This window comes from Diabrotica undecimpunctata, chromosome 3 (genome assembly GCF_040954645.1).
Source record: "Diabrotica undecimpunctata isolate CICGRU chromosome 3, icDiaUnde3, whole genome shotgun sequence".
Taxonomy (NCBI): domain Eukaryota; kingdom Metazoa; phylum Arthropoda; class Insecta; order Coleoptera; family Chrysomelidae; genus Diabrotica; species Diabrotica undecimpunctata.
Genome location: NC_092805.1, coordinates 6867191 through 6928138, shown reverse-complemented (window position 1 = coordinate 6928138; position 60948 = coordinate 6867191). Strand labels below are relative to the sequence as shown.

The following is a 60948-nucleotide window of genomic DNA, read 5'->3' as shown; positions in this document are numbered from 1 at the left end:
GCAGCTATCAATATGCAAATAATAGATCTACAAAAAGCAAGTTTACAAAACTTCAAAAGAAACTACACAACCACTTAGGGAAAGAGATTTCTGACTTAGATAGTGACTCTTCTGTAGACAAACGTTCAGTATCATCTAACTCTTAGGTGTGAGGTTCCCTCACACGTCGGAATAACAGGAAATGAAGAAGCTGACAATATTGCACGAGAGGTAATTTTAAGTGATTTGTCGGAGCCGATAGACAAGTGTGTTTCCAGTGACTTAAAAAAGCTTATTTTAAAAAGTGTTGTGTTTGTGGCGAAATGAGTGGTCTCAAACTAATTCCAATTTAAATAGAATAAAAAATAATGTGTCTCAGTTGTTTCCATCGTCGCGCAATAGACGAGAACAAATTGCGGTTGCGCGTTTACGTCTAGGACATACCAGATTAACACACTCCTACATTTTCACAAAGAAAAATCCACCTATGTGTGATCAGTGTAACGTCCGATTAACAGTCGAACACTTTTTAACAATTTGTAGTAAATATGACCAAGAAAGACAGCGCTACAAGATCCACTCGCTCTACCACAGGCTTTAGGTCAAAACTGTTCCTGTGACAATATAGTGAATTATCTTAGATCCATAAACATTTTGTATAATCTGTAGGTGTTTAACTTTGTTATTTATATTTTGTTCCGTCGCTAATAACCTTTTGGTGGATGCGACATCTTTTTTCTAATAAAAAAAAATAAACAGTTGTAGAGCAACAGTCAGATTTTATTTAAATTCTCAAGAGAAATAAAACATTAAAGCACTGTACATATTCCTAACAAAGATTTTGTTTATCTAATTTTCGTAGACTACGACTAATAATTTTTAATTAACACCCATGTCGGAAATAAGGTTTTTGCGATAAAACCGATAACATACCTTATTTTCGGAACATTATAAACATATAAACAAGTTTTATTTACAAACAAGCCGCAATTTTTTTATAAATATATTTTCTAACAGATAGATCAAAACATTTTACAAAAATTATATTTTGGTATTAACGCCATAAATTACAATTTTTCTGCTGATTTGATATTGAACTGGCCTAAAGAAAACTCGCGTGCCGATATAGAACTTCAGCAACATTTCAATTCTGATTAGCGAGTAAACTCATTATAGCAGTTAGTAAGTTAGTCGCTAAAATTACCAACCTTTCAAATTGTAGTGGCGCTTTATTTAGATGGAATCTAAAGTGGACGATCACAGAGTAGACAGCCGCGGGAAAAGTACAAAAAAGGGTACGTGCCAGAGTACCTACACATACTTTAAAGAATACTGTAATAGTACTAGTATCCATGGATTTAAGTATCTGGCCGAAGAGAGATCTCTGGGAGAAAGGTAAGAAATTCATCCATATAAGAAAATATAAGTATATATAAGACTTCTGCAATTCATTGATTGTGATGATTACTATATCCAGGTTTTTCGTGTTTTTACGATTTGACGCTATCCACTATAAATATTAGTCTCTTTAGTTGTTCGTGTCGTGCGTTTTTATTTTCCTTAAAAGCTTGTCTCTATTGTCCTAGTCTCTGTTTTAAAACTCTTTCAGTACTTTCGACTAATACTAATAGCCCAGTCTGCTCATGCAAAAATCATCGATTTCACGGCAAAATTTTTCGCAGATATCTGAAGCTTTTAAGACATAGATGGGGGTTACTAGATGACGAATAGATGAAAAATTACTCGTATTTTTACCTTGCGTTTTTTTAACAATAATTTGTGGTTACAATTTGATTTTTTGTCTATAAATTTTTTCCCTTATATTTTACATAAACAATATTTATATCATTTTTTTATATCAAAAATGTCTTTATTTTCCCGTTTTTTATATTAAAATTGAAGGGGTGAGTGGATAAAGGAACTAAGTAACAGAAGTAAGTTTTTGAGAAATTTAACTCCAAAGTTTTATTGCTGGAACTTTTTTATTAATCAATTTTTTAAACCGATTTTTTTTATTCTCACAGGTAGGATATGTATAAATTTTATTGTAAAAACAAAAATCTCCCCGATTTTTAAAAACTTATTTGAAAAATATATATTTGTACTTACCTCTTTTATCCAAAAACTTTTTTGTGTTAGAAAGTATGTCTATGCCAAAATGAAGGGGGTATGTGGACTTACCTCCTTTATCTAGGATAAATATTTGCATTTTCTTTTGAATAAGAGCTATAATCAGGAAAAAAATAACATGGATGTCAAGTAAACACTTATATTTTTGGTTTTACAAAAGACTGACAAACACTGAATTTCTAAGCAGCTTTTGAATCAGTCTAAGGATATTGTACCACCTTCTTAAAATTTTTGTTGCTCTATGATGGCTTCATAATACCACTTATCCCTTTCTGGAATGAAGCAAAGCTGTTCTTTTAGATTGTCTACCTTTTCTTTGCTTAAAGATCCAGTATTTTGGATATGTCTTGGAATGTTGAATTCTTCAGGTAGAAGGGATGGGAAATTTTTCTGCTTGAGGATATATACCATTTTGAAAGGTGTGTAGTAATCGTAAGACTTCTTGAAAAGGTATGATCCAAAGATATCTACGCAAATCCACTTGATTCCAGTTTTGAAATTAACCTTTTCATTAAGATCTTTTTTTCTATTCATTAGTTTCATGGTTTTCATAATATTTTTCGTGTCTCTAAAGTGATGTTGCATGTCTATCACCATATTTTTCTTGGTTCAAGAAACAATCACATCACGATATTCATCAGGGATGTAAATGTTTTCATGTTTCTTTAGTCGTTTCTCAATACATCCAAATGCTCTATCCGAGTCTAAGTACGAGTGTCCTACCTCTGGAAACTTGTGCTCAATCGTTTTAAAGATGCCTTTGCCCACAAGATACTGAAACAAATATACCATCAAAAATTTTTTATTTTGCCCTGCACACGAGTCCGTGCACAAAACTAGATGATATTTTCCTTTCAAGGCTGGATCCACTTCGATTGTTCGTAGAAAGCAACTAAAAATTTCCGAGCTACCTCTGGAAGCTTGATTTTCGGTCCATGTGCAGAAAACGGTTTTTTCCACATTTTTGGTTATTATGTAGATTTCTAAGTTGTAAAACCACATTTGTCTAAGATAAAAGGCTTTCGAGGTACTAAGCCTAGGTAGGGGCATAGTTTGCTTTAGATCCAATGTTACATACACAGTGTTCTCTGATTTGCTAGCAAATTCTCTATCTGCTTTTTGAGATTCAAATACTGATTTGTAATTTTCAGCGTGCTCTTCATTACTTTTGCGAGAATCGCATATGCTACATGTATCGCTTTTGGGATAACCAAAAGACAGATTAAATTCATTATTAAAAATGAATCGGTATGTAGCCTCTTTTATTTGAAATTTTTCAGTTCTTCCGTCAGTTCGGCATTTGTCTAGGTAAAGTTTATGCATTCTAGGGATCGAAAGTTGCGGTGAAAGATATTTTTTGTGAATATTACAATGCCTGGAGTAGTGCGACTCTTCTGCTGGGAAACTGGAAATATGCTCAATGACGTAAGCAGCAACTTCAGCAGGGATCTTGTTAGGTCTGACTGCGTGTTTTCCCCTTCTGTCTGGTTCAGGAGCATTTTTTCCTGATTTTATTGAAGTTTGGATTAGGTCAATCTTTTTCAAGCTGATTGCAAACAAGGAAATGAAAGCCCATTTGCATACGGTAGTTTGCCGGCCACTACAAGTTACATTGTATTGGTAGGTGGCAGTTTTATGCTTTAATGCTCCAGTTTTCTTTCTCATTGGTTCCCTTTTTTTTAATGCTCTTATAAAGAAGGCAGTTGTTTGCATTTACATCTAGTTTGTAGTAGGAAGAAAATATTGATTCCCTTTCTTCTACAGTTATTGACTGAGAACACTTGTAGCGGTAATTTTCATTGCACAAAATCCCAGAGTTAATGGTTTTAGCGGGTTTTACTTGGCCTATTTTAGAAATGTAAGCCAGACCACTTTCTCTGCACTTTCCATTCTTTAATCTTTTTCTGTCTTTTTCTAGTTACTTTTACTTTTAGTGGACATATTTTTTTCTTGGTTTTAGTGGGCAAATTAAGAGCCTCTTCATTTCCATTTTCAGGAAGAGCAACGATCTCATCATATGGAATTTACTTGTAGTTTAAAACTTTTTATTCTTTGTGGTATGGATGAAGGAAGTAAGTACTTTATCTTGTTACTTACCTCCTTTATTCACTGGATATTTAAAGTAGTATGGTCAATTACCTCGTTCATACGCTGGCTATCTCAGTTATTTTAAATCATAGAAGGCTGGGGATAAGTGGAGAATTTAATTTAGCACTTACCACCTTCATCCATGCGGATAACTCATTTTCTTAAAAAATGTCACTTACTCTCTTTATCCACTCACCCCTTCAATTGATAAATCATTTACGGAGATATTTGCAAAAAAGCAGTTTTTTTGCACTAATTTATAAATTTTATTAATATTTTTATTAACAAAATAAAATGTTACTACAATGTTAAAATGTTAATACCTACATTTGAACATAGAGGAATTACCGTCTTTTAAATTTGTGCGAAATTTCCCCACGATCGGTTAAATAGTTTAATAGTTATTTAACCAACAAGTGTATTAATAAGGGCGATTAACAATTGAGATATATTCTCACTCGCTTCGCTCGCGCGTTAATGTTCGAGATTGTTAATCGCCATTTTAATTCACGAGTTCGTTACAAAACTTTTCCGTCGACCGTACTTTTCAGAAATAAAAATATCTTAGTTTAAATATTTATTTACTTAACGATAAATAATGACATACAATGACAGACAGTACTTACAGCGGCTAATTCATTTTAAATAATTTTTTAGTGGGAATATAAATAGGTATGTTTGGTTGCCTACACCACAGGTAACTGCCAATCACAGAGCGTTAAATGTGGTTAAATTAATTTATACAAGCAATGTATGTTGTATTGCCTATAATGAAATCGTTCATTAATAGAAAATCATTCATTTATAGGGGTCATTAATCAATGATTTTGAGGGTGTTAAAATTAATCATAAATGGACGGTCGACGGAAAAAGTTATTTAATTTATTTATCCCTGAGACTAAATATTTAAACTATTGAACTTGCTCTATTAACGACGCTAGACACATTTCACAAATTTCCTAGGATTCTTTAGGACTTAAACTATCTCAGAAGTTAAATGCATATTGCGTTGTCATCGAAATTATTTATAAAATAAACGTTTGAAAAGGGGGTATGTTTTTTACTAATATTTTATTTTGTTAATAAAAAATTAATAAAATTTATAAATTAGTGCAAAAAACTGCTTTTCTGCAAATATCTCCGTAAATTATTTATCAATTTTAATTTAAAAAACGGGAAAATAAAGATATTCTTGATATAAAAAAATGATATAAATATTGTTTATGTAAAATATAAGGGAAAAAACTAATATACAATAAATCATAAATTATTGTTTAAAAAAAAAGCAAGGTAAAAATACGAGTACTTTTTCATCTATTCATCACCTAATAACCCCCACCTCTCTTAAAAGCTTCAGATATCTGCAAAAAAATTTTTCTACCTTTTTCTTTAACCAGACTGGGATATAAATCATCAGTAGACACCAGGGAACTGTGAAGAAAAATGGAATGTTCATAAATCTTACTTTGGATTCTACGATTGGTTTGGCCTATGTAAGATCGGGAATAGTCGGCGCAAGGAACTTCATAAACTTTGTGTTGTTCATTTGCAAGTTTGTCTCCATTGTTCTAGTCTTTGCTTTAAATACCTTTTAGTATTTTCGACTAACACTAAACCATCATTAGGCACCAGGGAAGTGTGAAGTGAAATGGAATGTTCATAAATCTTACTTTGGATTCTACGATTGGTTTGAGATGAAAGTTTTGGCGGGAAGGTCTTTGCTTTAAATATCTTTTAGTATTTTCGACTAACACTAAACCATCATTAGGCACCAGGGAAGTGTGAAGTGAAATGGAATGTTCATAAATCTTACTTTGGATTCTACGATTGGTTTGAGATGAAAGTTTTGGGAGGAAGGGTGTATTGTAAAAATATCGTCAATTGGTATTTAAAGGATGATTGAGGGATCATTAACTATTTAACAATCTTTACCAAAACTAATAATAATATCTTAATTCTATGTACTGTATACTTTTTCTTTTTGGAGTCTGTTTATAACTGCATCTAATTTCTGACTGAAAATTTGACCTGACTTTACATTTACAATTTTACAATTATTAGATTAATTACTTACTTTAGAGATCCCAATTGATAGAATCAGAAAAGAGTAGAGGATTTCTGACTATGTTTTATTGTCCACGTTTGTCTTCAACTTTAAATTATCCTTAATATATTCTTCTTCTCAAAATTCCTTTTTAAGTGGTTTGTTATAACTATTTCCATTATTTTTCGGGATCAGAAGATCAGCCTTGCCTTTGCAGGATCGTCATGTCTTATAAAAATGACGTCAATTGGTATTTAGGGGATGATTGAGAACTCATTATTTATTTGTTACTCTTCGATTTAACACTATATTTATTTATATACATTGGGTTTAACGACTATGTTTACATTATCAGCCAGAACATGTAAACAATAATTTGATACGCCGACCTACGTTAACTGTTGTGAAACAATATTCTAACATATTGTTGTGATCTGCTTTATGATGTTTTATTATTAATTAACACTAATTTAATTAATCCAATTATTTAATTAATTAATTCACTAATTTATGCAGAGTCATACAAACCAATTACTATTAAAAATTCTCAGGGTGCCTTTTTAATTTTACTTTAATCAGTTTACTTTATATATCTCTTCTAGTGGGTTCAGTATCTCCTAGTTGCTCATAATCGGGATAGAACAGGAAACGGAACTAACATTAAAACAACATAAATATGCACACAAATTATTATTTATTTTCAATAAGCAATACGATGAATATTAATAAATAACTTTTGTGGGCAATTATCTTTCCCAACAAACTCCTATACTCTAAATTTAATTTTAATTACAAACTATCTATTGATCTGTTTTATAATAATATCTACTAAAAAAAATGACCATATAAAAATATAATTTATTCACAAAAAGAATAACTCTTTGAAACTTGGAATCTTAGTTCGTATGCTTATATTTGATTTTATCTTTAGAATATCTTAAAATTTTCTTTCATTCAAATTATTTGACTGACCTTTATTTTTTTTTACACCAATGATGTCTCCTCTCGATCAAACCACAGTTCCTTCCTTGATTGATTATGTCCGGCTACCATCAAATCTTTCCCGTTCTCAGCATCGATCCAAACCGCATACCAGCAAACTACTCCTCCGAAAACACAAGCCCAAACCTCTTTTGACCGGTACTCTTTATTCACAAATTCTCCTTTCTTTCTCAATTATATCTCGTGGACTATGCAGACTCAAAAGAGGTATTAATCTTCTCGATTTTGATCTGCTCTCAGCTTCCACCTTTTTCACTAACAAACGAAAACACTGGTACTCAGATTGACTACACGAAAACACGTCTTCTCTTCTGGTCTGCCGGTAACATAATAATTCTTTCAATCTCTCCCAGACAACTTTCTCAACTCTTTCATTCCCACCATTCCTTTTTAACCAATCATAAGCATTCATCTTTCCCACTTATTTCCATTTCCAACATGATATTTAAAACAAATAAACTACTTTCACTCAAATTACTTTTCAGAAACCATTAACAATTTTGCCTTTTTCAACAGAAATAAGTTTCCAAATTCTTGTTATCTCATATCTAAATCTAATTCTTATTTACTTTCGAAAAATGCCCACCGCAAAATACAATTACAAGTTTATTCCAAAATCTATAATTATACGGGTTCCATTGTCCTTTCACTATTCACTCAGTCTTTCACGGAAAAACTCGTTAGGGTCCCGTCACGGAACAATATTTTCTCTTATTCTAACTATTACAAATAAGTACAGGGTTGTATTTTAACTTATATGCCCGCGGTATATTAAAATAATAAAAAAAACTCTTTATTCTATTTCTGATCGATAAACTGATCCATAACAATATATACGATCCGGTATGTACCGTATTTATACCTATAAATATCTAAATACCTGTGTCCTTTCAATGTTAGCTTATATGTTATTGTTCAATGAAACAAAGCCACTGTCTACGTCACCAATACGTTCTTTCAACTCGGGTCAATGGATTAATTATTGTTAAACATATCAATAGCAAATTCTCTCCATTATAATTTAAGAATATTTTCCGTTTAAATACTTAGGTGTTAAAATCTTAGCACAGGGGGAGTGGAGTAAATATTGCCTTTATTTTTCTTGATTTGAGAATTTTGATGTTGTCAGTGACACCTTTGATCTAAGGACGGACAGCTTTTGTATGATATATTCCATTTTCTGTTGTTTCAGTAATCTTTCCTTAGGTCTCTGGTTCTCATCGTTTTATAGGTATTTTCAAAACCTTTAAACAATTTAATTTTAGATTGAATATTTACCGTTAAATGTATCTTGCAACTCTGGTGAAGATATCTGCTTTTCATGCAGAATATTCTCGATTCTTGGTAGAGTTTTATCTTGTTCAGGTAAAGTTTCGACAATATCTACGACAATAAAGTTATGCTTAATCTCTTTTTATCTGAACAAGTTGTTCTACAATGTTTAAATAATAAAAACATTGTTAAAAACAAGTTTTATGCAGGTATTTTGTTACCGTTCCGGTAAACTCTTAACCTCAAATTATTATTAAGAAGCATATTTTAGTAAAAAACAAGATTGATTATCAATTCAACATACCTTCATACTGTTTTTGTCCCAGATTAAGTAAAAGTCTACTTCTTGCTGACATTTTCGCAACTTTTTTCACTATTTTCACTATAAAAGTACACAGTACGATTTTAGATGTAAAGAACAACATAATCTAACTTTAGGGATCTATGTAACATGACATGACAACAGCAATCCGTTTGGTCAGGCATAAAAGATCTATGTACAATATTGAGCACATGGGTCTTTAATGCACTTTTGTAATAAAATATGGCTTGGTACATAGATTCTTTATCCCCTAATTAAAACGTTGCTAAGTGTTTTTAAGCCAAATAAAACTTATGAAGCAAATTTAGGGGTTAAAACAGACCTACTGAGCCTAAAACTGATTTAAAAAAAATGTTACATAGATCCTTTATGCACTTGTGTCTTCAAATAACAGTCGTGTCCAATATCAAATCTTCAGAATTCATATCCGAAATTGGACAGTATAATTTTATCACCCAGTAGACCGAATGAATTTATTTGTTATTAAATACACACACGTAGTTAATTAGGTTACATACACATTTGGTCAATTATCAATAATATAATTTGGACATCAGTCAAAAGTGCTGACAAAGTTAAACAATTTACATAAATTAGATACACATATCACGCGAGGTCCGCGAAAATATTGACCCAATTAAAACTTATATAAAACTAAGATCTCTTGCCTAGAGAAGCATTCAATCAATATTCACTCAACAAACTTGATAGTCTTCAACGATCAACTTCATCAGTCTCTACTCAAAATAATCCCGGGTCAACACCCATAGTGTACGTCTCATCAATAAACTCTGCTACTATTATTTGGTGTTTCCATTACAACTGAACGAACATCTTCACTGAGCTAACGAAGGGGAATTTGTTCAAGTGGCTTTATGATCAGTAACACAAGTGTCCACGACTGCTGCTTTAGATTGTCTAATAATTCCCTGTGGATATATTGAATTACTTTTTAAATGGTTCGCGTTTTCTTTTCATTTCTTTATTTCACAATTACATCTTAGATTTTTACCTATTTCCTCTTCTTAAATTATCTGTGCTTCATTTAGATGTGCTTAATCAATTTTCCTCACTTTGTACTGGGTAACTGGATAACTGAGTCTGAAACCTATTTGATGTTTAGGATTCTTGATTGTTATAAATCTAGGTTGGGAGTTCATCGTTTTGTTAATATATTTATGGATAATTTATGCTATAAATGAATAGAGTATATGAATATGGAAGAGAAGACTGAGCGGACTCTAGTTTTAAAGATTTGTAGGGTTGCCCTTCTTATGCATGAGGGCATTGTTCCACGATTCTTTCAGATTCTTAATATCTATTAAATAGAACTTTTCTATCTCCTACTGGATCACTCAAAACTGGAAAAGAATGAAAACAATTTGTAATTACTGCAATTAAGATGAATATTTATCCAAGAGCAAAAAATATTTGATTGGAACAGTTTATATATTTAAGTTTAAATCAAATTAATAATTTTTATATCAATGTTATATTTGACATATTTTTCCAAGAAATAGTTGAGCTCTGAAACACAACTCCTAAAATACTTATTTAAACCTATTGTTACTGACTGCAGACAAAATATAAGTGCATGAAAAATGTATGGTGGCGTCTTGAATAGTTTATATTTATGACGCGTTGCTCAACACCTTCAATTAATAGACATGTAAGATTCTTGGCAAACTTGTACTATATATATAATTAATCATCTCCTTTAATCCCGCCACCTTCAAACAAACTATAATTATAGCTTTGTCAAATGTTTTGTCACAATAAAGTAACCCGTAATTAATAATGATAATAGCAAAATTAATTATTTTACGGCTCGTTACTTTTTCCTAGGAAATGTTTATTTATTGATCCACCTGACAAAATAAAGTCACATCATAGTCCAGTCGTCACAGATTTGATTTCTAAAAATAAGACGAACAAGCTGAATTGCTGAGAATGTCAATTTTGCGGCTCCAAAAAAGATGCAAAAAAGTTTCCCACTAATAACACCAGGATTCCCCCTAAAACCCTTCCTCGCATTCGAAACTCATAGATTTTTGAAGTTCATCATCATCAGTGGCATTGCAGCTCGTTATGAGCCAAAGCCTTCTTCAGAACAATCTTCCATTCGCCCCATCTCTGGCAACTCTTCTCCATGCTTTAATTCCGATGGATTTTAGATCATCCTCTATGTTATCTTGATACCTAAGTTTTGGTCTTCCTCTGGCTCGTCTTCCCACTGGTCCTCTTCGGTCGAAAATTTTTCTGATTGTTGCATCTTCATCACGCCTAATTAGATGTCCTATCCATCGAAGGCGTGCTAATTTAATACATTTTACAACGTCAGGTTCCCCAAAACTTCTGTATAACTCACAGTTGTAGCGCCTACGCCACAAACCCTGTTCTTGGATTCCTCCATATATTTTCCTAAGAATTTTTCTCTCAAAACGTTTAAGCAATTCTTGGTCGTTCTGTATAAGTGAAAAAGTTTGTGACCCGTATGTTAACACTGGCCTTATTAGTGTTTTATATAGGGTAACTTTAATTTTTCTGGGTAGTTTAGGGGCCATCTGTTTCCTCAAGCCATAATAGCACTTATTGGCAAGCACTTCTTTTAATTTCTTCGCTGACATTGTTGTCTTTGGTCAGCAGCGAGCCCAAGTAGACGAAGATGTCCACACCTTCCAGTTCCAGATCATCAATTAATAGTCTAGGTATCTGGTTGCCTGATCTAGTACAATACATATACTTGGTTTTCTGTGCGTTTATTTTTAATCTCATTATCAGCGCAGATGCCCTTAGTGATCGAAATGCTTCGATCAGAGATTCTGTGGACCTAGCAATAATGTCTATAGATTTTGGAGGTTGCTGAATATAAACATGATAACGACGATGTTCCTCGAGCTACTTGGTGTACAAGTCTCCTAGAGTTTTGTGTTATTTCGTGATAGAGAATCGTAAAAAACGATTATGCAATATCCCCAGATCTTTGCATAAAATATGCAATATATCCATTTTACATATTTGCCTAGGTCTAGTTATTATTCATAGAATTAAATGCAGAATCAGTAAGGGACACATCTCCAAACTATTACCCAAAAGATTACTAAATAAGACAAAAATTCTTCTTTATAATAACTCTTCACCTATTTTGTTTTAGGTTGCTATGGATATCGCTGATTACGTTGGCTTTCATGGGCTGTGGTTATCTCATTAGCAAAATATATTCTAAATACACCGAAAGTCCTGTAATAGTATCATTTGCAACGAAAGAGTCACCAATCTATACGATTCCATTTCCTGCGGTAACCATCTGCCCTACGACAATAGCACGGAAAAAGCTGTTCAATTTTACTGATTTTTCAAGAAAGATGAAGGCCAAAGAAAAGTTGACAAGCACTGAGTAAGTGTAACGTTTTCATTGTTTAATTACGTGATCGTAATCTAACTTGCAAATGCAGGCAAAACATGATATTTTTAATGTACATAAAAAAGTGAAAGAACTTGCAGGTACACAAAAACGTAAGCAGCCAAGTACCCTGTATAATGTCAACGGAAACATAATAACAGAACTAGAAGAACAGTTGAAGACATGGAAAAACTATATTGAAGAACTCTTTGCAGATGATAGACAACAATCTGAGCTAAGTAACATACAAGGAGACGAAGGTCCAGAAATAACGGAAGAAGAAGTAATGTACGCACTAAAAAGAATGAAAAATGGTAAAGCCCCAGGTCCAGATGAAATACCAACGGAAATCCTTAAACTAATAGAAAAAGACTCGATTCACATTTTAGTTAAACTTTTCAATAGCATTTATACATCAGGAAAAATACCACAAGAATGGCTTTTATCCACCTTTGTTACTATACCAAAAAAGATAAATGCCAAACAATGCAGTGATTACCGTACAATCAGTCTGATGAGCCATGTACTGAAAATATTTCTGAAAATTATACACTCTAGAGTACACAGAAAACTGGAAATGGACATCAATAATACCCAGTTTGGATTCCGAAATGGACTTGGAACAAGAGAGGCGTTGTTTGCACTGAACGTTATGTCTCAAAGATGTCTTGACATAAATCAAGATGTATTCATGTGTTTCATAGATTACAACAAGGCCTTTGATAAAGTGCGGCATGATCACCTAATCAGACTCCTGACAGAAAAGAATTTAGATAAACGAGACATCCGACTAATAGCAAATATGTACTACAATCAGAAAGCAGTAGTGAGAGTAGAGAATAATACCACTGAAGAAATTGAAATAAAGCAAGGTGTGAGACAAGGGTGTATACTGTCACCAACCCTGTTTAATCTCTATTCCGAAGACGTAATGAATGGAACACTCTCTGAGCAATCCGTAGGTATTAAAATAAATGGTGTTAGATTAAACAATCTGAGATTTGCAGACGACACCGTTCTGATCGGAGAAACACTTGAAGAGCTACAGACATTGGTGAATAAGATAGCAGACTGCAGCGAAGAATATGGACTATCTTTGAACATAAAGAAAACTAAATTTATGGTAATATCGAAATCAACACAAAATGTCCAAAATTTATATTTACACAATGAAATTATCGATCGAGTTAGCAAATACAAATATTTAGGCACTTTTATAAATGAAGACAACGATAGCTCAGCAGAAATCAAAATAAGAATAGAAAAAGCCAGATCCATATTCACTAAAATGAAGAGAGTGTTCTGCGGAAGAGATTTGAGCCTTGAAATGAAACTTCGCCTGATGAGATGTTACGTACTTTCTGTGCTGTTATACGGAATGGAGTCATGGACGTTGAAAAAAATTGATACCAAAAAATTAGAGGCATTTGAACTGTGGATGTATCGCAGAATCCTAAGAATATCATGGACCGAGAGAGTCACAAATGTCGAGGTCTTGAGAAGAATGAATAAAGAAAAGGAAGTCATATTTACGATCAAAAAACGAAAACTGCAATACTTGGAACACATTACAAGAGGCGAAAGATATGAACTGCTTCGAATAATTATGCAAGGGAAAATAGCAGGAAAAAGGTCCATAGGAAGAAGACGAAACTCCTGGCTAAAGAATCTACGGGAATGGTATAGCTGTAGCAGCAACGAATTGTTTCGGTCAGCTGTTTCGAAAATACGTATAGCCCTGATGATCGCCAACCTTCGGAACGAAGATGGCACTTGAAGAAGAAGAAGAATCTAACTTGAATGCTATATTAGCCTCGATAAACAAAATTGCGACCGCAGAAAGTGGATCCTGTGACATAGTACCTAAATAATTGATAATAAATTTTAATTTTGAGAAGCTCCTTTTAGTGGAGGTTGTACTAATTGGTATGGTTAATTGTATTCTAATCACGATGTAAATGTTTGGGTATTTCTTTTAAGTTTATCTGAAACGTATTGAAGCAACTGTTTTACGTCTGTTATAAAGTTAGTCAAGGGACTGGGTATAAATCCTGATAATTTCAAAATCGTCAAAAAGGTACGATGTACAGGGGAGGCTGGCTGTTATTTGACGAACGGATCCTATTTTGTTTTGGGCGGCGACGTGCAGCGGAAATTCTTCGCTAGCGATATGAACTCAATTTCAGGGGAATACCCTTTTTCAGGCCACCGATGTGTATTGCAGCGGGGATTTCTCGCAAGCAATAGCGACGCAAGCACTTTTTTCGGCGCGTTCATCGCTTAGGTTTAAGTAACACATAAATCCACATCGAGCGATGCCCCTCGGACCGCGAGGCTGTGGCCCACGTCGCTCACGCCCTACGCCGCCTAGGGTACCACCAATTACTAGATTTTAAAATTGATTATATATTTAATTTGATTAATGTATGTTTCTAAATACTGTTTTAGATTCCTCATATTTTTTTTTATCATTTTAGAGAACGGTATGCTAAGTATATATCATACGTTTGTGACACTGACTATGAGTATTTTCCAAATGAAACGTATTTTACTGAAGATTTTTATCAAGCTTTAGATGAGGTACAGTATAATTCTTTCAACTAAAAAGATATTTACATTTTCTTGTATCAAAACTCTTCAAACTATATTTTATCCCGGTAAAACAAATGTGCGTATATGTCTTTGCTGCAAGCTATATCAAATTAATTAATTTGATTCTGTAAGTGAAAATATAGTACAAAGATTGAAAATTATTTATTGTATATGACTCTCTTTAAGAATAAGGTTTCGATGTTACATAATACCGATACCAATACTCTCCACAGACATTTTTTATCCAACCTTCTCCTCTCCTTGTGAGGTTGGCGACCACACTGATCTGGTACTATTCTCAGCAGCTCGAAATATATCCAGTTCATTTTTTAAGATTGGCCAGCCAGCATATACGTCTGCGTCTAGGGCCTCTCTTAAATAGTTAAGTTGGTTGGTGTTAGTGTGGTGTATATAAGAGACCCTCTAACAGTTTTATGGCAACCGTAGAGGAGGATACTAAAGACGTAGGGCGTATACGAACTTATTACTTTATAGCCCCCAATAAAATTATTAGACTCTCCGAGATATAGTAAACTGATCACCGGCATTCTTTGGAGATAGGTAAACTAATCACCACAGATAGGTAAACTCATTACCAGCATTTTTGCCCCAAGGCGTTGGTTTCGCCCCAAGGCAATAAAATATATTAATATCGGGATTCTTACGGTGTGGTCTATTAGACGTATCTGCCAATCTAAACGGTTTTGAGATCTGAAAATTCAGTTGCATAGATAGTGAACTTCGAATAACCACTGAGATCGGAAAATGCACAATAACCTCGGTATACAAGCCCCCAAACCAGCCTTTTATATTTTCACATAAACATACGAAACCCTCTATTCCACTGACCCTTTTAGCCAAGAAACGGTTGACTGCAGAGCAGTACTACTCCAACAGCTAAGTCAAGCCAGACAGGAAAAGTGGATAGTAGCAAAATAGCATGGAACCTTGTAAAAAAACTTAGCGGTGACCCAAAAGAACATAAACCACCTTGCAAGGTTACAGCAAATCAAGTCGCTGCTCAACTCCTTATGAATGGAAGAACTACGAACCGATATAAGGGCCCAAACACTAGAAGAAGATTGGATTCGGAGACAAACCACTTAGGTACTCCTTTTACACTAAAAGAACTCCACGACGGTATGAACAGGTTAAAAAACGGGAAAACTGCAGGTGTGGATGATATATGCAGTGAACAAATAAAACATCTAGGCCAAGGAGTAAAAAACTGGATCTTGCAATTTTATAACACGTGCTGCAAAACCTGCGAAATTCCAAAATCATGGAGGAAATCTAAAGTAATAGCCTTGTTAAAACCAGGAAAGGACCCAGTAACTACAGACCTATCTCGCTGTTGTGTCACTTTTTCAAACTATACGAGAGACTCATACTTGCCAGAATAAAAAAAAATGCCCACAAGCACCTCATCCCACAACAAGGAAGATTCGGACCCGGCAAATCTTTCACCGGTCAAGTCCTCGCACTAACAAAACACATTGAAGAGGGCTTTGAAGAAAAACTTATAACAGGAGCTGCTTTCGTAGATTTGACAGCAGCCTATGACACAGTAAGACACAAAACATTGCTCCGCAAATTATACGACACTCTCAATGACCATCATCTGGGCAAAGTCGTATATTATTTACTGCAAAACAGACGTTTTTTCGTTATGCTGGAGGGTAAAGTAAGTAGGTGGAGAGTTAAAAAAAATTGGCCTCCCACAGGGAAGTGTTTTAGCACCAATGCTCTTCAATATATACACAAACGACCAAACTACGCCGACTAAAACCAAGCACTTCCTCTATGCCGACGATCTTGCAATATGTGCTCAAGGAAATAGTTTTGAAGAAGTGGAGAAGAAACTCGAAACTGCCTTAAAAACAATGACAGCGTACTACCTGCAGAATTTACTGAGACCTCTAAAACTCAAGTCTGCGCTTTCCACCTTCGTACAAAGGAAGAAAAGCGAAAACTCCAAATTGCGTGGAATGGTAATACATTAGAACACACAAACCAACCTATATATCTTGGAGTAACTCTGGACCGGTCCCTGACCTACAGATAATATTGCATAAAAACGAGAGGGAAAGTAACAACGAGGAACAGCATACTCAGAAAGATAACGGGAAGTAAATGGGGCACACGTCCTGGCGTTTTAAGAACAACGGCACAGGCACAGTGTTTCTCAACTGCTGAATATGTGTGCCCCGTTTGGGGCAGATCTGCCCACACCAAACAATTTGATACTGCGCTAAATGAGACATGCAGGATAGTAACGGGGTGCATGAAACCAACGCCACTCTCAAATCTATATAAAGCAGTGGGTTTTGCAGAACCCTCAACACGCAGAGGCGTTGCAGAGCACATAGAGAAAATTAAACATATCGCGGACGAGCGGCATACCCTATACAAAGCTCGAACACCACGAAAGCGACTAAAATCTAGGAAAAGCTTCCTTGGAACAGTGCAGGATGAACCGCCTGAGTATTTTCCTCTTCCCCAGGTTCAATGGACCGGCCAGTCCCTAGACTTTACAACGTGGAAAACTGTGAATAGGATAAGAACGGGGGTCGCTCCAGTAAAATCAAACATGGCAAAATGGAGAAAAATCGAGCAAGATGATGTGAATTGTGACTGTGGAGAAACACAGAATATGGAACATCTTCTTACATGCAGAAACTGTCCTCATCGATGTACCCTCGAAGATTTATGGCTCGCCAACAAAGATGGAACCGACGTAGCTGGATACTGTGCCGAAATTTTATGAATGACATGTCAGGACACGATAAAGTAAAGAAAGTAAGATAGTGAACTTTATTATGAAATATTTATTAAAAACAGTTGGAAAAATTAAACTGAAAGGATTCGCATGGATCTGTGATTAAATGTATATGGCTAGACTGGGATGCCCAAACAGTTCGAGGGAAAAGAGACTCATTACTTATATAGTTCTCTACCATATAATCGGCCATTTTCATAAATAAAGGCAAATTAGGGATATACGCATGAAATCGTTGACAAAACAATCGCCGGCTCGTTCTGGGTCCAAAAATGGCAAGCCAAATAAGTGGTGCAGTCACTTGCCGTTGAAATCTCCCCTCTTGTAAGTGGTTACCATACCAAGTTTTTGGATTTGGCTAAACCAACTTTGAGTCAAGTGTAATAAACACCCAATTCGCTTCCCAGATGGGCAAACGGCAATTACGGCCTTGTGAAACGAAATTTCAAAATCAGCCATAAGTCTTAACGGACTTAAAACGACACCATCTTCTTCGGAACAACGAATTAATTAAGTGAAGACCGTGACGTAGGTTTCTATGCATTTGTCAGGAAGAACACAGAATATAAGAGACACGTAATGCTCATTTAATAAGCTATGGATGGTAAATAATTGCAAGAAAAATTTTGGAGCATATTGAAATGTACCATCTATGTAATATGTCTCTGCTTTCGCCAAGTAATGTAAATTCTCAAGAATGCTAAAAATAATAATATTTTGTTGCGAATCGTTATGCCACACAAAACATTTATCGCGGTCCGTATTTAGATTCATCTGACGGATTGCTTGATGGGCTTCCCCATTGTCTTCGGTACAGTTGGCATAAAAGGAAAACGGTAGTTGCTTATATTCCTCCAAATACAAGAGATGTCCGTTATTGTCAGATGTTCGTTGAAAGAAGAAGTTGCAATCTTTTGGTGAATGATTTTTGATCGCCTTTCCGATAAGTCGTCTTGAGCTTTCATCTTGCAGGAGTGGCTGATGACTTGATTAAGTGATTGTGTTTCAAGTCGCAGTGCAGAATATTTTTCGCAACTAAAATAATTGTAGAAATATAAACACATGCTGGTCATTTTCAGACAACTGGACTTTCGCATAGTTTTAGGTAGCTATCAATAGAATTTTGTGGAATTCCCAAAATAAAAACCAATGAATTGCATTTGCACGTGCAGGTAGGCCAGTGATGAGTTTACCAATCTCTCGGGTCTATTTTAAAATCCCTAGTTTTATGGCGGTGATGAGTTTGTACTATTTACGAGGGTGTATAAATACCAATTTATACTAATTGGTGATGAGTTTACGTGTACCCAAGACATAATATCTTTTTTTTTTTCCGGTTTTTATAGCGTTTTCCACCTTCCGGTTCCCAGTTTCCAGCTACGTCGGTCATTCCATTCGCCAGGGTGAAGGTTTCTTTCCGACATTGCCTTCTGAATGCCGCCCAGCCAGGATTGTTTTGGCCTTCCTCTCTTCCTTCTTTCCCTTGGCGTCCAATTTAAAATTTGGTTTGGCAGCCTGTCGTCGTCCATTCTTTTCACATGACCATACCAGATCAGTTGTCTCCTTTGAATTTCGTCAATGATGGTTGACTTGACTCCCATTATATTTCTGATATGGTCATTTTGTATTCTATCAAGCCTTGATTTTCTAGCTGATCTTCTCCAGAAGTCCATTTCCAATGCAAGTAGGCGTCGCTCAAGGGATTTAGTAAGTTGCCATGTTTCGCATCCATAGAGCACTATACTTTTAAAGATGGAGTTAAAGAGGAGATGCTTACTTTGATTTGATAGTTCTTTTGACCATAGCATCGGGTTTAGGCATCCTATCACCCTTTTTCGGTGCGCCCACTCTTGTTGATTGTTGTTCCCAAATATATATATTCCTCACAGTTCTTGATTGTTTCATGTTCGTTGACCATTAGATCTTCTACTTCATTCCCGATGCATAAGTATTGCGTTTTGTTTCTATTTACAGAGAGGCCCCATTCTTCATATGTTTTAAACAACCGTCTCGTCATGAATTCTAAATCTTCCTTGTCTGCTGCCACTACTACTTGGTCGTCCGCAAAATGTAGAGTGTATAATGTTGTATCGTCGTCAAGTTGGATCCCCATTCCTGAACATGATCTTCTCCAGTGTTTTAGTGCTTCATTTAAATAGATCTTAAATAGTATTGGAGAGAGGCAGCATCCTTGTCGTAAGCCTTTTGTTACTGGAAATTCTTCTGATAAGGTGTTGTTTAGTTTGATTTTTGATGATGCTTTATTGTATAATTGTTTGACTGCGGCGATGATCGTGCTAATTAATGAAGATCGTTCAAGAGACTGCCACAGCTTTCTCACAGGAATCGTGTCATATGCTTTTGTGAGATCCACAAATAAAAGATGTATTTCCTGGTTTCTTGCAACTTTCTAAGAATATATCTAAGAATTCTTATGTGCGTATTGATACTTACAGATAAGTTGCAGAGAATCTTCCTAAGATCATTAAAAGAGCTTCTGGCTTTTTCAATAGAAGTTTTTGTTTCTTAGCAATGATCCCGCATCCTAATCTTCTTCTTCTTCTTAAAGTGCCTATCCGTTCCGGATGTTGGCGATCATTACGGCTATCTTTACTTTGTTTATTGCAGCGCGGAACAGTTCAGTGGTAGTCGTGTTATACCACTTTCGTAAATTTTGAAGCCAGGAAATGCGTCTTCTTCCCGGTCCTCTCTTACCATTTATCTTCCCCTGGAGAATCAGCTGGAGAAGGCCGTAACGTTCTTGATTTCTCATTACGTGTCCTAGATATTCCAACTTTTTAGTTTTGACGGTCATGAGAATTTCACATTCTTTCCCCATTCTACTCAGGACCTCCACATTAGTAACTCTGTTAACCCAGGATATACGTAAGATGCGCCTATAACACCACATTTCGAAAGCTTCGAGCCGATTCATAGATGCAACAGTCAGTGTCCACGCTTCCATTCCGTAGAGCAGAACTGTGAATATGTAGCAGTTCAATAGACGGCATTTTGTTTTTAATGATATGTCTCGACTGTTGAAAATGGTTCTCATTCTAACGAATGCTGCTTTTGCTTTTATTATTCGCTGTTTAATTTCTGTTGAGTGGTCCCATTGGCTATTTAAATTGGTGCCTAGATATGTATATTGCTCGACTCTTTTGATATTCTGTTGGTTGATTGTAAGTTGAGCGTTTAGTTGGTTTTTGGTTTTTTACTAATTGTCATAAATTTGGTTTTCTTTATGTTAAGAGCTAGTCCGTATCTGTTGCTGACTTCTGTTATGCGATTTGTTAATATCTGTAAGTCATTCAGATTATCGGCAAAAACTATAGTGTCATCTGCATATCTAATGTTATTCAACCATTCACCGTTTATTAGTATTCCTTTCGCACAACCGTCTAAAGCTTCCTTAAATACCCATTCAGAATAAATATTGAACAACAATGGAGACAAAATACAGCCCTGTCGTACTCCACGTTCTATTGCAATTTTATCAGTTAACTGGTCTTCTATTTTGATTTAGGCCGTTTGATTGTAGTAAATATTTCTGATAATTCTAAGATCTTTGTTGTCAATCCTAATATTGTGGCTAAAAACTTTTATAACCTCTGCGCACAGAATCTGGTCATCAGTCTGAAAAAATTACAGATTTAGACGAAAACGATAACAGTAGTGTTTTAAGCGATAAAAACTAACTATTTTGTATACATTTCAAATAAAAGTTTTCGTTAATTTTTCATTTTAGTTTGATACTATAAATATCCTTCTTCCTATAAGTTAATGATAATTTCACGCAAAAACCTCATGTTGAATGAAAAAATGAACTTTGTAAAACAACCAAAAGAAAAATAATGTTATTGATATTGTAAAATGTGTGTAATCATCCAAATAATAAATCACTAATTTGAGAATTTCCGCAAACTTAATATTGTTCAATAAAATACCTTTTTTTTTTTTTTTAAATTTTCTTCAATGTTGTCATTAATGACAAATAAAGGTTGCAAAGAACGTCTCAGTTATTAAAAAATTATAATTGTTATGACTACCTGTTGATATAGGGTGTTCTTTGGTTATCTTAGCTTACTGGGTTTTAAAATTTTAAATATTCAGGGCTATTTTTTTTGGTGATTCCGGACACTGGAACTCCGAAACACCTCCAATACTACTTCTTTTTGTAGTTTTTAAACAATTGTGATTACTATGTATGTATATGTTTTCAGATAAAAATACCTGCCGAAGATTTCATGGAACAGTGTAAATTTATGTGGTTGCGGGTTCCATGCAATGATTGGTTTACTCCAATACTATTGGACGATGGTGTCTGCTTTACCTTCAATATTCTCGACAAATACGAAATATATGACCGTTCAGTGTAAGCATAAACAATATTAGCCTTATGAATTATTTTCAGCCTCATTTGTAACTTAAAAACTTTATAATAAATTTAGGAAATGTATTTGCACGCCTTCTATTTGGTTTTAATTGCCGCAAAATTTACTCTATAGGATTAAAAACACAAACATAGTCTTCATATTGTGTGACCATGCTTTGGCGTATATTTTTTTTAATTTCTTCATGTGCAGAACTTCAATAAGTTGTTCTTTTTTGTATAAAAATCTTCGAAACACAAATTATTTTCCATTAACAAGTTTTTGCAGTGCAGCTTTCTTTGAAGATGTACATATTGGGTATCTTAGTGAGCTGTCGGGAATGATAAGAAGCGTTCTCAATTCTATTTGGCTCCAAGTTTGAAATCCGTGCGTTTTAAGCTATGCTTCAAAAGTATCGGCTTCTATACTTTTTTGGTAGTCAACGTTCTTCTTCTTCATAACGTGCCCTATCAAGTCCCCTTGACGTTGGTGATTAACATGGCGAAACTGTCTCTGTCTTGAGCTATTCTAAAGAGTTGCTCAGCTTTTCCTGTCCACTCTCTGATATTCTTCAACCAAGAGGCCTGCTTTCTACCAATTCCTCTGCGTCCTTCGATTTTACCCATCATAATAAGTTAAAGAATATTATATCGGTCTCCCCTTACTACGTGTCCAAAATAGGCCATCTTTCTACATTTGATGTTATCAAGCAGCTCGCGAGCAGCATTTGCTCTCTCAAGGACTGCCACATTTGTCACTATAGCCGTCCATGGAATTTTTAGTATACGTCTGTGCAGCCACATTTCAAAGGACTCCAGACGATTAATGGTGGATATTTTTAATGTCCATGCTTCGGCACCGTATAAGAGGACTGACCAAATGTAGCATTTAACCATGCGCTTTCGAAGTTGAAGTTGCAAGTTATCATTACAGAAGAATGACTTCATTTTTAAAAATGTGCCGGCTATCTCTATTCTACGTTTTATCTCTTGATCTGGATCTAGTTGTTCAGTAATATGGCAACCAAGATAATTAAATGCATGCATTGGATGCACTGAATTCATTACTGTGGTCTAATAAAATAAAGATGCATACCAAACTTCGCGTATACAGAGCAATTGTAGAACCAATTACCACATATGGTGCCGAATGTTGGACGATGACAAAGAATGAACGAGATAAAGTAGACGTTGTGGAAATGGATTATCTTATAGAAGGTCATGTCGAGCATCGAGAATGGAAAAAATCAGGAATGAGGAAATACGAAACCGTACAGGAATTAGAGATACTCTTTCAGATAGAATACAAGGAAGGCAATTACAATGGTATGGTCACGTGATGAGAATGGAGAAGGAGCGGTGGCCAAAGAAAGCCTTAATGTATGTTTCGCCAGAAAGAAGGAAAAGGGGAAGACCACCAAATTCCTGGAGAAGAGAAATTACAAAAACAATGCCATCTAGAGGCTTAGAAGAGGGAGATTGAAGAGATAGGAAAAGATGGAGGCTGAAATGCGGGAAGCGGCAATCGCCGTAGGACCCCCGTTATATGATGATGATGATGATAATTAAAACTGGACACTCTTTGAATTATATGACCATCAACATATAATCGTGCATCTTGATGTGTTAACGGTTAAACACCATGTGTTTTGTTTTTGAACAGTTTATGTTTAGGCCAAACTCTCTTCCCACTGTATCAATGGCATTTGAAAGGCATTGTAATCCATTCATGTCATCACTTAAAATAGTGAGTAGTCAACGTTACAATCCTTTATTTTCTCCCCACATAATTTTAAAGCATTCGGAACCCATTCCTCACGTCCTCCGTAATGTATAATAATTAGCAGCGATCTTTTATTTGCGCACAGTTTTGATATATACATGTTTGAACCATCTGGTCATCCTTTTTTAACTGTATTGTGGGTATCATACCAAGTTTAGTCTAAATTATTATACTAAATACACTCTACTAACGAACTCAAAATAACAGGATCATAGCGCCAATGCGCTGTTCTGAGTTTGATTTCGGTTACGAAACCATGTTGGAGTTCTATTAGATCCAGGAATCCCGCATGAAGAGCATTTGGCTGATAGTTGTGCCCCTATCGCGCATCAGAGTGCTATAGGGGGAAAGGGATGGTCTGTAGCATTGGAGCGCGGTGGAGTGACTCCTGTTTTTACTCGAGTTAATACACATCGCTCCAATGAATTGTTACACCCGAACGTTATTCTTCAGAACATGTCCCACAGGCTGGGATTAATAAAATTGCTTGCTTGCTATTCAAAATAATTAAATTTCAGCAAACAACACTCTACACTGGACTAAAAAACCGCTTCGCACAGGCATCCAATCGGTTGTAAAAAAGAAGAGATCAAACATCTCTGCATTTAAATTATATATGTTACCGCGACTATATTACTTTTGAACATAATCAATACGATTAGATTAGATTAGATTAGATTAGATTAGATTATGTGAGGTCGTTAAGGCCATGCGGCCTCACCGCACTTCGACCTATAGAGATCTTTTGTGCATACCTTAATCTAGTTAAACTCTAGAACGCCAATACTTCTGATGAAGTTGATTAGCTTCCTAGGTGACTTGTTTCCTATGTCAGAGGACGCCAGACTCACCTCTCCTAGGAATTTTAGTCTTTTGCAGAACAGTGCTACGCAGTTGCATAGTATATGTTCTGCCGTTTCTTTTTCATTGTGACAGAAACGACAGTTCTCACTATCTGATTTGCCCATCTTCTTGAGATGATATCTCAGAGGGCAGTGACCAGTGAGAAGGCCAGTGACTATTTTGATATCTTTTTTACTCATTTCGAGAAGGCGGTTTGTTGCAGTAGGCGACACTTTTATGAGCCTTTTTGCTTGCCTTTGTCCTGGTGTGTTAGACCAATATGATCTTAGTTGATTGAGTTCCCAGGTACGGAGTTCCTCTCTGATGTGGCTTTTCCATAGTCCACAGAAGGGTTCCGGACCCTGGAATGGGGTATTAGCTCCTTCTTTTGCGAGGCTGTCAGCTTCCTCATTTCCTGCAATTCCCTTGTGACCTGGCACCCACATCACAGTTACATTATTGCGTTCCGCCAGCTTCTTGAGAGATTGTTTACAGTCCCAAACCAACTTCGACTCACATGTAAATGACTTTAGAGCCTTTAAGGCGGCTTGGCTGTCTGATAAAATAAGGACTTTTGCCCTACGGGTGTCTCGGTTGAGCCATTCTTGGGCACTTATGTCTATAGCATGTATTTCTGCCTGGAAGATAGTTGGGGCGTTTCCAAGAGATTTAGATAGCCTGAAATTGGGCCCAGTAACTCCCACTCCTGCCCTTTCATCTATCTTAGATCCATCCGTATACCATACGAGTGAACCTTATTCCACTTTTGGTTCAATTTCTTCACCCATTTGGTGGTTTTTTATGACCACTTCAAAGGGTGTTTCGAAGTCGAATTTGACTGGCATAGCATCTGTCGGCATGTCCTTAGAATCCAATGGAATTTCTTCTAAGATTTTCAGGTGGCCAACTAGATCTCCAGGTTTCATTATTTGTGTCTGTCGCAGTTTTAAGGCGGTAGTTACTGCCTCCCTCTTTATGCAGAACTGCAAGGGAGGAAGGTTCAGCATCGCCTCTAGAGCTGCAGTGGGACATGTTGACATTGCCCTTGTGATTCCTAGACAAGCTAGCCGCTGCACTTTTTGCAGCTTGGCGTTAGCTGTTATTTGTTGTGTTTTTGGCCACCATACGAATGATGCGTATGTGACCATGGGCCTAATTATTGTTTTATATGACCAGAGAGCCATTTTCGGTTGTAGGCCCCAAGTTTTTCCAAACGTCTTGCGGCAGGTCCAACTTGCCACCAAAACTCTTGATAAATTTTTTTCAATATGACTATTCCAGGTGAGTTTTTGATCTAGGGTTACCCCCAGATATTTTATTTCCTTGGAATAGTCTAATGTGATGCCATTCATAGTTGGAGCCTGTAAATTGTATTTACGTCTCCTTGTAAAAGGTATCAAAGTCGTTTTACTGGGGTTGACATTTAAGCCCTCTTTCGAGCACCAACTTTTAATTTCGTTAAGAGCAATTTGCATGAGACTAGATATAGTCTGGTCATGCTTGCCTCTAATTGTAACAACTAGGTCATCTGCGTAACCTTGGGTTATAAAACCAGAATCATGCAACTTAGTGAGAAGGTTATCCACAACCAAAGACCACAACAGAGGCGATAATACTCCCCCTTGAGGGCACCCCTTTACCGCTGTCACAGTCACAGATTCTCCTCCAATACTAGCAGTGATGATTCTCGTTTTTAGCATTGACTGAATCCATTGTATTAGTGAGACTTCAATGCTCCTCTTTACTAGTGCTCTTTTTATGGATTCAAAAGAGGTATTATCGAATGCTCCCTCTATGTCAATGAAAGCGCAAAGAGCTATTTCTTTTGCCACTATTGTCTTTTCAATTTTTTTGACTAGCGAATTCAGAGCACTTATAGTGGATTTGCCAGTCTGGTAGGCAAACTGATGTTTGGGAAGTGGTTTCCTCGCTAATGTTTCGCTTCTTATGTAGTAATCTACTAGTTTCTCCATTGTTTTTAGGAGAAAGGAGGTCAGGCATATAGGACGATAAGACTTCGCTTCGTCTGTAAGACGTTTCCCCGCCTTTGTTATAAATACCACCTTTGCGTCCCTCCAAGTTTTTGGAATGTGACCTAACACCAGGCTTGCTATGAAAAGCCGCTGTAGTTGCGGCTGTATTTGCATGAAGCCTTTTTGGAGTAAAGCAGGAAATATTCCGTCCTTACTAGGGGATTTAAAAGGTTTAATCAATACGATACTCGTTTTTGAACATAATTTACACGCGCATGAGTCTCTGGGAATCTCGTTACTCTGGGAATTTTTGACTTAAACTCCTATTGACTCCTATTAATCCATTAATGCCCATCATATGGTGGGCAATAAAGTAACTGTTTATCATATCATTAGAAATTTATAACCGCTTGGCGGTAAAGGGTGATTAGTTTTGTGCTAAGTTTTCTAAGGTTAAATTCTAGTTCACTGGTTGCATTTTAGGAGAGTTTTTGTAGGACTTTTTCGACTATTTTGAAAAATCTTTTGTAGTGTTCAACTAGTAAGGCTTCTAAATATCAAATAGTGATATAAATAGTATCGAAATTTATACTGGTGAGTATTTTGAAGGTCTTTGATTCTTGTATATGATATATAATACGCTTGGCAATCGTGGTAACTAATTAATATTGTTTATGTTTTAGAAAAAATGACGAAAAAATATGATCCTAATAATCCCGAAGATGCAGAGGAATTGTTAAAAATATATGAGAGTTTAGAAGATGACGATACTAAATTGACCAGTGTAACGAAGTTCAACTCACGTTGCATTATCCAAATGACGGAAATGATTCTGACAGAGATGATGCCATAAGTGATAAGGAAGACCAGTTCGATTACACTTTTCAAAGTATTGGCCGAGGTAAAATCTCAAAGCATGGATATTCCAGCTGTTTCTCGAAAAAATACAGCAATTGAGAAAACAGTGCTGTCAAATACAACTGTGACTGTAACTCACGAATCAGGTAACAAAAGAAAAAGGGAGGTTGCAGAAATTTCACAAGATTCTGAAAACAGATAAAAGTCTAGGAAAAGAAGCGATCGCAAGTAAGAAGAAAAAAAACTGGAAAAAGGTGCCATAAATGATATTTTCAAAAAAAGTATGGAACCCCATATACCAAATGAATGAAAACAATAAAATTTGAAGCCAATCGATCTGTTTAAATTATTTTTTGATGAAAAATTCATGGATTATCTTTGTAAAGAAACGGTGAAGTACGCTTCACAAAAATCCTGCCCTTTCTCTTTGTCCGTTGATGATTTATATAAATACTTTGGCAACCTTATTCTCTCTGGACACCACCCATTGCCTTCTAGGAGAATGTATTGGGAATGTCGAGGGGACTATCACTCACATCTACTTAGTAATACTATGAGTCGATTTTTACACTTTAACGATAATATGTTGTATCAATAAACCAATAAAGCGTTCAAAGTTCAACCCCTAATGAACATTTTTATCATTACCTCCAGCCAGTGAACGGAAAAGCAAGCCAGTGCAAAAACATTGAGGCATTCGAGATGTGGTGTTACAGGAGAATGTGGAAAATACCATGGACAGAAAGAGTAACAAATCAAGATGTTCTGCTGAAGATGGGGAAGGAATGCAAAGTCATAAAAACCATACAAACGAAAAAACTGGAATATCTGGGCCACATAATGAGAGGAGAAAAGTACTCTCTGCTTAGACTCATAATCCAAGGAAAAATCACGGAAAAGAGAAATGTGGGACGTAGGAGGATTTCCTGGTTGCGAAATTTAAGGGAGTGGTATGAATGCAGTTCAATACAGTTGTTCAGAGCTGCAGCCAACAAAGTAAAGATTGCTGTGATGGTAGCCAACCTCCGATAGGAGACACTGCAAGAAGAAGTGAACGGAAGTTTCTCAGTGGACGAAGCCATGGAGCAGAATTATGGACATCATTCAATGAAGCAGTTTATTCGAGGAAAACCCATCCGTTACGGATATAAATTCTGGTGCGTTGCGACCAATAAAGGTTACCTTGCAAAATTTCATCCCTATACTGCAAGTGGAGATAAAAATTGCCTAGTAACTCGTTAGGAAGTTCCGTAACCGAAAAGCTGTGTATAGGATTTTTACCACAAGAATCTGTTATCTATATTGATGACTTTTTTACATCTTTACCTTTACTGACAAGGTTGAGAGATCAAAAGATACACTGTATTGGCACAATTAGGAAAGACAGGATTGAAAGAGCCCCACTCAAAGAAATAAAAAAAAAACAAATTCGTGAAACTGCCCACGCTCTACATAGCGAAGGACATCGGCTCACTCTTGTTAGCAGGCATGCCAATATCGAAGTTACTATGGCAACTAATATTTCAACCTCAGAAATATTTTTTCTTCTTCCTCTTTATAAGCAATTATGCTTGTTCATTGGCGGATTAATAACTCTATGGAAGGTTGTCATTCTATCTTTTGCGTGGTCGTCCGATACTTCTTCTGTCGATTGGTGACTTATCTCTTGCTATTTTGGCGACACGGGTCTCCTCCATTCTGCTTATGTGGTTGTTCCATTCTTTTTTTCTATCTTGTGTCCATTCATTTATACACTGTACGTTACATTTTCTTCTGTCTTCACTTCTCTTTCGATCTCTCAGCGTATTTCCTGTAATTCTTCTCAGAACTCTCACCTCTGCAGTTTCCAGTAGTCTTTGCGTTGTGGCTAGGTCGGGTCTTATTTCTGAGGCATATGTCATTATTGGTCTTACAGCGGCTTTATAAATTCTAGATTTCATCTCAGTGACAATGTGTCTGTTTCGCCATATAGTGTTATTAAGGCATCCTGCCAGTCTATTTGCTTTTTGTACTTGATCTGTCACTTCTTTGTCCAGGTCTCCATAGCTAGACAGTGTAATTCCCAGGCATTTTATTTCCATTACTTGTTCAATACTGATGCCATCAATTTCTATTTTACATCTGGGTGGTTCTTTGCTGACTACTAGCGTTTTAGTTTTCTGAGATGAGATATTAAATTCTTTTGCTCTTATGTTAAATCTGTGGACCAGTATTTGCAGACTATCTTCGTCTTGAGCTATCAATATTGCGTCGTCTGCGTAACAGAGTATTTTAATTTCTTTGTTTCCCATTCTGTATCCTCTTCCTTTGTTAACGGTTTTGATGATTGCATCCATGATCAAATTGAAGAGCATGGGGCTCAATGAATCCCCTTATCTTATTCAGCTGCCTATTTCTACAGGTTCTGTAAGTTGTCCATCTATTCTGACTTCCATTTTGTTGTTTTGGTAGATGTTAACGATAGTTTTTATACTATTTAGGGGAACTTCTCTATTATACAAAACATGTATTACATTTTTGAGTCCTACTCTGTCAAACGCTTTCTTTAGGTCAAACAGACACAGAAATGCTGGTCTATTATACTCTAGTAATTTCTCAGTAATTTGCTTTATAATGAATATTGCATCTGTACACGATCGTCCACTACAAAAACCCTGTTGTTCATTTGCTAAACTTATCCTCTGATTTATTAGCACTTTTAAAATTTTAGTTGTAAGTTTTGGGGTAGTATAAGTTTATACCTCTGTAGATTTTCTGACTGTTTTTCATCTCCTTTTTAGAATAGTAGAATTAGTTCGCTCGTTTTCCATTCTTCCGTATTTTATTGTGTTTATAATTTTATTAATTAATGTTATTTTTCTGTCATTGGTGCTCCACAATATTTCAGTAACTCGTTTGGTATCACGTCTTTACCAACTACTTTTCTGTTCTTCAGGTTTTCAAGTATTTTCCGAACTTCCTGTACATTTGTATTAAGTTCTTTATTTGTGGTAGTTTCTGGTGTTTCCGGTTCTAGCGTCGTTTGTTCTTCCTCTGCATGTAGCTTTTTTAGGTAGTCAATCCACGTATCCTTTTGTATGTGTTTTGGTTCTATTAGTTCCTTTACCTACGTTCTTTGACCTCTTATGAAGCGCCATATTTCGTTTTGCAGACCGTAAAAATAATGTTCCATTTCTTTCGAAAAGCGTTCCCGGTGATAATTTTTAATTTTTCTTACAAGTGTATGTGTTTTGTTTCTAATTGTCTTGTAATTATGGTATGCCTCTTGTGTTTTGGTTGACATGTATTTCAGGTAAGCTTTTTTCTTTTCTTTACATTTTTCCTTCACTTCTGTACAAAACCCTGGAGTTTTTCGCCTTGGGAACGATTTATTTTTATTTATATTTCTTTCACAAAGAACTTGCTTGACCGAGACTAAGATATTAGAGCTTTCTTCGACTCCACCACTTTCTGTGATATAATGCCGTTTCTGCTTTTTTCGGTTATCCTTTTTTGGAATAGGTATCTTGTGGAGTCATCCTTTAAGCTTTCGACTTTTATCTTTGTGGTGTATTCTGGTGTTTTATTATCAAATATTAACTCCGCCTGCAGTTTTGTTAGTTGGATCGAGTAGCTCGACAGAACTGTTACCGGTCCCAAACCCGGATAAAGCATAAGGAGGTCTACAGCCAGGTTAGCACCCTACTGCTAGACTTTAAAACCATACAGCTCATAGAAACAGGATTATGCCTCGGAACAGGAATGACTTCATTACGACGACTAATGCGACAATGAATTTACGGAAAACGAGAAGTATACTTTGCATCAGAAATACTTACTAGATGAAACTGTAAATAACAGATGGTCGAGAAAAGACAGAAGAAATATAGCGGTCCCTCAACCAAACGTTGTGGAAATGTATAACAAGGGAATGGGTGGTGTAGACTTATTCGATAAGATAAGAGGTTTATAAAGGATTCGAATTCGATCTAAAAAATGGTATTGGGCGATATTTAGATTTTACTTGAATGAGATAATTGTCAACATGTGGCTTCTTTACCGCAACATTGAGGCAATTTCTTTATTAGAATTTTACAGGCGAACTATGGAGGCCCTGCTGACAGCTCCAGATATTCCAACGCCACGTGGAGTACGTCCAAAATCTTCAAAACATGTTGTTGACGAAATTCGTTTGGATAATGTGGTCATTTGGTGGACAAAATTGAAAAACAGCGAAGGTGCGGCAAATGTGGCAAGTGTACCAAATATCGATGCATTAAATGTAATGTAGAACTTCATCCCAAGCAATTTTTTGTCAAATATCACACGTTGTAAAAATTTTAAAATAAATAATGTTTTATCAAATATTGTGTCCTTTATTGCCCAGTGTATATATCACGTCAGATATATCACACGTTAAAAAAAAGTTAAAAAGAAAAAAAAACGTAAATTTTGCACATTGCTATTAAAACAACCTCTCTTTATTTCATTCTGAAGTTTTAATTTCGTTTTAATAACAATTTAATTTTAGACATTAATTGATTAATGAAATAAATATAGAAATGCAACAAAATATAGCTTAAAAAAATAGAAAAAATCACTTATTAGCAACTTAAGATATGCCTTATTTTTCAGAGTACAATTTAAAGATTACCACGAGGCATTTGTATCGGAGTGGAACGTGGAAGACGGGTATGCAAAAGCGAAAACTGTGAATGATTACCCTTATAGAGCTTATATGGCAGGAGCTGATAATGCGTTGGAAATTATTTTGTACCAGAACGATACTGATCTGGACTATTTGTGCGTAGACGATTTTCAAGGTTTTAGCGTAAGTTGTTTCTATAAAAGATAAAAGTTAATAAACTCTATATGGATTTCTCTTTTATATTCCCTATTTATAAGATTTTTTTAGAATTTTTCTAAAGTATGTCTAACATTTATCGTCGATCTTAATTGTCTAGAACCATTTTGATAGTCTCCTGGTATTTTGTATTTATTTTGTTGGTTGATGTACTTGTTCCTTTATTTTTACTCTTATTTATTTCTTTTTCCCCTTCCTCTTCTTTTCGTTTACTATTGTTCGCTTCTTTTATCTCTCTCTCTATTCATATTATGTTATCCCCCTCGTGTTCTTCCTTCCTCCATTCGTCTATCTACTCCAGTCACTGTGGAGGAAAAGAGGTCAATACCTCTAAATTTTTTATAACTGAATCGATTTTGCTAATAATTTGGAATTAGGCTTATCTTACCTCCCTCTTCAAAAGTTATATATGCGATAGGTGAGCTTTTTATTTTTAAGGGGTGAAATCACCACTTATTGAAAATAATGAAAAAGATTTATATTAAAGCATTTTATGGATTTAAATCGTATTAAATTAGGTAATTGAAATATTGTCAATTATATTAATGGATATTGCGTACATTGTCATCCCTTAAATAATCTTAAAAACCACCCCTTTTAATAAAAATAATTGTAAAAAATCGTTTAACAGGTTCAAACGCTTTTGTAGTGCATTTATATCATCTACAATGTAATTATCTGCTTATATAAAATAATTTTGGTTGATTGCAACACTTCAACCCTTAAAAACTACCCCCTATGTCAAAATATATAAAAAAATCTTTTTAAACAACTTCAAAAGTTTTTAATGTACATTTATATTCAAAAATTCCTTTCTTATCAATAAAATATTTTTTGATTGGTTGCTTATTTTCAACCCTTAAAAACCACCTCTGTGCTCACGAAACAAATTCCCCTTTGGTAAATGTCTAAATAAAAAAATTAAGTATACTCATGCTGTTTTTATTGTAAAAAATTATGCATGAAAATACTTTACATTAGAAAGTATACAAAATATATTTACAAAAATAAAAATTATTTACAATATATCAAGTCGTGTTCTAACTCCACCTCTTCGTCTATTGCAGGACAGTTTTGACAATTGTCGCCAGAGCATGTTCCACGCGTAGCATTGCAAAATAGACCTAGTGTACGACAGCCACACGCTGAGCCGCAACCCTTTTTGCAATTGCAAAAAATCAGTTTCAATAGTTCTTCTGGTGCAGGTGAACTTTTCATTTTTATTGGTTGTAAAATATCATCACTCTTGAACCATCCCCAATCCGTTATATCAATCTCTTTGTTTCCAAGCCATATCTGAGTTTGTAAATAAACTCTTTTGATATGCTCATTCAGGGCACTTACAGTTGGTACAAGAGATGATAATTTAACTGCACTATTTTTAGTTGTGGCTTTAATAAACGATTCGTATCGCATTAGTTCAAGTAATGATGAATAATCTTCGACCTTATTCATTTTGTTCATCTGGATGTCTTTGGCAAGGCCATACAGCAAAATTGTACAGTATCTCCCAGCTTCTAAAATGTCTTCGAGATCTGAAGTACTCCTGTCATTGGCACTCATTGGCTAAACTTTTAAAACTTATAAATAACACTAAAATAAAATGAATTGTAGAAGATATACGTTTAATTTCAATTCTGATCGAAATAGTGTTACTTATACTGCTCGTTTTTTTTTTTTAAAACGCTAGAGTAATTCAAATTCTTTCCTTCGTATTTCGCTTTGTTTTAATCGAAATGGCTTTTAACATAGCTCATTTTAAAGGTTTTTTCTAGCTCTTTAAAACGTATTGTATGAATTTTTATCAAAAAAGATGTCCATTTTCCGATATTTGATGTTAAATGCATCGAGTATAGTATCCCAAAAACAAAAAGTCATCTTCAAACAATTATAAATCGCTTAGTATTGTACTTATAAAACTTAATAAAAAAACATTCTCTTTGTTTTTTTATAAGCTATATTTTTGCTCATTATAGATTTTTCAATAAAACGCTTTGTTTTTGAGTTATTCGTACAAAATCATTGGAAAGCATGTTCTTTTTTGGGAAAAGTTTACTTTTTCAAGTGCGTATAACTCAAAAAGTATTAATTTAGCGAAAACAATTTATATGACATTTTTTGTTTAAAATTTGATTCTATATCAATTCCCGGGGTTATTTTGAGTGTAAAAAGTTCAACCTCCTAGATGGGGTGCCAACCACCCCAGGGGTAGAAGCACACATCGGCACCATATAACTTATATTTTTTGAGTAATTTACTACCCACTGTAAAAATTTCAGATAAATCGGTGCAGTTATAAAAAATTTAAAGGGAAAATGCCACAGTAACTGGACTAATCGGGCAAACCAAAGCCTCGTTATACCCCATAAGCCTATTGAAGTCAACTAGTCTTTTTTATAGAAAAATATATCACAATTGCTAGCTATGAATCTTAATCTATACATTCTTTTCATTTATAGATCATCTGACTCTTCCACGGAACTATTTTTTCAGAACCTACTTAATTTGTTAGATGACTTGCCCAATAAAAACAGAAAAATTCTATGCGGTGACTTCAATAGATTTCGATTCGTCAGATTTATCACCCCTCGATGTACGCTCTACAACCATTAATGCAGGATTATCTGATCATGAAGCAGAATATACCATATTTAACACTCTCATCAAACCCTCCTCGAAAACCCGACGTTTATTTGGGTTTTTTTTCCGCTCAGAACTTTCGTAAATTCCAAAATTTATGCTTGACTTCTGGGTGGCACTTTCCTTCTGTGGATATCGACTATAACTTCATTGATATTTTAGATAGGTTTGTCTGTATTTTCAATAAGGCATTTCCTTTAATTACAATTAAGCCAAAATATCACAAACCCTGGTCTACCAAAGGATCCACATATCAGTCAAGAATATGCGTTCACTACTGTACATCAAGAAATTTACTACCAATGTCTCTGCCACTCAATATATCACCAAGCACAAATAAACCTATCTTACACTTCTTATCAAAACACCTAAAAAATCGTACCGTACTATCAAAATCGTCTATGAAGCTCTAAAAGTGTTGCAAAAGAAACTTGGTCAAATAATAAACGATCTTTGAAATAAAACACAGCTCAAACATTTCCCTTCCAAACCCCGAAAATCTAAATGTTAATGTGAGTAAAAATATAGCATCAATTATTTTGCCACAACAAGATCCCATTTTATATCTCCCCAATTCAAAAAAGGTTTCGAATTCATTCCTTATAAGACCAGTTGATAAATCTGAACTGATCTAAACAATCAATAGTATTAAAAGCAATTTTCCTTGTCATAGTGATGGAATCCCCATAAAATTTTTCTCAAATCTCTCAAAAATGTTTTGGAAGTCCTGGTCTCACTAATCAATGATTTTTTTAAAAAAGGTATACTTCTAGAGTGCCTAAAGACAGCCATTATTATTCCTCTTCATAAGGGTGATGAAAAATCGAATGCCTGCAACTATATAACTATTGCCTTACTACTGTTACTATCCAAAATTATTGAGAGACTTATAAAAGCACGGCTTCGGGCCTTCTATCGGCTTTTTATCTAATAAATCTACCACTGATGCTATGTTTTCTATACTACATGAGGTTTACCAAGCTCCAAACGATAATCTTTATACTGCCACTGTTTTTTGTGACTATGCCAAAGTTTTGATTGTGTAAATTACATTTTAATAAAAAAAAACTAAATGTTTACGGAATTCGATGTATTCCTTTGAATTCAATTCAAAAGAAAATCAATTTAGCATCTTCCAAAATAACATACTTTTCTTTGTTCGAATCTTATCTTTGATATGGTCTTTCTTTTTGGGGTTCTAGTACAGCTACCCAATCTGAAGTTATTTTTAAATTACAAAAAAGAGCAATACGGTATCTGTTTGGTCTCAAAAGAACAACACATTGCAGAAGCAATTTCAAAAATTATCGGAATGTAAGACTTCCCTCTTTATATATTTTAGAAACTGTTTGCTTGATTCGTAAACACCTACATGTTTTTCCAGCAAGATCTAAGCATGACTACTCCACCAGAAATTCAGCCTTTGATGTTTATTTACTGATCCCGTCCACTGAGTAAAGAAATCTATATTATATTTACCAAAAAAACTATACAGCCATCTCCCTTTACAACTTAAATCTGCAACAACTTTCCCAAAGTTCCGTAAAACGACAAAAGCCCTATCTGAAAGACATTATTCAGTAGAAGAATTTCTTAACGAATAACTAGGAAATTACGGTACCTTCATGTACAAGTAACTAAAGTATTTTTATCTATATTAGGGTATCATATTATGCAGCAACTTAAACTTATTAGTCCGGAAGGTTTTATTACCTATGCAATTTGCAATTTATTTAAATCTTGCAATGGATGGTGTATTTTATTATCTTTTATTTTGTAATATTGACGAATCAGGTATTTTCAGTAAATTTTAATTATTATTGTTATTTTCTGACATTTTATAAACTTTGTCTATAAAATTGTACAATTTTCAGTGACAATAAAGCATATTTCTATTCTGCAACCCTAGCTAAAATGACAAGGAACCATAAAAAACTAAAATCTTCCTCTCAAGTGAGTGGCTCCTCCAAACGATGCACTATGTCCCACCTGCGGTAGGCTCTCGCACTTGAGCCTCATCATTACCTGCGACAGGTTCCCCTAAAGTTCTTCCGTATTGGGCGGGAGAAGCACTCCCTTAAGAGTCTCTGACACCTCTTTGAAGAATGACAATATTGTTCCCAAGGTTCACGATGAATTTTCTTAATCACGAAAATTTATTTATTATTTGAGATATACAGAGATCTGATAGTATAACTTAGATTACCCTGCTAAATTTTAAATGTGTCTTGAAAAATATTTTACATTTCAGGTGATTCTTCATGCTCCGTATTCAATTCCTCAATTAAAAAGTCAATATTTTATGGTTCCATTTAACAGGGTAGTTAATGCTCTCGTTATTCCAAAGGTAATGTCAACTTCTGATAAAGTTAAAATGTACAAACCCAGAGCACGAGAATGTTATTTTTCAACTGAGAAAAAACTAAAATATTTCAAAATATACTCACCAAGAAATTGCAAGTTAGAATGTTTAACTGACTTTACTTTAAAAAAGTGTGGATGTGTCAATTTTCACATGCCCCGTAAGTATCCTTGTTGTTTAGTATTAAAATGTTTTAGAAGTAAACTAAATCACAAATCAAAATGGAGTAATATTATAATTTTTATCCGATTGAGAACATTTTACAATTTTTATCATTATTAAGGCTTGCGAAAAGTTTATAGATTTGAAGTATGTCTTATCGACAGAACAACATAACATACTACATCAATAGTGTCCTAATCCCACACATACACCAGTACACCAATACAATATAAATATTGTGTTTTTCTTCGTCTATTTGCTCCTTTCTTTATGTTTTTCTCCTATCGGAGATTAGATATTATCTAAGGCTTCTTCTTCTTCTTTGAGTGCCACTCTCTTAAATTTCTCATCCAGGACATTCTTCTACGTCCTGGATTTCTGCGTTCTTGGATTTTTCCTTTCATTATATTTTGTAGGAATGTATACTTTTGTCCTCTCATCAGGTGGCCTAGGTATTCAAGTTTCCTCTTTTTTATATTCAGTATAACTTCTGGATCGTTATTTATTCTGCGTATTACCTCTTCATTTATAATTTTATCCACCCAACTTATTTTTAGTATACGGCGGTAGCACCACATCTCAAAGCTTTTAAGATTTTTAACATTCCTCTGTTTAAGAGTCCATGCCTCAACACCGTAAAGCAAAGTACTGAATACATAGCATTTTAACATTCTAGTTCGTAGCTGAATACTATTCACGATTACATAATAATTTTTTCATTTTTATAAAGGTAGACCATACCTAGGTATGGCAAGAGAGATGGTACAGGAACTCGTTGTGGCTACAGAAAGTGTAGGTTTAAATATAAATATCTCGAAAACAAAAATCATGACCAATTTGGTACCCAACCAGAACATCAGTATTGGTGGGAAAGAAATAAAACTCGTAGATAGATATAAATACCTGGGACATGAAATTATGATTGGCAGGGATAACCAGACTCACGAACTGAAGAGAAGAATCGGCCTTGGGTGGGCAGCATTTGGAAAACTGAGAGAAACTTTTAAAAGTGAGCTGCCTACATGCCTAAAGAGAAAGGTATTTGATCAGTGCCTCCTCCCAGTCTTGACGTACGGAGCAGAAACACTTACCTTAACAAAAGCGGCAGCTACCAAACTGAGAGTCACGCAGAGAAGAATGGAGCGGTCCATGTTAGGAATATCTCTGCGAGACAGAATAACCAACGAATACATCAGGAGAACAACCGGAGTGACTGACATCATCGAGAAGATAGCCAGACTAAAATGGAGATGGGCAGGACACATAGCCAGAATGACAGATGGGCGATGGACAAAGAGGTTATTGGAATGGAGGCCAAGGGAAGACAAGAGAAGCATCGGTCGACCACCTACAAGATGGACTGACGATTTAAAAAGACTTAATAAAAACTGGATGAGAGCGGCGCAAGATAGACTGGGTTGGAAACATGAGGAAGAGGCCTATGTTCAGCAGTGGACTCTTGAGGCTGGATGATGAAAGGTAGACCTGGCAATTTCAATACGTCTTTTTATCTCGTGATTTTTGTCACCTGTTTCATTGATGAGAGTTCCCACGTATTTGTATTCGCTTACTTTTTCGAGTTGGGTACCGTACCGTTTATTGCGATACTAGTGTCATGTATTGGATTCTTACTGAAGGTCATATATTTGGTTTTTCTGACGTTCATCCTTATGCCGTAGTTATTACATATCTCATTCATACTTTCAACTAGATGTTGTAGATCTTCCGCTGTTCTTGCCATTATCACAGTATCGTCAGCATATCGAATGTTACTGATAACTTCTCCATTGACTATTATCCCTTCGATTGCACGTGAGAGAGCTTTTTGGCATATTTGTTCGCTGTAGATATTAAACCAGAGCGGTGACAATATACAACCCTGTCGTACTCCTCTACGTATTTCTATTTCGTCCGATGTCTCTGGTATCGATATTCTTACTCTTCAGGATTTCTTTGAGTTTATTGTGGCGTACTTTGTCAAAGGCCTTTTTAAAGTCTATAAAGCAGGCGTGTACCTCTTGGTTAACATCTAGACATCTCAGTATTAGGACGTTCAAGGCAAAGACTTATCTAAGGCTATCCGTCTTATTTATGGCTTTTATAAATAGTTCGTTAGTGGTGCAACCGAATTAGTCCAGTTGTCAAAGATTTGACCTTTAAAAACCATACAAACAAAAGCTAAATTTTGATGAGTGTCAATTTTGGGACCCCAAAAAATAGAAAAAGTTTACCAATTTTTGGGGGAATTTTAGGGGGAAGCCAGCAGGTAGGTGGGGTAAACATTTTTTGCATACTCTTTGGGGTCTCAAAAATTGACATTCTCACCAAAACTCAGCTTGTTCGTATGATTTTTAACGATTCAATAACGTTTTTGTCTCTGACAACTGCAGTAAATAATTCTCTTTTGTATCTCATCCAGTACATTCTTGTGCGGTCGGGATTCTACGTCCTTCTTAGAAATATTTTGTAGAAATGTGTATTTTGTCCTATATGACACAAATATTTCAATCGGCCATTTTTATATTTATATTCAGTATTATTTTATATTTATATTCAGTATTATTTGAGGCTCTATTCATTCGACATAGTAGGTCTTTATTTGTCATTCTGTCTCCCCAATTTATTTTCAATACCTATTTAACGATAGCACCACATCTCAACGCTCCCAATGTTTTTTTATATTGATCTATTTAAAAGTTTACCAAAAGTTCTTGGAGAAAAGCACCCCAAAAGATCGCTAGAGTATGCTCGTAGCTCACCTTTCTCGACTAGAAGGCGAATGAATTGATTTACAGCTTCACAGTCGCAGTTTGGTATCGGGAGTTTTTCCCACTTTTGAACCCCTCCCACCAAAGATTTTTTATATAGAAACCGTGTCTATTGAGAATTCTGTCATTATTGATGAGGGAGATCAAAACCGTTGGTCATTTCTGACGGTTGAAGCTTCCTAAAAAGATCCACGAAAATCCTGAAGAATGAAAATCACTCCAATGTATTTAGGATGCTTCTGGTGTTTGAGCACATTATTACCAAAAACATCTTCACTTGGTGGTGTGTTTCCTGATATTAAGATGGAAAGAGCTCTTCAGTCTTATCTAATGTTTGGTATGACCCACCATTTTTTAAAATATTTATTCAAAATAGATAAATCATTGGGTAAGGTTCTCTTGGTGGCTTGAAACTTCTTATGTTGGACAGTTAGAGCTAGATCATCAGCGTACCCAAATTTTCTTGTGATTGTGTTGGGAAGGTTTGATATGTCAAAGTTAAATAGAGGAAAGGGGGCAAAAGTAGATCCTTGTAGTAGTCCGTTGTTAACTTTTGTCTGTTTATATTGTTGCATTGTACGACGCAAAACTATCTATTTGCATATTGTTAATTAGTCTAAAATATGGTGCGACATGGAACGACCTTAATAAGTCTATAAAGAAGACATTACTTTAAAACTGTGTGGTAGGCAGCAGTTACTCTATGTATGTATTAAGATGAAATATTGGGTCTGTGGAGCATTTTATTTGGTCTAAAGTCAGCTTACTGTGGAGGGATGGTGTTTGGGATTTTTGGAGTCTTGGCGTGTTCAAGAATTCTTATCCATTTTAATCTATTTCCCGCTTAGGTATTTAAATTTTTTTTATTTTCTTGATATTCCACCTTTTATTCCATATTCCATAATATTATATATATACAAGCTGTACGCTCCCAAAGAAGCTGAAGCTGTTTTCACTTGAAGATCCTTTTTGTGTGAGGGATTATCCAATTCTTGGTTTGGTTTTACAGTTTCTGGTATGACTTTTATTTCCATTTTTTTGGTTTTTATTTTTATTTCCAGTCCCTTCAGTTTGGCTTTGTTTTCTATTTCTTGAAAGGTTTTCTTTAATGCCTTTTTATCTGTTGCTACTATGGTCATCTCATCCGCATATCCTATTATTTGCATATCCATAATATTGTTTTGTTATTTTTGGCACACTGATATGATTCTTTAATGTATTGGTTCTCCGTTGCCTTCTGTATCCTTAAGCTGTTGATTCTTCTGTTGTTGGAGCCGATTTCTCGGTCCCAGGACAAAGAGCAACCTAACCATGTTTTTCCCATTGCTATACAATCACTTAATGACCTCTTTATATTTGACTACTCTCACTGGGTTTAGCTTGCAGGCCAATGCAGTCTCTCGGAATATGGTGCGTGAAGCTATGAGTGAGAGTTAAGCGTCTTATGAAGAGCAGTTATCTTTTAGAAATATCTCTCATCTATGATGCTTGATGTAACCGTTTCCATAAAAAGTTAATACCTTTATAACACATCATACACACTAAAACTTGAAATTATCTTAAAACAAATTATATCTTAGTATGACTCTATTGGTTTTTTTCATATTTTTCCTTTTAAAACTAATATTTGTTTTTGATTACATTTTAGGAAAAAACAATACAGCTATATGTGGAAACGCTAAATATAAATGCGTAGAAGAAGCCGAACGTAAGTATAATAATTTTATAGATATTTCGTCTAATAAACTATAACAGTATAGTATAAAACAAGATTTTAAAAAAATCTATTATGCTAGAGTAAGAAAATGATGCTCATTACTTCTTTTACTCACGAAAATGCTCAGCGCAAACCATTCATTTGTAAAAAAAAATCGGTGGCCTGTAAAGTCGGTTTTACGGGCGAAGATTTTACGTGACAACGTCTTTTTCTCGGTAGAATATTTATTGATATGAATATTAGTTGCGGAGATATCGATCATTGAAGTTATTGTTTGCTACCAGTATTTTATACATTTATTTTTTTCAGTTATAAAAAATTACTATTTCCAATTGTGTCTACCAAGTATGGTCACATGTATTTGCCTACATATTAAATAATAATAAGTACAGATAATGTTATGTGACGTTCACTTCTGATTATATATATTTTAATATTTTTAATTTTAAAGAATCAATTTGAAAATCAAAACACTTATTCAGATCGAAGGTTCAAATTTTTGCTAAATAAATTTGAAATTAATTAAAATTTGTAATTGTAAATGGTAAAGTTGAAAATTAAAACATTTACTAAAATTGGAATTTGAAATTCTTGCTAAACACAGTTAAATTCTAACTCCGCGCGTGGTGATTGGTCGGTTTAGTTCGTTTGTTTGGTCGCCCTGTTTTGACAGGTTAGAGGTTATAATTTGTTATTTTAAATGTTTGACTAGCAATACGCGCTGTTTCTTCTCAATCGACTGAATTACGATTGATTGCAGAGTGATTTAAACTAATAATTGACTTAACACTATCAACATTTGTCAATAGTATGACATAACCTATAAACTCAGTTTCTCAACTTTTGTGTCAATCTAACAATTAATCAATCAATCATAGTTTACGATAATGAAATATTAGTGTACAATTATTTACCTTTATTGTTGTAGTTGTTGTAAATGACGAATCTAAGCACTCCACATTTTCACTACAGACACAGTTGACGATACTTTAACCACACGTGTGAACTTGTATTATGACGCTTTCTCGGTTTTCCAACGCCAAGAACGCTCGAGAAAGACAGAGACACAAGCACGCACCGATTCAACGCGCCTAATTCTCTAGTGCTGCGCGCGCAGCGGACCGATCATGTTTGAGTGGGAGAGAGACGCAAGGCATTCGCCGATCCGGCGGGCCTCTCTCTCGTTCGGTGACTCATCGTAACAGACGTGAGCGGGCGTTACACTTTTTCATGAGTGACTCCGAGCCACAACCTAATTTAAGACGTTGTCACGTCAAAAAGACAGATAAACAAAAGGAAATATTATTAAGATACGCGAGTGAAGAAAAACCTTAAGTTTAACTCTCGTGAAAAATAGAAGATCATATTGCAATACAATATTTTTAGAGTTGGATGAGATACCAATGACAGGTCATGTCCAACTGAGTCGCCTATTATCAAAGTCACCAATCTCCACCTTGACCAATTTTACACGAATTGCGAAATTCTGTAGCTTTATTTCGGTTACGATTTGCCTAATTATTATAATTTGTTGTAAACATGTAATGTCAAGTATCTACTGAGAAAATTCAAAAAGAAAAATGAACATTGACGATTGTAATACTAATACTTTAACTTGGGTTACTTTTATACAAATTTCGCTGCCTTCAAGTCATTTGAAATGGGTCTAGTTAAATCAAAAGTCATTATTGCCAAAATTGCCAAGTCACTCCGGTTGAAACGTCAAAATTTGGATTACCCTTCACCAAAATGTCTTCAGATTTTTTGATGGATCGCTTCAGATAAAGTCGTTTACATTCAGTAAGTTTAAAATGCCACTGCCTTGTAGCTTTAATGAAGCTATCAGCCTCGGTCTTCCAGTCGAAAAAGTTAAAATCTTGGTCAGCTAACAAAACAGTGGTATATTCTTTCATTTTCTTGTAATATTCTGCAGAATTTGCTACAACTTTAGGTTTTTCTATTTCTCTTTGAATCAGTCCAAATATCCTATCGGAAGGGATAAATGAGTGCCCTCTAACAGGGAAGTAGCTCCATTGTTTTTATATTTATGCTCGCTTGCATAACCATGTCAAGCATATAGTAAGCACAATCCTGTTCTTATTTTGACCGCCACATCCGTCACACACAAGTCTCACAGTAGTTACCTTTGACATATCTGTTTGGCATAAACGATGCCAGATTGCGAGGCTACATAATTGGAAGAGTTCCCGTATTGGTTCTCCGTCCAGCAATAGTTGAATGAGTTCTGAGGTCCAAGTGCAGTCTATGAGTATCCCTGAGAACGCTCACCAACTAGATGAACTGACGACCTGAAGCGTGTTAGCAATAACTGGATGTAAGCCGCACAAGACAGAGACAGATGGAAAATGCTGAGGGAGACCTATGTCCAGTATCGGTGGCATATAGGTTGATGATGATGAAAGCCAGCTTTCTGTAGAGGGATGGTGTTTAAAGATGAATGATGAAGAATTCTTATCCATTTTATTCTATTTCGCGCTTAGCTTTTGCAAATTTTTTTGATTTGCTTGATCTTCCACCTTCCATTTCTTTCTGAGACTACCTTCCATTTCTTTCTACCTTCTGAGAGGCAGCAGGTAGTAAGGGTTTCCGAAACAACAAGCGGACAAAGAGGTATAACGTATGGAGTGCCACAGGGAACAGTGTTAGGACCTGTCTTATTTAATCTATATATAAATGGTTTATTTTCATTGCAAAGTACAGGGCATATAATTGGGTTTGCCGATGACACGGCTATTGTTTATGAAGCTGATAACTGGTATGACTTAAAAATAAAAGCAGAAACTGATCTACAATTCATAAAAGACTGGTTTGATTATAAAATACTTACAATAAATTTTAAGAAGACTGTTTACTTACCAATTTCTAACTATACTGTGTGTTATAATAGACACACACTTAAAATGGGATTGTCACATTAAATACGTTATTAAAAAGTTACAGTTTATCCTCTATAAATTTAAGCACCTAAAAAACACATACCGGATATATACCTTCGCACACTATATTACGGATTAGTAGAAAGTCATCTCCGTTATGGTATACTGGCTTGGGGAAGCGCTTTAAAAACTTACATTCTCCCACTAGAAATCATGCAAAGAAGATTTCTGAGGATCATTATGGCTAAACCCTACACTTGTTCTACAGATAGACTAAGGAGAGCAAAATATTTGACTTAAAGCAGTTATACTTTCTTTGTATATCTGTAAAATATCACAGCATGAAAGTTAAAAGCAACTTACCTTCACATGGATATCATACTAGAGGCAAGCACCTCTATATGGCTCCAAAAATGACGAAATCTTTCTGTCAACGATCTTTCTTATTTTTAGCCCCTAAAATATACAATCATATTCCCCTTGATATTAAAAATATGAAGAATGACTTTCTCTTTAAAAATAAATTAAGATCATATCTCATGGAACAGACAAGACATTTTTGTAATATCATTATAGTAGCATAAGTTATAAAGCCATATTCACTTAAACTTTCTTAAAAAAAAAAACTTTTTATTTTAAATCTAGTACACTAATATGATTAATACATAAGTACTGTATTCATACCAAGGGTTTCTACTAAAATTTTAATTATGGGTATTTATGATTCAAAAAGCAGTATATATTATTGTATTGTATACATTGTATTGTTTATTTTATTTAGCATATCTACCATAACATAATTTGTGTATTTGCAGAGCTCGTTAATACTTATTAGTATCTAAGTTTAATTTTATTATACATCTTTGATTGTTGTATCTAAATTTTCAACCTGCTTGTTTTTTATGGTTAAATTTTATCTTATATATATTTATAGTTTAGTATAGTATATTGTATTTTTATTTATTGTATGTTACATTTACCGAAACAGGTGGTCCCACACCTCTCGGAGACCTTCGGGTTAATTTATTCACATATTTTTAATTATTGAAACAAATTTTGTATTATTGTTGAATAAATTATTATTATTATTATTTCACATTCCATAAAATTATGTTTTGTTATTTTTGACACGCTGATATGATTCTTTAATGTAGTGGTTCTCCGTTCGACAGTGAGATTATGTAAATAAAGCTGCCTGCTGATCTGGCACTTTCTGGTAAGGACAGATTTTTCTGAAGGTCGAAGGAGAAAGTGATTATGTCGGTATTTTTTTCCGTCAGTAAATTATAGAATGCCCTGGCTCGTAGCTTGTGGATTCTTTTTTGACATATTAAATTAGCTTTCTCACCTCCTTCAGATCGTCTAATTTTTTCCTCTAGTGATAAACATATAAAACCCATATCTGTACGTGATGTACGAAAGCCTAAATTAAAATTTTTGTTAAACACCTCCCGGAAAAATTTTCTCTTGACAAGTTCATTTGACGGATCACTTGAGTAAAAACGTTTGTTTTCAGACAGATATCTCCGTTTGGATTTGCCACGGCAATAATGTGACTCAATCATTTTAGCTTCATTGTTAAAAGGAGAGATTGAGTGTGATTCTCTATTTGTTGCACCACCTGACCATTCTGCTCAACTGGTCCTGTGCTCCTTCGAATTCAGACGATTGTCTCAGCCTCCCATTGTATTTTCCTGTAGAGAGGAGTGTAGTCTCGTCAGCAAATAATAATATTGATTCTGATCTACTCAACGGGTGGGGAATGTCACTGTTGTAGGTGCTAGAATTGAGCCCTGGAGGACTCCAGCTTGTGGAGTGAATGGTGTTGATAGTATGTTATAAATAGATGAGAAACCTCTGTTATATTAAATTTATTTAAAGAAAAATTCATGTCAGCCTCTGTCAATAGAGTAGGAAATAATTCTATCAAAGTTAGTTTAATTTGGTTTAATAAAATACAAGACCGATAGCTAGGAATCTTATGAACGTGAATGTTTTCAAACTTACATCTCCAAAATTTTGTTTTTCTGCTAAAACACCTTCCATCACAGTTGTGGGATTCGACAAATCATTATTTTATTCATTTCTATTGACCACTGTCAATTCCGTCTTTGTCAAATTTGCATCATGGGCTCGGGAAGTTGATGCTACTTCATGTGATATTGTTGAGATTCAAAACGTTTCTAGTGAACCACTTTTTAACTAGTTCTTCTTTTTGCAGCTGGCTTTTTCTATGCTCGGTTCCAGAAAGCTTGTTTAATTATCAGACATCTACAAAAAAATCGTAATTTCTAATACGTACAAGAAATGTTATTTTTGATAATTCTTAATCTTTTCTGTCTCCTTGTAAGTGTCTACAGGCACCTACAGGTATCTACAGGTATCAATCTCCTGTTTAATCTCAATACTCTTGACTCTAATGAAGATGTATAAAGATATATTAAAAGAGTCTGACTAATCAGACTCTTTTAATACGAAACCTTTTCTTTCCTAGGTCAAAGGCATCACTAACAAAATCGACATAACTCTAAAATCAAAAGGAATAAAGACAATATTTATCCCTCACCAAAAACTTTCTGGTGGTCTATCTCGTGTTTAATCCGGCAAGGGCGATATTCCAAACGAATAACATGGAGTTTATTAAATTTTTTTGTGCAGCTTGTTCATGATCTTACGTAGGTTAAACCAGTCAAAGAATCTACCAATATTTCATTTCATTTAGAACCATTGAGATTGAGAAGCGCTAAAATTGTGTTAATAAAGCAGTTAAAAACACAATAAATAAAACGTATTAGATTCCTGGTCAGATTATTACAATACTTTAGTCACTGAATGCAATATCTAGATGTTTCCAGTTCATTACCAAAAAAATATTATTTCATATTTCAACTCATATTTAATGGTTGTTGCACTTTCAGTGTCATAAAGATATATGATTTAGAACTACTTTATGTCCCTGATCTATACCTAATGTATTCGCGTTTCCTAATAATTCATCTATATTATTATGAATTTATGTTATTAGATTTACTAAAACTGGAACAATATGATATTCAAATAGAAGATGAAAATATGGACTTCTTTTGTGATTGTAAACCATTGTGTACGGATGTCACCTATGACGTTGAACAATCGCAAGCACATTGGAATAAAAAAGAACAATATAAAGCAGCTGGAATAGAGAAAGCTTTTGATCCAAGGTAAGTGGTTAAAATGATAGTTAGGTAATAAATACGGCAATAAATAATTTTTCGTTTATTAGAGCTAAACAGTATGGTTTGTATCCTAATTTTAAGTCTGAATTTTGTACAGATGAAAATTCATGATGCAAAAATTGACAAGTTGTGATCTGTGAAAGGCCAAGGTCATGTCAGCGATATAAAATCGACTGCTTTGGATTCTTCTGAATGTTCCGTCTTCTTCTTTGTGTGCCGTGCTTGTATTCAAGCGTTGGCTATCGTCATATTGACAAGCTGATGAAAAGATTTTCGGTCGGCAGCTAGATGAAACAGTTCCTCGACCATTCGACCTGTCCATTGTCTAATGTTACGCAGCCAGGACAGTTGTTTTCTTCCGACCCAACGTTTTCCTTCGATTTTGCCCTGAATGATTAACCGGAGTAAGCGATATTTAGGTCCTCTCATTATATGACCGAAGTATTGGACCTTTCTCATTTTGATGATGTTGATCAATTCTCGATCTTTGTGCACGGTCTCTAGCACGCGTTCGTTAGATATGTGTGCTGTCCACGGGATTCTGAGAATGCGACGGTAACACCATAACTCAAACGCTTCTAATTTGTTAAGATTTTTTATTTTTGTTGTCCAGGTTTCACATCCATAGAACAAAGTGGACCAGACGTAGCACTTCAATACTCTTAGACGTGTGCTCAACAACAGACTTCTACTGCATAATACAGAACGCCAGTTAATAAAGTTTTTCCTCGCGAGTTCTATTCTGGTCGAAATTTCCTCGTCACTTTCAACCCTGCAGTCAATCCAGCTACCCAGATATCTAAAGTGTTCCACCCTTTCCGGGATGGAAAGTGCATGTTCCCATGGACAGCAAAAATGTTTTCGGCTTATATTGCGTTTCATAGACTTACTAGTAGCAGAAGATTGGTTCATAATTTAACTCGAAGACGACCATCAAAAATCAATGAAGGCAATTTCTTACAGAAATTTATCTAACTAGTGTTGGTTGATTGTGTAGTGAAAAAGTTGATTCTAATTTATGATAATTTTTCACAGTAGGGCGGTTATAGTAACGTAAAATGTATGAAGCGCTCGAACAGAACACCCATTTTGATAAAACAATTATATTATTTCCACATGTTATTGTACACTATATTCATTTCCAGTGATTGGCAAAACAGACTGATTAAATGACAGCCAACTTGACAGATATATCTTCCACAATGGGAGATGTGGATGCAAATATGCCACAATTTGTGGCATATTTGCATATACTGTAACTATAAGTGGGCTAGAATTTCAAACACCAGAAAAGAAAATAAAATAGATAGAAAAAAATGGAATGTGTAAAAGCTGAGAGATGTAACAATTGTAGAACGGTACTCGAAAAACATCACCAACAAGCTTTTTTTATTTTCGTCTTTATAGATGGGGGGTCTGGAATCTTCAAAAGACATCTCAGTCGCTGACGCCGCCTGACTGACCTTAGTGTAGGATTCGTTTTTCGTACTCCCGGCGATAGTTCCCGAGGTACTTTAAAATCCGCGTAGAGGCGTTCGGCGTAAACTCGCCCTCTCATCGCCGAGTCTATGCCAGACCCTCCTCTGTCATTCAGCGATCCGGAAGTAGGGCCAGCATCACTTCCGAAGAACTACCTTCATTCATTCATTCTCCATTCATCCACATCCACACTCCATTCATCAGCAAGTAGGCTTTCTGTCTCGTTACAGGTAGCGCGTAGAAGACCCTCATCGCTCCTAGTACGGCATCACTCCCAGGCGGTCATTTCCTCCTTTCCCACAGTCTGACTCACCCAGTCACTCATACAGTCTGACCCACTTTTCTAGCTTCTTTCCCTCTTACCTTTGCCGTTGGTCCAGCTATCTTTCTTGCTCTTTTTTTTTCTTGATCACTGAAGGGATATAGTTGTGTACGCTAGTCCAACCTGATTTATTTTCAATCATTCTCTCAATCATTTCTCTCACTGTAACAAAATTCACACCTGTCTCTCTTTCCATTCTGTTCCTTTCTACTATCCATCTGTTGTACTCTAATATCGTATGTGTCACAGTTTTCGAGTATCCACAGTATAGGCATTCATCTGTGTCAGCCTTTCCGAATCTAGAGAGATAGGCCCTAAAACACCCGTGTCCTGTGAGCACCTGCGTCAGGAAATAATCCAATCACCTGTGGCCACAGTCCACCCAATCTCTTGTTCGGGATCAGCATTTTCGTCCATTGTGCCACATCCTCTGTGTTGTTCCATTCTTCTTGCCATCTTTTAATTGACCTTTCCCTTTCCTGTCTTCTCTCGGCCGTAGTAAGGTTTGGGCCTCTTCTCTCATAGAGCCCTTTTCTTTCCACCGCCAAAACATGCAACGGAACATATCCAGTGATTGTCCACAAGGTTGCCCCAGACACAGTCCTGTATGCGTATGCCACTCGCAACAAACTTGTTCTGTCCACTTGTGTCATTAGCCTCCTATAGGCCGTTATCTCTACCACTCCGCTCCAGACTGGTGCCGTGTAGAGGACGATCGACTGTAGAACACTGTGTAAGACCGTCCTCCTTTCGAATTTGGGTTCCCCAATGTTGGGCATCACCCTCCCCAACGCAGCCGTACTATTAGCAGCCTTCCGGGCCACCTCCCGCACGTGCTATCCCCATTTTACATTCTGGTGCAATGGCACTCCTAGGTACTTTATGTGTTTCTTCTTGGGTGTTAGAGATGCTAACGCACATTGTAATTAAATACTTGGCCTGTTCCTTTTCCCCTTCAGAATGATGTCTTCGGTTTTCCATGCCGCAAGTTTCAGTCTATGCTGCATCATCCATTTCTTTGCGACGTGGCCTGCGTTCCGAATCTGGTATTTGAAATCTGGATCATCCCAGGAAGCTACTAGTACAGCGAGGTCATCCGCGAATGCAAAGGGGGTTGTAACCTCTCCGTATTCACAGTTCATAACCCCGTCATGTGCCAGGTTTCATAGCGTCTGGCCCAAGACAGATCCCTAGAGGACCCCGGCCGTCACGTCCACGATCGTGCTCTTTTTCACCATAATCCTTCTCTCGGAGGACAGATACTCCGCCAGCACATTCATTAGGTAACCAAGACATTCTCTCTCCTCCATTGCCTTCATTACCTCGTTCCACTGCAGCGTGTTGAATGCATTCCTAACATCGAACAACAGCAGGGCTGCCCACCGATGTTCATACCCTCTGTTGCGCAATGCTTCGAGTACACTCACCATTGCATCAATCATGCTTTTCCCTTTACAAAAACCGAATTGACTCCGAGATAAACCACCTGACCTCTTAATCATGTCGTCTATGCGTACTCGCAGCATCCTTTCATATAGCTTACCAATGCATGGAAGAAGACATCATCAACAGGCTAAGGACTCAAAATGTAAATGAAGAAGGCCAGACAGATATAGATTCTGGTCCTACTGGACCAGAATAAAGGAAGATATTGAAGCAGCAGCGAAAGATGAAATAGGAACAGAAACTTGTATGTAATAAGTATGAGCTCAGTAATATTTATATTGGTAATAGATAAAAAATAAAAAGTGAACACAAGATCTAGTAAATTGTGGATGTTAGGTACTGCACGTACATAATTTTGACTGAAGAATTGGAAATAAAATATAATTGGAGAGGTTGTAGTCGCGACAGTTCGGACAATAGCAAAAATCGAATCGTTTGGGTGTTTCACACTAATTTTGCAATTATACTGTTAATCATAATAATTTTATTTTTAAATAAGTAACTTTTTGTTTGTTTTAGTAAACGTTACTCCAAGCTTTCTGTATTTTTCAAACAGGATTCATTCTTAACCTCACAAAGAAACGAGCTCTATGGCCCAACAGATTTCTTGGCTAATTTTGGTGGCCTAATGGGATTATTCACTGGATTCTCTCTGTTATCGGCTGCAGAAATTTTGTACTTTTTGTCAGTTAGATTATGCTGTAATTTTAGATTATATAGAAGCGCAACAGGGATCGGTGTATAATGGATTGTACTTGAGAAAGTTGTATCTGTCACTTTAAAAATTAAAAAGTTTATCAAATAACTGGTGGTCCTCATTTAAAAATGTTTTATTTTTTATAATAAAATTGTATTTTAATAATATTTTGTACAACCAATAGATTTACAGTCAGAAAAATGAAAGATTACCCATAAACGATCATATCAATCACTTAATTTATATTTGCTGTCTTTTTCTATAACAAACATTTTTTATTTATAGAAAAAGACAGCAAATACAAAATAAGTGATTGATATGATCGTTTATGGGTAATCTCCCATTTTTTTGACTGTACGTACATTAAATTTTTATGGAACACCTACGAAGTAGGCAACACATCATACGAATTTATTTCTTGAGGTGGCAAAAATACATCAATTGGGATGGTTTTCTAGAGAAAGCGATTTTCACGATGCAATAAAGTTTATGCCAATTTATATTTCTATAGTCAAGTACGTAAGTATTTTTCAAGAGACTAAATTATTAGTTTAATACACATATTATTAAATTAGACACTTAAGTGGGATGTAAATTTATAAAAAAGTTTCGGAAGCAAGAAACAGTATTGTACAATATACAGTATGTTTCCGTTAATGAAAATTACATGGAAAAAGTTTTTATTAATAATGTTAGGGACAAAATGCCTTTTTATTCAATTTTGCAGAGCTTATAATTTAAAAAATTGGTCAACATCATCATCACACCATCTTTCTTCACACCATCTTTCCATCTAAGTTATGTTTTATTTCTTCGCCTACTTCAAAATGATTTGATATGCATATATAAATATAATATAAAAAAACGAAGTATAGAAAAAAGCTAATGAAAACATAGTTTGCTCTGTCATTATTCCCGACTTGAATCCTTTCGAATACGTTTGATATTTGAAGGGTGCGTAGTAATGTTAAGTAACATTAACTAAGATTTAAATGTTGCCTGGAGTGAGCACACTATAAGTGCACTCAACAAGTTGCCTGTTTTATGCTTAAAAATGTCGAAAAATAGTAATGTTTCTTCAGTAGAAAAGCCCTTTGAGGGCTCAGATTCGGATTCAAACTATAGTGATGAAGAAGGTTCAGTCGAAAGTTCCGATTTAGAACAAGTAAGTTTTTAGTTAAGATTCTAACATTGTATGTAAAATCTGTTAAGGGATGGCGGATACTAAGATTTACTTGCTATTAGTGATATTTATTTATTATATTAGTAAAATCTGTTAAGTGATATGATACATATAACATGTTTTACTTGCAGAAATAGCTAGTCATATTACTTAGTACTTGACATTATTTAACATACTAAATTTACATTTTCTTAGAATATTAATGTAAAGAAGGGAAGAAAAAGAAGGAGACAGATATACAGAAAAAAAAAACAAAAATATTAAAAGATTCTGGAGAAAAATATAAAAAATACAGAGGAAGTGGTGGTGAAGTAAGCAAGAAAGCTGTTGGGCCTCCATGTACATGTAAAAGAAAATGTTTTGAGATAATATCAGCAGATGAGCGATCCAAAATATTTTTTAAGTTCTGGCAGCTCTCAAGCTATGATATACAAAATACATATCTATTCGGATGTATGCGTAGAAACAATATAAAACGAAAGACCAGAAAAAGGGATACGAGGAGGACTTCTACTTTTGAATACTCTATTCAATCAAACAACAAAAGTTTGAAAATTTGCAAAAATGCATTTATTTTTTTGCATGGAATCGGTAGAGGTCAAGTGGAATATATTGTGAGTAAGCTTAAGAAGGTTATTGTTTCTGAAAAGGAAGGTAGACATGGAAACCAAAAAAGAAAGTATTTGTAAAACGACATTGACGCAGTTCATCGTTTCATAGACTCTTTACCTCGATATGAAAGCCATTACAGCCGACCTGATAACACGGATAAAAAGTATGTGAGCCTTGATTACAAAATTGAAATATTAATTAATTGAAATATGTAAAGTACATAGAAAGTCGTCAAGCATAAAAACTTGAATTTGTTTCGTCAGACAAGTTCAGAAGAATTTTTCTTCTTCTTCTGGTTCCTATCCGTTTCGGATGTTGGAAATCATATTGGCAATCATGACCTAGCTCGCTGCGGCTCGAAACAGCTCCGTTGAGGTTTTCTTAAACCATGTTCCTTAATTCCGCAGCCATGATATTCTCCTTCTACCGGGTCCTCGCTTATCTTTGACTTTACCTTGCAATATAGACTGCAGCAGGGAGTAACGGTGCTGATTTCTCATAACGTGTCCCAGATATTGCAATTTTATGCGTTTGATCGTAAACACAATCTCTGGTTCCTTCTTCATTTTTTCTAGAACTTCCTTGTTCGTGATCCTTGCTGTCCATGATATTTTCAGCATTCTTCTATAAAGCCACATCTCAAATGCTTCAAGTTTTTTTAATAGTGGTGTCTGTAAGCGTCCATGCCTCCGCCCCGTACAACAACACAGAGAAAACATAGCATCTCAAATGTCTCATTTTTGTATCTAGGGATATGTTGTGACTTTTGAAGATGGCGCTCATTTTGTTAAAGACCGTTCTTGCCTTTCCTATGCGGCACTTTATTTCCTGTACATTGCTCCACTGTTCGTTTATAATAGTTCCCAGGTAGCAATACTGTTTTACTCGCTCTATCTGCGCCCCATTAATGTAAAGATGAGCCCCAGAAGAATTTTTACAGAGGACTATAATATTTGTTTTAAAACTCCTAAATCTGACACTTATGCAAAGTGAGATGAGTTCAAAATTAATATAAATCATTCTAAACAAATTGGTGATAATAAAAAACTTAAGCAACTAGAAACTTTTAAATAGTTACACTTAAGAAAAGCAAACGCTGCAAGAGAAGTTCTTGAAAAATCAGTGGAAGAGTCTAAGGAAAATGACGTACATGTAATAACGTTTGATCTGCAACAAGCTCTTCCTACACCTAAATTAACCACCGGTCCATGTTTTTATAAAAAACAACTTTGGTGTTATAATTTTAGTGTCCATTGCTGCAACAAGCCAGAAGATGGTTACTTTATCCTTTGTGACGAATCCATTGCTAAACAAGGATCCGATAAAATTGCTAGTTGCTTAAAGAAATCTTTTGATAAATTTGTTCGTGGTGACACACTTTATGCTGTATCTGATAACTGCTGTGGTCCAAACAAGAATTGGACTATCGTAGGATTTTGGTTTTAACTCCTGGCATCTGAAAGTTTTAAAAAATAATTCACATTTTCACAATGCTATGTACTCTCCTAGTGAATGGGAAGAAGTTCTGAAAGAAGCCAAAAAGAAAAGGCCATTTATTGTAACGCCTCTTAAGCGAGATTTTTAAAATTTTTCTGAAATTAAGAGAAAATTTCAGCAAATCGAATTTTTCAATAAGCAGCTCCGTGAAGCTGGAGTTTAATATTAATAATCCTTATGTCATGCTTTTTATGACTCACAATGAAACTCCACAATCTATTAGTCTTAATAGAGAAATATACGAGCAATATAGCGAACCAACTCTAGCACAACATACTAAACTGCAGAGATTACGGTGGGCAGGGCACGTGGTCCGCATGCATGAGAATAGAATCCCCAGAAAATTATTAAATGCAAGAATGTAGGGAAAAAGACCTGTTGGAAGACCTAAAAAGAGATGGGAAGACGAAGTCGATGAGGATGCCAGGAACTGCCTGGGAACGCGTTCATGGAAAAGAACAGCGGTAAATCGAGATGATTGGAGAAGCCTGTTGAAGGAGGCCAAGGCCCGATTTGGGCTGTAGCGCCATTGGATGGATAAATTAGTCTTAAAAGAAAAATGGATAAACCTAATCTCTCACTGGAAGAAGATTTTAATAGAAACTTGACTCAAAAGTATCCAGAAGCGTTGCCCATAGAAGAGTCAAAACTAGGCCATGTAATGTCGTGCCTCCAGTGGATTCCACCAGTACATTATTCTTTCTACTATTCACTGAAATCCCAAAATTTATCAGTTTTAAAATTATTATTTATGTTCATTTGTTGTTTAAATTCTGTTCATCTCTTGCTTTCTTACAAACTTTGCTCAAAAAAGTTATCTTAGACTAAACAATTTTATGCTAACTTGACCAATGATTAATAACCTGTTAAGTGTCTGAGTTTATTAACAGATTTTTAATTCCGTAACTAAGACGCATAAAAAACTTGTTAAGTACCAATTTTTTTCTAAATTTCTTCTTGTTAAAACTTGAAAAAAAAAATTTAATTTAATAAAAAAAAATAAAAAAGGTGTGTTTTTTTTTTAGAATCACTTTGCCGAGTACACTGGCATTACAGCCACTATACATATTTTATTATATACGCGTAGAAATAATATCTAAAGATTTATATTAATGTTAACTAAAAATATACACAATAATATGTTTCATTTAATTTGTATAAATGCATTATAAATTTTTGATGAGATGCTTGCAGGTGAGTGCATTGAAGATTTTAGGAAAATTATAATCACACCGATTCCTAAACAAGGTAAAGACCCTAACTTGGCCCATTCTTATAGACCAATTTCTCTGCTATCATGTGTGCAAAAAACTTTCGAACGTATGATAAAACATAGGCTGGAATGGTGGCTACATAAAAAAGACCTGCTTACGCCCTGTCAATTTGCATACAAAAGAGGAGTGGGTACGCTAGATGCACTTACAACCTTAGTAACAAATATTCAAAATAATTTCTCTAGAAATAACTTTCTTCCAACAATTTTTATTGATATTGAGAAAGCATATGACACCTTAAACTTAAATATTTTGAGTAAAAAAATGATTATTGATTTTAACATTCCTAAGGCAATAGTGTATGCTATTATCTGATTATATTCAGAAAGACATGTTTATGTCAGGGATTTTAACAACCATTTATTAGGCCCAAGATATGTTTTCACAGGAATTCCACAAGGAGCTGTCTTAAGTCCTTTTCTTTTCAATTTATACACAGCTGACCTACATAAATTAAAGTTGGAAAAATATCCTTTTAAGATCATCCAATATGCAGATGACTTCTGCATTTACTGTGAAACAAAGAAGAGAGATGAAGCTTTTGGATTTTTAATGGATACCTACAACGTTGTAGAAATATGGTTGGAAGAAAATCACCTTCAGCTGTCGGCCACAAAATCAGCAGTGACCATTTTCAGTAGACATAATATTCCCAATATCGAAACATTTATAGTAAAACAGCGAGAAATTCCTTTTAAAAAGGTAATTAAATATTTGGGCATTATACTGGATCACAAGCTCACATGGAAATTTCACATAGAATATATGTTAAATAGATGTGAAAAAGGCCTAAACTTTCTGAAAATGACAACTAAAACTTGGTGGGGAACAGATGTTCAGACTTCCTTACTTTTTTATAGAACTTACATCGCTCTATCATAGATTATGGATGTTGGTTATATGGATCTGCCAGCAAGAACTTACTAAACAAATTAAACATATTTATAAACCAGTGTTTGCGTATCTGTATTGGTGCCATGAAGACAACTCCTATTGAGCCCCTTTATGTTGAAGCACGTGAGCCTCCAATTTCTCTTAGAAGACATTTCTTGGCCGAAAAATTTTTACTGAAAATTAAACACCAGAACACTTTCCTTTATACCGAATTAACAAATTTAAACAATTATGATTTAACGAATAAATATTGGATTAAGAAAAATTCTCCAACCCTATGTGAAGCTCTTAGAGAAAACACAGTTTGTGCTGATGAAGCTATTAATTTAAAATCACACACAGATATAAATGATTTTGAAGCTCTTTTTTATAGCGTTAAATTTATTAAACCAAATTATGTTAACACTGGAAGAGCAAATAACAACATTATAACAAGCATCTTATCCAATTGGGATTACTACAGTACTATCTACACGGATGCCTCCAAATCAGAAGACGGTACAGGATGTGCCTTTTACATCCCCATGGAGAAGGTAGAAAAAATGTTCAAATTAAAAGCAAATATTTCCATATTTAGTGCGGAAGCAATTGCCATATATCAAGCCCTACTTTTTGTTTCTAACAGAGATTCCTCCGTTATTATTGTTTCAGATTCCATGTCAGTTCTCACAGCCATTAACCAACCTTTTGTTCCAACCACATACTCCAATCCCTACATAATATTAATTAAATAATTAGTTAAACACTTTAAGGAAAATAAAAAAAATGTGATATTTATATGGGCCAAAGCACACAGTGGAATTAAACATAATGAACATGTGGACCAACTAGCCAAATTAAGTATTTATTCAGTGGATACCACAGAATTTCTACCCAGTATTTCTGATTTGGTTGCTTCACGCAAGGCAGTTTTAAAATATAAATGGAGTGACCTATGGTCTGAGTTTTGTTTGACCAACCCAAATAGATACACTTCTTTACACACAACTGTCCCTGTTGCACATTGGCACAGAACTTATAATGTCCCTAGGCGTTATATAACAACCATATCTAGGCTTAAATTTGGACATGCTTGTTTTCCTGCTCATCTTGCAAGGATTTATGTGATCGAGAGTAAAAACTGTGTGGAATGTGGAGTAGAAGGTGACCTAGATCATGTAATTTTTGGTTGTGCCAAATATAATTTGGAATCCACCTTATTATATAATAATATAGTTCGTATTACCGGTAAATCTCAGTTTAACGTTTTATCTGCCCTAGCGACTCAAAATAGATTAATTTACGATTGCATAATCGATGTTTTGACCAAATGTAATATTTTTCTTTAGTTAAAAAAAACAAAAATTGGTTTTTACTTTTTACCTTTGTTTTCTCTAATTTATATGTTTAATCCTATTTACCGTGGCCTAGTTCTGTGTATGTTATATATTATAATCTCCTGAGGGTCCCCTGGACGTGAAACGAGTGACCCATGTTAATTGTATATGTTTATGGATATATATGTGTATGTATTATTTATTTTTTTCTCTTCTTTTTGTTAAATGTTGTAAATTTATCTATTTTAGTCTATTCGATTGCAAATAACTCAAAAACTTTTTATTGTACCTAATGAGATTAAAAGATCATGTAACTGGCTGTATGGCAAACTGCCGAAGCCATAAAAAAAAAAAAAAAAAAATAAATGCATTATAAAGCGATTTTATGAAGAACATTTGTTCGGAACACACTGTAACTGTAATCGAACGAAGGTGATTTTTGGCATAAATTAGTAACACTTATTTGACAGTTGCGGTGTTGACTAATGTTAATAAGTAATGAAAAAAGTGTTGTTTTTATTTAAGTATTCCATTTTACATATTTATACGACGCATACAAGCGGCTCAAATTATTTTTAACAAGATTATTTTTTAACTCTTGTTTTGTTTGTATTTATTTACATTAAATATTAATTTGTTTTGTTGTATAATCCACTTTTGCAATAATTATGTAACCTATTTAATTTAAAATGGATTCAGGATTTTTTTATACTTTGTCAACTATGTCAACTTCGATCTCTGTCAATGATCATGACGTGCAACGGTAAGTAAATTAGATAGACTTTATATCATATAAATTTTGATAGTGTTTCTTTTCTTTTTTAGAGGTTACGTAAATTTTATCAGGGACCTGAAGATAGAATAGAATAGAACAGAACAGAAATATGCTTTATTCTCACTGAAAATTATTGAACAATTTTATGGACAAAGCTAAAAAAAATCAGTCAAAAATTACAAAAAGTATAAAACAAAAACAAATATAATAAAAAAACAGAACAGTACAATTTTAAATTAGTAAAATTATTGTATAACTTACATTATTTGTACAGACAACAACAAATGAGACAAATTGTAGCCACTGCTTGAGACACCCAAATGTAATTATAAACAATACTAATTTTGTTTCTTTGTTATACATTAAGAAACTCGTCAACTGAATAATATGGTCTTTCAGAGAGATAGATTTTTGTCATCTTACGAAACTTAATGAAAGATGTTGCGGATTTAATTTCTCTTGGAAGGTGATTATAAAGTTGTTTTTGCACTATATAGAATAGAATTCTTTACTAGCTGAGTGGACGGGATCGGTAAATAAACGTTACAATCCGAATTTCTAATGGAGTAGCCATGATCAGGTCTATCGGGAAAAATGTTTAGATGCTTGCGAATCAAACAAACCGTTTCCAAAATAAATAAAGAGGGAATTCCGTGATTTTTGAAGTAGGTCTTGCAATGAGTTGTTTGTTTGAGACCAAATAGATAACGAATTGCTCTTTTTTGCAACTTAAAAATAGAATCAAATTGGGCCGCTGTACTAGAACCCCAAAATGGAAGCCCATGTCGAAGATGGGACTCGAACAATGAGAAATATGCGATTTTGACAGAAGATAAATTTAGTTCCTTCGAAACAGATCTTATTGCAGAGCAAGCTGAGGCTAGTTTCTTCCTTAAGGAGTCAGTATGCAAGGACCATTTAAGATCGCTGTCGACAAGAATACCTAGAAATTTCACGGAATTAAGGATACTGATTTGGCTCTCATTCAAAAGCAAGGGTTGAATGACTCCTTTATAAGATAATGCTACTGTCTTATCCACGATAAAGCTAAGTAAGTTGGAGTCTGACCAAGCCTTGATTATAAGGAAATCAGCGGTTATAATTGAATGAAGCGTTGAAATATTAGAGCTGCTCCAAGTAATACTGGTATCATCAGCAAATAGAAAAATTTTCCCTTTAATTTTCAAGTAAGTGATGTCATTAATGAAAAGTAGAAAAAGAATGGGACCTAATACTGAATCTTGCGGTACTCCACACTCAATGTCTTTACAACTAGAGTCGGTGTCTTTTATTCTAATCAATTGTTTCCTACCTACCAAGTAAGTTTTGAACCAATTCAAAGACACACTCCGAATTCCATAGAAAGTTAATTTTTTTAATAAAATGTCGTGATTTACGCAGTCAAAGGC

At 35.0% G+C, this 60948-nt stretch overlaps 1 protein-coding gene across 2 annotated transcripts; it reads left to right on the top strand.

The window, feature by feature from the left end:
* Positions 1 to 981: 981 nt before the first annotated feature.
* On the top strand, positions 982 to 52090 carry LOC140436396 (pickpocket protein 28-like). Of its 2 annotated transcripts, XM_072525157.1 has the most exons (9): positions 984 to 1374; positions 11992 to 12234; positions 14718 to 14820; positions 21835 to 21986; positions 32055 to 32250; positions 37175 to 37445; positions 41864 to 41923; positions 47855 to 48029; positions 51811 to 52090. In XM_072525157.1, the coding sequence occupies exons 1-9, from the start codon at positions 1217 to 1219 to the stop codon at positions 52034 to 52036; spliced, it is 1584 nt and encodes a 527-aa protein (XP_072381258.1). In that variant the 5' UTR covers positions 984 to 1216; the 3' UTR covers positions 52037 to 52090. The 2 variants fall into 2 exon arrangements, with proteins under 2 accessions (XP_072381259.1, XP_072381258.1); XM_072525158.1 differs by lacking the exon at positions 11992 to 12234 and having other exon boundaries at positions 982 to 1374.
* Positions 52091 to 60948: the final 8858 nt, after the last annotated feature.

Coding starts and splice junctions, on each gene's coding strand:
- LOC140436396 (XM_072525157.1), top strand. CDS start 1,217: ATGGAATCTAAAGTGGACGATCACAGAGTAGACAGCCGCGGGAAAAGT. Junction 14,821..21,834: donor TTTATCAAGCTTTAGATGAG/GTACAGTATAAT, acceptor ATATGTTTTCAG/ATAAAAATACCTGCCGAAGA. Junction 32,251..37,174: donor ACGATTTTCAAGGTTTTAGC/GTAAGTTGTTTC, acceptor TTTACATTTCAG/GTGATTCTTCATGCTCCGTA.